Source organism: Paramormyrops kingsleyae, chromosome 1, assembly GCF_048594095.1.
Source record: "Paramormyrops kingsleyae isolate MSU_618 chromosome 1, PKINGS_0.4, whole genome shotgun sequence".
Classification (NCBI taxonomy): Eukaryota; Metazoa; Chordata; class Actinopteri; order Osteoglossiformes; family Mormyridae; genus Paramormyrops; species Paramormyrops kingsleyae.
Window position 1 is genome coordinate 43,117,077 of NC_132797.1, and position 70,936 is coordinate 43,188,012.

The window sequence follows — 70,936 nt, forward strand, 5'->3', positions numbered from 1 at the left end:
GAGTTTAAGTCAAGGGAGGTGATGTTACACTTATATAATTCCTTGGTAAGACCCCACCTAGAATACTGTGTGCAGGTTTGGTCACCATACCTCAAGAAGGACATTGCTGCCTTAGAAAAGGTGCAACGAAGAGCTACGAGAATGATTCCTGGTCTTAGAGGAATGTCTTACGAGGAGAGGTTAGCGGAACTGAATCTGTTCAGCCTTGAGCAAAGGAGACTAAGGGGGGATATGATTCAGGTCTATAAGATTCTAACGGGTCTGGATGCTGTTCAGCCAAATGACTATTTCAATATTAGTCTAAATACTAGAACTCGTGGCCATAAGTGGAAATTAGCGGGAGAACATTTTAAAACAAATTTGAGGAAGCATTTCTTTACACAGCGTGTAGTCAGAGTATGGAATAGTCTTCCTGCTATTGTAGTGGAAGCTAAAACCATGGGTTCCTTTAAATCAGAGCTAGATAAGATTTTAACAACTCTGAGCTATTAGCTAAGTTCTCCCCAAACGAGCTTGATGGGCCGAATGGCCTCCTCTCGTTTGTAAATTTCTTATGTTCTTATGTTCTTATCCGCCTCAAGGCTGTGCGTGTTGTGGCTTCACAAATGCTTTGCTGCATACCTCGGTTGTAACGAGTGGCTATTTCAGTCAAAGTTGCTCTTCTATCAGCTTGAATCAGTCGGCCCATTCTCCTCTGACCTCTAGCATTAACAAGGCATTTTCGCCCACAGGACTGCCGCATACTGGATGTTTTTCCCTTTGCACACCATTCTTTGTAAGCCCTAGAAATGGTTGTGCGTGAAAATCCCAGTAACTGAGCAGATTGTGAAATACTCAGACCGGCCCATCTGGCACCAACAACCATGCCACGCTCAAAATTGCTTAAATCACCTTTCTTTCCCATTCTGACATTCAGTTTGGAGTTCAGGAGATTGTCTTGACCAGGACCACACCCCTAAATGCATTGAAGCAACTGCCATGTGATTGGTTGATTAGATAATTGCATTAATGAGAAATTGCAACTTTGACTGAAATAACCACTTGTTACAACCGAGGTATGCAGCAAAGCATTTGTGAAGCCACAACACGCACAACCTTGAGGCGGATGGGCTACAACAGCAGAAGACCCCACCGGGTACCACTCATCTCCACTACAAATAGGAAAAAGAGGCTACAATTTGCACGAGCTCACCAAAATTGGACAGTTGAAGACTGGAAAAATGTTGCCTGGTCTGATGAGTCTCGATTTCTGTTGAGACATTCAAATGGTAGAGTCAGAATTTGGCGTAAACAGAATGAGAACATGGATCCATCATGCCTTGTTACCACTGTGCAGGCTGGTGGTGGTGGTGTAATGTGTGGGTGATGTTTTCTTGGCACACTTTAGGCCCCTTAGTGCCAATTGGGCATCGTTTAAATGCCACGGCCTACCTGAACATTGTTTCTGACCATGTCCATCCCTTTATGACCACCATGTACCCATCCTCTGATGGCTACTTCCAGCAGGATAATGCACCATGTCACAAAGCTCGAATCATTTCAAATTGGTTTCTTGAACATGACAATGAGTTCACTGTACTAAAATGGCCCCCACAGTCACCAGATCTCAACCCAATAGAGCATCTTTGGGATGTGGTGGAACGGGAGCTTCGTGCCCTGGATGTGCATCCCACAAATCTCCATCAACTGCAAGATGCTATCCTATCAATATGGGCCAACATTTCTAAAGAATGCTTTCAGCACCTTGTTGAATCAATGCCACGTAGAATTAAGGCAGTTCTGAAGGCGAAAGGGGGTCAAACACCGTATTAGTATGGTGTTCCTAATAATCCTTTAGGTGAGTGTATTTGTTTTGCCGATTCCAAGAGCCATTGCGGCGTTTACTGCGGAAATGCAGTTGCGCTGTTGAAAGGAATAAAATAAACGCAGCTGTTCATCATTTATCACTACAGTAAATTATTGCATATACACAGTGTTTATTCAGCATCGACACCCTTTCTGCTTTTTATATATTGTTTTTTTTATTGTGAATAGTCAAGCTGAACATTTTTGTTGAACACCAGCCCCATCTTTCAGTCAAATAACGTAACCTTGAAATCAAGGTGAATTAATTCAATACATGCAATGACATGCAATGACGTGTCCCTTAGGCATGAGATGTACATGTGACTGTTACGTTTTATATTTTATCCAGCCAGCACATCTGCAGCCTCCCCAGTTATCCATCCTGACCCTATGTTTACGTCCCAAAAATCTGCCCAAACCAGAACCAGGGACATAACAGTGACCCTGAGATCAGAAGCTGGTATGATATTTCTCAGAGAAAGCAGCACATTTTTTCTTTTTCACACAGCCTTGTTTCTCAGCAAAATCATATCCTCCTGAGACCCGAGGCAGAAAGTGTCCTTCGATTTTAGGTTATTTGTCTTTGGGGGAAATAAGACAACTTACAATTTAGATTTTTTCAAATTTATTTTTAATTTCACAGCATGTCCTCTTTAGTGTACAACAGGCATAAATCCGTTTCCTCACATGAGTGAAAAGATAGATGCAAAAATAAAATGTCCACTACAATGGACATAAATGAATGGGTGGGGTCTCAGGAGGATATGCAGTATTCGGTTTTGCACTCAAAAGTAATCACGCTTGTTCCAGTGCAACTAAACTGTGTTGACTGGCAGGTGGGCTCTGATCTGCAACCCCAACATGAAGGCAAACATGTTACCTTTCAGTTTACACTTCCATTAATGCTCATGGCTGAGATGCTGAATGAACGCGGACAGCTTATAACTGCAAAAGAAATTTTGGAGCACCACGAAAGAAAGGAAGCTCATAACAGGGTAATGAATCAGCTTCAGTATTTTAGTGATTCCACAAGAAACACATTTTTCACTGTACGGTAATATAAGCATACTTTAAATAAGTATTATTTATTGAGATTGTTATCCTTCAGACAACACATGCAATTGAACATGTTAGACCAAAACTGGGACAGAATGGCTTCATGTTCAACCCATTGCATGGCACATTCACACACCGGTCACTCATGTAGTTGAATAAGCTGATGATTTATTTATTTACTTTACCTTTTTATTATCTCTCTAGTGATATAAATGCCTTAATGTGTTTCTAAATCTGAAACATATAACTGATAAACAATTAAGGCAGTAAAAGCAATTAAGGCAGTAAAACAGCTTGGAGACTGGAAGATCAGTGTGAATGAGACAGTCACTTTACAATTCAGTGGACCTTAAACAAAGCTAATACCAAATTTGCTCAATGCAGTAGAATTTTAGAATGAATTCAGTTACCACCTTGTGTCCAGCTGTCAGGAGCCTTCTCTGGCATCATAGGGGACCTTGGTGATTCCACGAGGCACACAGAAACCTATTCTATCTGTCACTGTCACAGAGAATATTTTAATAAATTGTCCTTGCAATGCTGGGTACACCTGTACAGTGGGTCTTTCTGCCTTGAGCAGATATTTTCATATCATAGCAAGGCTATACTTACAGTAAAATGAGATCTGAATGAGGTAGTTAACTAAGGAGTCAATTCTCCCATCAGGCATGGAAGTAAAAAAAGACAATCCTCCAACAAAAACAAAATGTTACAATAAAATAAAGTGTTTGAATTTCATGCAGCGCAATTGCGATTGCCTTATTAGGTGTATTAAAATTATGACTATGATAAAATTATGATTACTGAAATGATTCCTGAACAATTTCCCCAAATAGGCACTACCATAGCAGTTTTAAGATCAGATAACACAATAGGAGATAAAATAATTTTAAATCTTTCAACTTAATTGTATATAAACTACAACAGACAATCACAGAGTATAATCATGGAGGAGTAGCGGCTGTACTCTGAGTCCCTCCCGAATGACCGAGCTCCTCACCCTATCTCTAAGTACGGTGGCCGAGAGAGCTCAACGCGCTGCAACTCCAAGAAAACACATGCAAACATAAAAAAAACCACAACAAATTAAGAAAATGTCTCCATCAGTTTGACAACACAGGCACTGCAAATACGGAAACGCGCTGCAAACACAAAAAACGCGATGCAAACACAAAAAAAGCGCTGCAAACACAAAAAAAGCGATGCAAACACAAAAAACGCGCTGCAAACACAAAAAACGCGATGCAAACACAAAAAAAGCGCTGCAAACACAAAAAAGCGCTGCAAACACAAAAAACGCGCTGCAAATAGCAGGGACCACAACGGAAATGTTTCAGGGGGACCTCAAAAAGTGACGAACCCATCTGGGAGCTCAGCTGACTATTTGTTCAGTGGCTTTTGGACAGAGCGGAGGTTTTGTCCGTGAACTGAAAGGTGGGTTTTTTTTTTGTTTATTTTAACATCCCGATCATACCATTAATTGGTCTATTGGACATTATTAGACTAATCTGACGAATCACACACATAACTGTGGAACGTTATTAACTTAATTGCCAATAAATATCTAAATAAATATATGCAAATAAATGTAACGTTCAAAGTTCATGACAAAATTATGCAGAGCTTCATTAATGGTTAAAATCAGGTCACAATTCATTACAGATTGATAGAAAAAAATATATTTTACAATTTATTCAGACCCTTAATAATAAAGAACAACGGAATACAAATAAAGCATGCTGAAATCGGTAACATTGTTATTTTTTGTTTTTTTTGTTTTTGTTTTTTCAGATCAAAATGTATTGTCCATTCTGTGGCTTTCAGTGGCCAACTTTATACAAATTTTGTAGTTCATGTGGGCAAAATGTTAGTTTTGTCCTGGAGAATGCCCCTAAACCTGCAGGTGAGGACAAGGTGTCGTGCCAGGCTGTGCCCAGAGGTAATATTCTCTTATCTGTTTTGTCCATCAGATTATAAATTATACAATTAGATCATCTTTTTCTCTCTGGTTTTGATTTTGATTGTGTGTGTGTGTGTGTGTGTGTGTGTTTGTGTTTGTGTTTCAGTGACTGATGCATGTGCCGTTCCAGGGAAGTCAGCTTCTGCTGTTCTTCAATTTATGAAATACAGAGAACTAAAAGAAACTGAAAGAAAAACATTTTCAAAAAATAAAAAGATATCAGATAAACCAGTAAAGGTAAGCTTAATATTTGTTGAAGTTAATGAAGTTGTCAGACAGAACAGTATTATCATTTGTGTTCCATCTTATCTAAACGATGATCTAGATTTCTGTTGGGATCATGAACAAGACCAAGAATGGCTTGAGGCCCATGAGAGGAAAAAACCTACCTGTACATGTTGACCCCCAGTGGTCATCTGAGCAACTTTTAGCAGCAGCTTTGAAAAAACAAAAAGATTTCAATCAAGATATGGAAGATGGAGAATATGTCTTGCTTTATCCAGATGGCTCTCAAATAAAAAATATCCCTGGGACCGACACACCTTTTACTATTGGAAAATACAAAGAGGCCATTGGAAAGGCCTATCAGAGGATCACACTGTACATTTGTACCCTTGAGGATCTGTTGTCAAAGAGTGAGTATTGAAATAGTATTTTTTTAATATATATTTTATGTACATTTAAACTAAAAACTCAGTACTTGTTCTTATGAGTACTTTAAGTGCTTTGTGGGATTCCAACTAGTTACAGCCTACATATTTAATGATACTGGACATGTAATTGGAAATAGAGATTGATCATAAAATCTTTTTGTGAGGTCAAGATGATTCAGTTTCAGAAGAAGATGAAGTCGTTATTAGGGCACAACCCAATATGTCACCTCTTTCTGACACAGTGGTAGGTGCCTCTCAGGAATTGAGGTGTTCAGCATTTCCATGTTTACAGTACAGCTATAATGCAATAAATTTCAACCAGTAGAAATAGAAAAGCATATACTCATACTTTGAATGACTTTAGGGTTTTATGTTTACACTTGACAGCTTTGGTCAAGTCCTGAAAGCAGTACACCAGAGCGTAGACATGGGTAAGTTAAATTTCTGCTGATATTTTTTTGTCTCTGTGCCAGATGAATGTCAGTATGCATTCATTTTTAAAACTGCTATATAGAAAGCCATTTATGTTATTTATAACACAGTGACAATTTCTATACAACATCTGCGCCATCAGCATCCCAGTCATCTAATGGGCAAGTATGTCATATTCTATAACATATGTAGGATCACACATGCACATATCACAGGGCTTAAATTCCAGGTGGCCTGAGACAAGGCCGAGCCTGGTACGAGAGGCACCAAAGGGGGGTTACACACACAAACACACACACACAGATAACCAGGGAGGCTAGCACTCCAACTTTTATTGCCCAAAGATTTAGGGACCTACAGACAAGCAGAGTGGACTTCACGGACAGGGGTCCCTCGACTTGGCACCCAACCCCCTCCACATACACTCTGCCTTACATTTCACTCACCCAACAGACAAACACCCTAAAGGAAGTTTCATTTAAGTTTGGCTTTTGTATACCCTGTATATTGATTTACTCACGACTACTAGTCTCAATATACAGATACGTTATGTTTGTATGTGTCCTAACTTTTAGAGAGTCTTCTGTGTTAAAAACCCCCCCCTTCTCTTCCAACATTCCTTTGTGGTCCTTATCTGATCTTGGTGGACAGTCACCAAGTTTCTTTGTTTCTACCATGCTATGTTAAAAGAACTGAATTAAGGTGTATCTTATCCATTCTGGAGAAGATGAATTGGCACAAGCCACACCAAACAAAATATGTTGTTTCCAGATGTGCAACTTATATTGATATTACCACAAACTAACGGCCACGCCTATCTATGGATAAGATGTGCTGTTTGTAATAGGAATATTCGATGTAATATCCGCACAAAGTGTAACATCTGTTGAGGTGCAACCCAAAACCCCTGTATCCTATACTGATATGAATCAGTCACATAGATACAATAATTAATTGTTTAATCAATTAATGCAGATGGTATGAGGTATGTACCTGTGAAGCTGGTATGGCATGTTTGGTATCAAACTGATTGTTAATCACCCCTGATTCCAAATCTGGTCAGTGATTACCATAAAAGTGGATGTATCAAAAGTTATAACAGCTTAATGAAAATCATCATATCAAAGCCATAAATCTCAAAAGGACTGATACAGACCCCCTTCCAAGTTGACATTGCTGGGGATCGGGGGTACGGTGTCCATTTTAGGACATCCTCAGGTCTTATGAAAAAATCCGTCAGACTTCAGACAAAACGGCATCAGACATCGGACTCAGACAAAACGGACTCGGGTGTCAGGAAAAAAACCGTCAGACTTCAGACAAAACGGCATCAGAACAAACGGACTCAGACAAAACGGACTCGGGTGTCAGGAAAAAAACCGTCAGACTTCAGACAAAACGGCATCAGAACAAACGGACTCAGACAAAACGGACTCGGACAAAACGGCATCAGAAAAAACTTTCTAAATTTTTTTTTCGACCTCAAAGCCTAATGAAACGTCATCAAGCTACGACAGCGGATGGAGGGGGTAGTCGTTTACGTCATCAGCCTGAGACCACACCAATCCAGGGCATGCGTCCGGACACTGCTGTAAGTTTTTGCCGTTCTTTTTCTGTCTCATTGTTACTTCTGCCACTGTTGAGTTTTGGTTAGATTTTTCAATACACGTTATGATAAATAGTAAGAAAAAGGCATTATAGGCCTTTTGAATATGCTATGAATGAGGGATTTTTTTTTAATTATAATACTTTTATAACTTAATTGACAAGTAGTTCTAAAGTTATAGTCTGATCAATTCCAAATGATATATTGTAGAGAAGCCTGCCAGTTCTGGATTGCTATAAATTGCTGCATAATACATTTAATATAAAAATGTAGAACTATTGTTGTTCGCTACTATTTTGCTTAGATTTATTTCTTTTCCAGACATTTGTTCAAGATGTCATCTGGCAAGGAATGCGAAAGGAGTATCCAACTATGGCAGTTTGACACTGGCTTTGTTTGAAGCTGTTATCACAGTGTAAAATCTAGTAGTCTGATAGCAGAGGTGGAAAGAGTGCTGAAAAATCCTACTGTCACTACCTGTATATATTATTATTATATGATGTAAAGTTACTAGTCCACTAAATTATTGAGAAGAAAAGTAGCCTTTTGAAAAAATGTTGAAATAAAATACATTTGTCTTACTTATGTGGTGATTATTTCTAATTTTGAATTTTGGGTGTAATTAGATTTAAATTCCATAACATGTTTGGCTGGTAGAGGTGGTAATAGAAAGGTGGTTGTCACACTTAACAATTTTGTAGATGCAATGATAATGTTGTTATTCAACCAGGGATTTAAACAAAGGGAAATTAGCTGTGTCTTGGGCTCACAAGGACATCAAGTTAGGTAAGCCTACATTTAGAAAAGTGTGTTGCTGTATCAGCATTGATATGACACATCTCTGAGACTGGACAGGATGTAGTGTCTTTTGATAAAAAAAAGTCTATGTTGTGGTTGGTTTGTGGCATAACAGTGAAAGACACTTGAGAAGAATTTTGGAACGTTTGGGGTTGAAGCGGAGATGCCCCCAGCGACCTGTCACTGAAATCCGCAAAGCTGTGGAGGTAAGCTTTAAAACAGTTATTAGCAATACAACAAAGATATAGTTTTTCTGGAATCTGTGCTGCAGGCTATTTGCAGAAATATCAAATACTTTTTAGTTGCTCAAGTTGTATATGCAACATTTGTCCTTAAGATAATTCATATTGTTTAATAATTATGTAATGTGTTGCTTCCCAGAGTGAGCTGAGACACTGGTCACCTGAACAGGGAATTCGAGCAATGCTAAAACGTGTTAGAGATGTCAGAGGAGTGCAGCCTTGCTACAGGTTGGTTTCTATGCTATGTTGTTTGTATTCTCATTATATAATCTCATTTTACTTTAGAGTTTTATTTGTAACAACTTGTTAACGTAGAGATGATGTTGCTGAAATAATGAGGGAGCTGGATGCAAGTGGTCTTCAGAGAAGATCTCCTGGTAAGAAGAAAATCCAGCGTAGGAATTACATCAGCCATGGCCCCAATGACACCTGGCACATTGATGGTACCCATTTAATCTTTTTAATTTAAGTGATTAATTCCTTAGATTTTAACTTTAGTAATACTCATATTTATTGTTCCATATAGGTAATGACAAACTGAAGTTCTTTGGTATGTGGATACATCTAGGTATTGATGGGTAAGTATATTGTATTATATATTTCACAGTTTCAAGATGTCAATTCATTAATGTAATGTTACTTGATAAACTTTTACTTAACGTGAGGCAAAAACATAATTTGGTCCTACTATTTTGTGTGGCCATTTGCACCTTTTCCATCTTTGTCTTTTCAGATTTTCTAGGAAGGTTCTTTGGCTGAAGGTGGGCACTTCAAACCGCAAGCAAAGATTTGTGGCAAGATATTTCTATGATGCTGTTCAAGAACAGGGTGGTATGCACTGTACCATATGTACTTGGTTGGGATAAATAGGTCGAGAGAGAGGTTACATGTTGCTGAGAATAAAATTTCTTTGATGTTGTAATAACCAACTATTTATATTTTGTGTCCTCAGGCTGTCCTCGATTGATTCGAGGTGACAGAGGACAGGAGAACTTTGTTGTTGGTCAAATGCAGATGGCATTCCATATGAGAGAGCAGGGGAATCAGGCACAACAATGCTTTAGGATGGGGACATCAGTGCACAACCAGGTACGTTGTCAAGTTTTACACAAATCTTCCTACAAGAGCAGTAATGGCATTCAAAATAATATTGTTATGTCTATTGTTGTTGTTGTTTAGAGGGCTGAATGCTTCAATAGCATTTTAAAGCGAACATGGCTCAAGAAATGGCTGATAACATTTGAGGTATCAAAGCAAATGATTTACCAATACAAACATACTGATAAATAATAACTTCCAATTGACATTAATTAAACATTTCAAACTTGTTCACTGATGTAATGCTGACATTTAAAACTTTTCTTTTTTCAAAATCACATGCTTAGGCCATGATGGAGTCTGGCATCCTTGAACTAGACAACCCGGTACACATGTAAGTCAGTGTCCTTTAACATGAAAATTGATTAGTAAAAGTTGAAGCACCAAACTCAATGTTCAGACTCTTTGTTTCTCCATAGCAATTGCTTGCAGTACACACACTTTCCACTGCTTCAAGAAGATTTGAAAATTGAGCAAATACTGTGGAACACCCATGACATCCGCAAACAGCGCAATGCCCCAGGTCCATTTGGGAAACCAGACCTTCTGTACACCTCACCACCTCCTGGTTAGTCATTTGCAACACAGGTTGATTACCTTATTTTGCCTACTTATAATGGAATATGAGAAAATATCATTTTCCACTATCATTACAACACCATTGCTTTAAATTGTCACCTTACAGGAAATGGTAATGTTTTTCTAAATATCATTTTTTTTTTATTTGAATTCTGACAAGCTTATGGTTAAGTTCATGCTGCTAAATCTGTAAACCATCCTAAAACATAACTACATTTTTAGAATTGTACCTTAAAACACTATAGGTCATTAGGTATTGCTTTATATTCATGTTCTGGAACATTTTTGTGATTAGTGGATTTCTTTTATCATTTTGTGGGTAAAATGTTCTTTTCTGTCTCCCCCAACTACAGGATACACCGATTTGCTGCACCCAGTCGACACAGACCTCTTAGACTATGCTGAAGAACTCATCAGTGAGAAAGAAGAACCATTACTGGTGGCAAACCAGGAGTTCAGAGACATGTGCCAAACCATTTTAGAAAACAGTCATTTTCCAAGCACAACAGATGGTTGTCTTGCTGCATACCTTATGTTGATCCAAGAAGTCACCTCTGCCATGAACATAAATACAATTCCAACACCCTCTACATTTGCAGAGGCAAATAACATATACAAATTTCTGTTAAGGGAAAGGATGGAGGGTTGTCAACACAGCACTATCTAATTATTACAGAAATGTTTCCCTCAAAAACTGACTTGCTGCACATGTGTAGTGGTTCAGAGTGACGATCTGCCTCTGGGACACTGAGCGCTGTGGAAATAGGACCATACGTGAGGACTTTGTCTTTTACCCTGGACTATAATCTTGATTTATTTGCCTGCTGTAACTGACTTCTGCCTGTACCCTTACTCTGCTTTCTGTTAGCTTTGCCTGGTTTGGATGTTCAACAAGTCTACATTGTCTCTGCCTGGCGTTTAACAACAGTTTGTATCAGAGAGTAACATTATCACACATAACTACACAAAACTATAACTATACAGATTTCTGTAATAAAATGGATAGAGGGTTGTCAATAAATGGTTCTAGTGACCAAAAAAAAAATATGAAAGCAATTTATATAAATGTTTGCCAAAATTTTTATTTCACGATTTTCAGTTTTCAGAGATTTTAAAAACCCTTTTTTTCCATGTCATAACTTACATATTTTTACTGCCTGACATTGGTTTAGAAGTGAATGTAGATGAGAAAACAACCAAAATTTTGAAAGGTTCAAAGGCTATTCAAAATGTTTCAGGTTTGATAACCTATAACATAAGTGCTTAGTGCACACCTTTCAATCTAAAGCAGAAACATTTAACATTAACACTGGAGTAACATTCTTGAAAATCAATTGGTTGAGAAATTACCACTTATAGCCATATCGGCCAGCAAGATCAAGTTCTGACTTGAGGAACTTCACAACCTCAGATGCAGTAGGCCTTGACGAGGGGTCATAGTTCACCAAGCCACCAAGAAAACTGTGCCTGTCACTGAGATGTGCAAGTGCATGTGGTGGTGCTTTGGCAGCCATTAGTGTAGCCAGCTCTCGTTGTTTCTTGATCACCCATGGAACGGACCCTGTCAGGAGCTCCAGATATGTGGCTCCCAGGGACCACATATCTGTCTGGACAGATGCCTCCTCAAACATTAAAATGCATTCTGGAGCCATGTAAAGATATGTGCCACCAATTGGCCCTACAGCCTGTGTAGTGAACCTACTGCCTTGACGAAGCATCACAGTATCTCTAATGTTTGCCAGGCCCCAGTCTGTCAGGACTGCCTTCTTGGATGGGTGGTGAACCTGTAAGGTATTAAAATGGAAAGCTCTCTACTTGTCCAAAATCTCAGATTATATCATTGGTCAAAACTCTCTACTTGCAAAAGACAAAGCACATAATTCATATAAATATTATATATAGTTTTTAGCACCCATACTTGCCAATGGTTGCAGGAATTATCCTAAGAGGGTGCATCCCATACAGCTCACAGGGATCCAGCCCACAACTAAACAGCATAGTTCACTACAAGAGCTTGTCTAGTCTTACCTCACAATTCATTCATTAATGACAGTTAATAACATTATTTGTACAGATTGTCATACAGATTGTATCTTTCCTTGCAGCAAGTAAAAGATTCACTAGTGTGTGCGTGGTTTGTTTTGAGCTCAGAGGTTGGTTGCTAATTGTGCAGAACCTAACACAAGATAAACAGCTTACCATGACATTTGCTGGCTTTATATCTTGATGAATGATCCTTTGTGCGTGGATATACTCTATAGCCATTGATAGGTCCAGAGATATGAAACTGGCATCATCCCCTTCCAGCTAACAAGAAAATATGTTAAGTATCGTATGTGTTAGTTAAAGACATATGTAAAGTATTAAACAATACATCCTGGGGCCAATGTGCCAACCTCGCAAATATGTCCAGCATGTCTACCATTAGGATAGTACACAAATTGACAAGAACTTTTTCTTCTAAATCATCCAAAGCCAGAAGAAGAGATAGGCAGAAGTCCAATTCACTGGCATGACAGCACTTCAATGACACTTCCACTATACTTCTGCTGCAGACAAAGCACCTTACTATGGGACTTTATAAAAAAAAAAGACTAAGTGCACATTACAATAGTTAACAACTGCTAACAAGTATAAAACATTAAATTCTAGTAATTGAAACAAATACACTACTCACAAAAAGTTAGATAAATTCAACATTTAGGTGAAATTTATGCTACAGTGACATATAAAAGTAGGACATATAAGTAGAAGCATGCAATGGTCATATTGTCATCTCAATCAATTTAAATATTTTAATACAAATTCTCATTGAATCAAAACATTTTTTGGTGGATCAGACACTTGTTGGCAGTGATTCACCTTGTTAGAGAACAGCATGTCACGCAATAAGCACTAAAAAACTGAAGAGTTGGAAATGTGCATTCAAAAGTTTAGAGAAATTCAAATTATGTTCACTCATAAAAGTTATAGTACATTTTAGGTGCATTCTGAAATTTAATCCAAAGCCAAATATCTCTAACTTTTTGTGAATAGTGCACTTGCAATAAAACATTTTTCTGAAACTGCCTACACCTAAGATGTTTTATTGCACATACAAGAAAGCATTAGAAATGGTACCTTCACAAAACAGCTGTCAGTATGAAGCACTTGTTCCAGGGTTGCCCCATGAATGTATTCAGCAGCCAACAAAAAGCAGGACTTAGTGCGGGCTACTGCCATGAGTCTGACAATGTTGGGGTGAGACAGTCTCCTAATAAAAAAGCAAACAAAGAGCACAATGTACTGTCACATTATTTTACAACTTTAATAAATATTTAAAAAAAAATTTGCACAATGAAATAACAAGAAAGCAATGTCATTAAGTTCTTACAGGGACACATTTATCTCATGATGGATGTCATGGTCCTCCGTTCCTTCTAGGCCACACATGATTCTCTTAACTGCTGCAGGAGTTCCATGGAAAGAACCTCTATACACCTTGCCAAATGTTCCTTCTCCAAGTAGGTTTTCTTCTTTATATGTAATTAAAGCCTCATCCATATATGGAACACGTGGAGGATGCACTTGGGGAAAGAATCACAAATTATCAGCTGCTGTTACATGTTTCAATAGTTCTTGTTATCTTAGACCAGTCATATCTTAACGATGAAAAACCATCTCCAGGAGCATGAGTCCCCACTTCAGAAGTATGAAAACCTTTATTCTTTCTTCGATTATTTTATTTTAATATTATCATTATTTACTTATATTTTTTATCTATTTTTTTATATTATTTGATATTTTCTAATGGGAGATTCGCGAGAAAAGATTGCTTACATGGTGGTACACTGGGAGGTGTACTGGATGATTCAGGGAAAACGATCAAATCTCCAGTGTTTTCAGAAACTTCAGATAGCTCTGCACCTCTTTTCACAGATCTCTTTGCACCTATAGCTGCACATGGTAACACCCCTTGGCTAACAGCAATGCCTGAACCTGCAGATGACCCTATATTTTCATCCACCTGCATCTTGTACTGGCTTTCCTTTCTCACTCTCCCTGTCTCATATTCAGCTGAGATGGATGTCTCTGAGTGGAAATCCTATAAACACATTTGGCCAGAATTTTCATACTGTTTTACATTCTGCCAGTTCAAGATCAAATTAAATCAAGGTTTTACCTGCTCCACAACAATCTGATCCATGTGATTTTCAGGGAATTCATCTATAAAATTAGACATATATTAGATATTATAACCATGCATCAGCAATTTCATAGTGCACAAGTGAATTTAGGTTAGACAATTTGACATAGAAAATTTGATTAATTTAGTGCAGGCAGACATAAAGGTTCTCAAAAGTGCCACTTTCACCATCATCCACTACAATTTCAGGTGTTTCAGATGTTTCAGGTGGTTCATCTGCAAATAAGATATATATTACATCACAAATTCCAAACGTACATTACGGTTGGACATTCAATCACATGGCCAAATACAAAATAAATAAATCATTTGATCTATGTAGACATACATACCTGAGGTGCAACTCTGATCGTCCAAACACATAACATCTGCAGAAAAAGCACATTTTTTTAATACAAAATTAATTCAACAAAATAGATAGTAAAGGTAATCGTACCCTTAGTGCCCTTCTACTAATTACCCAATTCTCTTCTTCCAACATACAGTGTTCTTTTCCATGGATGTGTAATGTCGGACACAGTCTTGTATTCTTTGTGGAAGTCCTCCTTACTCCACCTGGACCCATCAGATTGACAAAGGGTAAAATCGCTCCCCTCAACATCCTCTGGCCAGAAACGTGTTTTGCCTATGGTCACCAATTCCTCATAGGTTTCGTGGCCTTGCAGAATGATGCGAGGTGGAGTTTCTTCCAATATTATTTTCTGATACCGTCCAGCCTTTTTGAGAGTTCTTGGCTTCCACTCCATAGGAGCCAGTCTTATCTAGTAAAAAAGGGGAAAGAAACACAATAAGAAACTAATGTTCTTGAAAAGATTTGTATACAACAGATATTCATACACATACATCAGTGATGTGCTTACTGTTCACAAACCTTCAATAACGATTTCCCACGGTCCAAACGTTTTTCACTCAGTGGAAATTGCTTTTTCTTTATTTGAGGCTGCAGTAGCTTTTTGGCTTTTCCAAAAGCCTGTGCTGCACCTGTAATGCATATATATATATCGTGCCTGAAACCTATGCAAAGTGACTACTTCTCACAGTAACAATAGTAGAACTCACAAATGGGAATAATTTGGGCTTTCCTTACTGATAAATGCATTGGCACTCGAGCTGGAGTCATCTGCAATATAAATGGGACAGTGCTTTGTAGAATCCTACTACTGCCACAGACGTCTCTACAGTAAACTTGTGAAAATGTGTTGTCTCAAGGTAATACATTTGCTTGTCTGACACTAAATACTAACCAGATCATTAAATTAGGAGTCAAAATATTTTACATGCTGTGCAACAACTATCACTAGAAAAGCCTACCTGTTTTGTCTGCTGTCAATAATTTTTTCACATTGACATCAAAGCCTTTTTGAGTAAGCTCACCTTCAAATAAAATTTTAAGAGGTAAGGAGTGAAAATAATATAGTACTAAGCAGTAGTCACGAGGTCTTACATCTGATTTACCTTTGATAATCTAAACACAGACACGCACAAACAGACACACACACACAAATTAACGTTAGTGAAACCTGTTTATTATAGCATGACGGCTCGACTTTTCTGAAAAAAGCATTTGCAACTGTAAACATGAAGACTGCCATTCTTACTCAAGTGGTAATCTGTACAGTCAACTAGATATCGATGCTTAATTATCAAATTTAAATTAGCCCAGAACATCCTGTTAGCCTTATGAGGCAGTTTACGTCGATAGCACGAATGTGCCAAGATTAGGCATAATAATTGTCGTTACCGTTTTCGAGGTCTTTTTTAAGCTCTTCATAAGCCTTTACTTTGTCCATAACCTGACAAATATACGAATTGTCAATTAAACTTAACATCATTACCACTTCTTAAGCTAGCTAGCACGGATTCGGTCCACAAAATAACAACATCCAAATATTACAATTTTGAAATATAATAAAAAGCTAACTCTCTTAATGCGTTTCCGGAATGTGTATTTCAAATGCAACCATATCAATAAATATATAAACAGTGGCAGAAGTAACAATGAGACAGAAAAAGAACGGCAAAAACTTACAGCAGTGTCCGGACGCATGCCCTGGATTGGTGTGGTCTCAGGCTGATGACGTAAACGACTACCCCCTCCATCCGCTGTCGTAGCTTGATGACGTTTCATTAGGCTTTGAGGTCGAAAAAAAAATTTAGAAAGTTTTTTCTGATGCCGTTTTGTCCGAGTCCGTTTTGTCTGAGTCCGTTTGTTCTGATGCCGTTTTGTCTGAAGTCTGACGGTTTTTTTCCTGACACCCGAGTCCGTTTTGTCTGAGTCCGTTTGTTCTGATGCCGTTTTGTCTGAAGTCTGACGGTTTTTTTCCTGACACCCGAGTCCGTTTTGTCTGAGTCCGATGTCTGATGCCGTTTTGTCTGAAGTCTGACGGATTTTTTCATAAGACCTGAGGATGTCCTAAAATGGACACCGTACGGGGGAGTGGGAGCTGGACTTGGGCCTGCTTGGCTGGGATTGAGCTTGTGGGACGTGCCCTACTCAGGAGGGACACCTGACAGCGTTCAAACATCTCTAACTGCATGACTAGCTTAACACCGCAACACCTCATATAGGGACAAATAAAGCAGAACCTGCTAGTGGTCCCCCTTCTGGTCAAAGCGGAGTTGTACAACAGAGCCCAACCCAGGGGTAATCTGATCTGCAACAGCAAGCTACGTTTGAATGCAGTCCCATTGGTTTGAAGCTGTTATTTCTCATTTCCTGTTCCCAACTTCTCCTGTGGTCTTCTGACACTGTCAGTAGCCACAGATCTGCAATTTCCAGGATAAGGCTTTATCCTTTCCCCCTCACTAGGGCATCTCTCAGGCCCTAGAGTAACTCACACTGTTCTAACTTGCAACAACTTCTCCCAGGGAACAATTTTGGTTTGTTTATTTTGTCGTGGGTAACTATTCCCGTGGTTCACTACACCCTTCCAGTTACCCATTGACAGGCCCCAGTTCTACTTTATTTTATTTTGTTGGTTTAATTTGTTCGCCCAGATTTAGGTGTTAGGCCTCCCACCTAGGCAACCCCCAGCCTGAGTAACAGATTTCTGCGGCCACCCTCCTGTTGACCGAGTCACAATGATCCACATGGAAGGCCCACTGGACCAGTGGAAAGATTTTGGTATCTGGCCTGAAGATGTGACTCCCAACTTGCCGCCTGGTCATGTCAATCTCACATGGTCCAAAGAAGCTGACCAAATTGAGGACGACATTGCCGAACTTATGGACATGCCACCCACTCAGAAATGCGGGAGTAAAGAGCTAACCAAAATACTCGGCTCCCTCGCACACAAACTACTAGCCAGGCTGAAGATGAATGAAGAGGGAACGTCCCGTCTCCAGCAAAGGGTGCAAGCACTCCAACAGCAGGAGGAAAACGCCCAACGACTACTGGCAGATGCACAGAGAGATGCCGCCCAGGCCCAGCATCACATTGGGAATCTGGAGCAAGAACTCCAAAAGAGAAGCTCTCCACCCCATGAGGAGGAGGAGACGGAAGAAGGCGAGATGCCTCACACCAGCAAAAAGCTTCAACATGCCCTGGAAGAGCTCAGAGCTGAAGCTGACCAGCAAAAACAGCAAGCCAGAGCCACCAGAGAAAACCTCAAAGCCAGACTGGACCAGGCCGACACCCTGCTGGACAGAGCCCACGCGGAGCTCAAGAAAAAGGATGGTCGGATCCAGGCCCTGGAAAACCATCTGGACGAGGCACAGAGATGCCTGCACAAGCTGAATCACCAACTGATCAGTTCCCAAGAACAGCTCACCGAGGCCAGAACGAAACATTGGGCTGACGCAGAAGAGATTGACCAGCTGAGACGGGGACTGAAGCAAGCATATGAGGTGAAGTCAGAATTTGGAACATCCTACGAATCAGCGATGGGACCGACGTCATCTCTAACAGTGCGGTCGCTCCCAAGGCACACGGGGATCTTTCATCGGGACAAGGTAACTCCCTGCCCATCACCAGACCTTGAGGAACCAAGAACCCAGAAGGTCTCTCTCAGAGAAGACACCACAGATGGAACAGGCCTACCAAAGCGAACGTTACACCAGCACCGTGCTACCACAAAGGAGCTTGATAAAGTAGCTCGGAATATCAACACGTTTACCCCGAATCCCAGAGGAGGCCACGACATTCATGCCTACCTCCAAGACATTGACTTCCACCTCCAAAGACTGGACAATGTGACCAATGAGGACAGAGTCTACCTCATCAGGATCACATCTAGCCTGGAAGTCCGCAGCTTCTTGGATCGACAACCTAGTCGAATCAAAGCCGACGCCACGCTGCTACACGAAGCACTGACTCGGGAGTTTGCTGATCCTGAGTCAGAACAAGGTATCGCCGTCGCCTTCGATGTTAAACAGAGCAGACAAGAAGCTCCCCAAGCCTACTACAATCGCCTTCGTCGGGCATATTTTGGGTCCAGAAATGAGCCAGACATGGAAGAAGATGCGAACTTCAAGGCTCTCTTCCTTCGGAACCTCCACCCAACCATTAACCACTACCTGGGGCTCATGGCTTGTCCCCGCACCATGACAAGTCAACAACTGCGAGACCTGGCGATCAAGGCGTACCACAAACAAAGAACAGCAGCTGAGAAGGCAACCAAGGCTCCGGCAGTGCTGAACCTTAGCACTACAGATCCCAACCTAGCGTTGGAAGGTGGCCACCCTCCTCATCAACCACCAATCCATGACCGAGGTTGGAGAGCAGCAAGCCACAGTGAGCGTTACCCTGGTGCGCCCCCACAGCAGTCAAAGACTCAGCCAGACTGGTGGGAGACACGGCGCTATCTTAACAAGGGTAAGCTAAGACCAATGGAGCCATGGAACAAGTGGAGAGACCGACAGGGAAACCAGTTTCCTAAGCTAAGCTCTCCCCCAAGTTCCCGACGGAATCCACCACAGAATTGGCAAGACAGAAGGAGAGGTTACGATCCAGACTCGAGGCCTGGACGAACCAAGGAAGAAGAGGAGTCTAATCTACTACAGTTGCTGCGTGATTTCTTTACTCAGCATCCCCTCAAGGGTCAAGAGGACTTTCAGAAGAAAGATCCAAAATGACTAGGACGGAAGCACAAATCACGCAGGACCCCACAACCCTCACCTGAACCCACACCAGACAATGCCTACAAACTCCCTCAGAGGTCAGCCCCAAATGACACTCAACAGTCATCGGCCTTCCCTACCAGACATATTGGAACAACTGAAGAAGTCCCACCTCAATTAGAAAGTGCTACTGACTCATGCCCAGTAAGAGCACCTGATGTTGCCGTCACCAACACAGAGCTTGATCAAGGGGATGAGCCCCCGCCGGTGCCCGGCAGCACTGTCCTGGTTGTGTGCCTTGACTCAGAGCACCAATCCGACTGTGGCGACGCCTCACCAATTCCTGGCCAGGCCCCGGTGCCACAGCTTCTGGGTGACCTGATGGAAAGGGGGGTAGCCAAGAAATTCTACCTCTCCATCACCCTGGAAGATGTTCTCACCCTCGAGGCCCTCATCGACACTGCAGCAGACATTACCCTCATGTCAGCCAGTCACTTCTACCAGGTGCAGCACCTAGCCGCCCAGAAGAACAAAACCCTCCAGCCGAGGAAATGCTCTTTGGACGTGCAGGCATATTCACCAGTGGGCACCAGGATGGATCACATGATCCCCCTCAATTTGTCCATCGGCCCCATGAATGTAATGCACCCTGTATACATTTCCCAACTTGAGTCCATTCCATTTCTCATTGGGAAAGATTTGCTGAACCGGTTCGAGCCATTGTTAGACTTCCAACGTCAGAAAATTTGGGCTCAAGTTAGAGAACCGCTGCCACTGTGGACACCTGACACAGCCACATGGGAATGTCAAACCTTGGCTGTCTCCTCGGACCTCACTCCACACCATGGAGAGAGCACAGCTGGAGATCAGTGTCTTGACGCAAGAGACCCATACCAGCATCATGACTCCTTCCTGTGCAGGCTGGACCCTACCCCGGGATCTTTCTGCCCCAAGATCGGGAAATGCATGTGGCCCCAAGGCACGGAAGTCACAGATGTGGTCATGACCATGGAGGTAGAAGAGTCACCAGTGACAAAAGAGACTGTATGTCACGTGGAGCTTGCTGACGACTAACACCTGACAATCCATGCCATAACTGCCCAGCCTGATGCAGTACAGTCACCCAGCTGCCACAGCTATATTCAGGAGGGACCAGCAGCACCCAACATTGTGGACACGCCCACACCAATGGAACCGTCGCAACACCACTACTTTGATGAAAATGTCTGTCAAGACATGATCACCATTTATGTAGATGGGTGCTCATTCAAACATCAGGGGACCCTGAAAGCTGGAGCTGGCATTCTGTGGCTCAATGACGACCCTGTCCCACCACAACAGCTCAAGCTTGGTCCTCACACGTCACAGTACGCAGAGCTGGCAGCAATCTTAATCACCCTGGAGATGGCCTCCGAACGTGAAGTAAAGGACCTGCTGATCTGCAAAGACTTCAGCTATGCACGTCTCAGCTTCATGTGCCATCTCCCTCACTGGACACGAAATGGCTTCAAGACATCAGGGAACAAGCCGGTCAAACACAAAGACCTCCTGCATACGTGCGATGCTCTGATTACCGCACGAAACACGCAGATCTATTGGAAGAAGGTCAGCTGTCATTCCAGACTCCTAGGACTGGACAAGACATACGATGACCACACGGACGCACTCGCTAAAGCAGGAGCACTGCATGGTGACTGTCCCCTCCCACCCACCCATGCTGTCCAGGTCGTCACCTGCAGCCACAGCCGAGCACCTACCTCGATGCCAGAGGCCTCACTTCTGGAACTTTCCCTTCAGGTCTCCAACTCTGACATCGTCTCCCTCCAGCCCACTGATGCTGTGCTCGGCAAGGTCTGTGATCACCTCCGCGACCTCTCTGCTAACTCGATCTCCACAACTGATCAGGCATCCCTTCCTGACATCCATCACCTGATCATGGCTTTACCTTTTCTTCATTTTGCCGAGGGCGTACCTCTTGGTGTCCCTGATGCCCACACTTCACCACAGCTCGTGGTCCCTCAGGCACAAAGGGGGGTCATGCTACTGTACGCCCACGACGCACCCTGTGCAGGACACCACAATGCCAAAACAACCTACAAGGCACCTCTGCAGCGATGGGGTATCAATTTCCCATGGTCAGATCTACAGATTGACTGGGTAGGACCCCTGACGAGATCAGCTCGCGGAAACAAATACTTCCTCACAGTCACCTGTCAGTTCACTAAGTGGGTAGAATGCCTCCCGGCACCCAACGACACAGCCCGGACAACGGCATATCTGCTCACGAACCATGTGTTCTCCAGGTTTGGCCTCCCACTGAAAGTCAACTCAGACCGAGGCACCCACTTCACAGCCGAAGTGATGCAGGACATTTGGAAACTGTTGGGGATCAAAGCCCAGTTCCACATCAGCCACCATCCTATGGCATCCGGCCAAGTAGAACGGACCAACCGAACCGTCGTCGGTATGCTCAAGAAATATGTGGCATCCAATCAGAAAGATTGGGATGTGAAATTGCCTCTGGTGCTCATGGCAATCAGAGCCACACCCCACAAGTCCACAGGAGTGTCCCCCTTCGAACTGACGACAGGACGACAAATGACACTCCCTCTCCACCTACTCTACCAACCTGGTGACAACAATCTCATCACAGCCTACACCACACAACAATATCTGGACAGCCTGCACCAGCATTTGAGAGCTTCCTTTGCATTCGCCCAACAAAACCTGCAAAGAACCGCAGAGGGCAGGAAAACCTACTATGACCAGAAAACCTCACAAGATGAAGTCCAAGTGGGAGACAAAATCTGGTACTATAGGTTTGTGCAACCAAACTCAGCACAAAGACTTTCCAGGAAGCTTCTACCACGCTGGTCAGGACCACATGAGATCATGGACAAACTGTCACCTGTGGCTTACCGAATCCGAACCAACAAAGGCACCCACGAAACATGCCTCAAGTGGGTTCATCGGAATCAAATCAAGAAACACCAAGCCCAGAGAAAGCCTGAAACACCCACCAACCAGTCTTCTCAAGACGAAGCCAGCAGCTTGGAATAAACCACATTCCAACCAAAAGAAAGACATCTTTTCAGTCTGAAATCTCCCCAGACTCCCAAGGAGAAAGACCAAAGAGAAAGGGGAGGAAAGATGGTCACAGATAGGGTAGATTAAGGTGGTGGGCCTGACTACTGATATCTGGGTGACCTTTTCAGTTTTTGCCGTACTTATCTGTTTCTTTCTTTTGATAGCTTTTCATTTTATTTTGGTTGTTGTTTTTGGTAAGGACCTGGGGTGGCTCACGCGTGCCCGGGAAATTACTGAAGAGGATCCGGTTTTGCAATTTTCTTTGTCCTGTTTGTTTCTTTGCAATTGTTCTCTGGCCGAGAATTGTTGCCCACTATTTCTTTCTCCTGTTCCTTTTGCACCGGTGTGCACAACATTCAGAGTCTCGACTCACCCCCTCAATCCTAATCTGGTCTTTATTTTCTACCCCCTATTACTAGGATGATGCTGCCCCCGCTACTAGCGTTACTCTGGCTAGGAGGCTGAGGCTCCAGTCTGACACGGCGTTCCCTGGGCCTCCGCCTAGCACCATCGTCAGGGGACAGCCCGGTCTCGTGACTACCAACTGTTGTACCCACACAGAAAGAGTATTCGTCTGACGATGTCAACCGAGCCCATTACCTGCACGAGAGACCCCAAACTAGTGGGACAGGTGTCAGATGGACTCAGGATGCCCTGCATCATGCTGCCGCTGACACTACCCACAGGTTGGAGCAGTAACCCAACGACCGTGACCCAAGCTGAGTCCAATCGACGGCCCAAGAGGCTCCTGAGCACCCTGCTGGGAGCTGCAGCAGCCGTTGGCACCCTGTTCGACATAGGATTCACCACTCCTCGCGGTCCCAGAAGCCAGGCGCCAGCCCCTGCGCCTCCTCCCTGTCCATCCTGTCACTGTGCCACCCAGAGTGCCAAACAATGGGATGTCAACAATGCCTCGTTGCATGGTGGTGATCCTGTTTCAACTTCCGTCGCCTGAATGATGGCAATGCCATCATCAGCCGAAAGGGGGGATATGTAGGATCACACATGCACATATCACAGGGCTTAAATTCCAGGTGGCCTGAGACAAGGCCGAGCCTGGTACGAGAGGCACCAAAGGGGGGTTACACACACAAACACACACACACAGATAACCAGGGAGGCTAGCACTCCAACTTTTATTGCCCAAAGATTTAGGGACCTACAGACAAGCAGAGTGGACTTCACGGACAGGGGTCCCTCGACTTGGCACCCAACCCCCTCCACATACACTCTGCCTTACATTTCACTCACCCAACAGACAAACACCCTAAAGGAAGTTTCATTTAAGTTTGGCTTTTGTATACCCTGTATATTGATTTACTCACGACTACTAGTCTCAATATACAGATACGTTATGTTTGTATGTGTCCTAACTTTTAGAGAGTCTTCTGTGTTAAAACCCCCCCCCTTCTCTTCCAACATTCCTTTGTGGTCCTTATCTGATCTTGGTGGACAGTCACCAAGTTTCTTTGTTTCTACCATGCTATGTTAAAAGAACTGAATTAAGGTGTATCTTATCCATTCTGGAGAAGATGAATTGGCACAAGCCACACCAAACAAAATATGTTGTTTCCAGATGTGCAACTTATATTGATATTACCACAAACTAACGGCCACGCCTATCTATGGATAAGATGTGCTGTTTGTAATAGGAATATTCGATGTAATATCCGCACAAAGTGTAACATCTGTTGAGGTGCAACCCAAAACCCCTGTATCCTATACTGATATGAATCAGTCACATAGATACAATAATTAATTGTTTAATCAATTAATGCAGATGGTATGAGGTATGTACCTGTGAAGCTGGTATGGCATGTTTGGTATCAAACTGATTGTTAATCACCCCTGATTCCAAATCTGGTCAGTGATTACCATAAAAGTGGATGTATCAAAAGTTATAACAGCTTAATGAAAATCATCAGTAAAGGTAGAATCAGGCGGGCCATAAATCTCAAAAGGACTGATACAGACCCCCTTCCGAAAGCCCGCCAAATGGATGGCCAGCCATTGGGCCAGGAGTCGAATTCCTGGTCATCCCTATTCATGAACTTTAGACCATAAAAATCTAGCACCTCAGAACAAAGGGGAGCAGAGAACAACCAGCAGCAGAGCAGAACAACCGCCAGCCGGCGCAGAGAAAACCATCCGCCCGAAGGAGAACATCAGCCCGGGAGAAGAGAAACCCACAAGAAGCCCTCCGGTGAAGGCCCAGCTGAACAGAGAACAGCACCCAAGACAAAGCTTCACCAGGAGAGAGAATCTAGAGGGACTCCACTCCACTGCTCCAAACGCCGCGCCTTCCTGAGTGCCATCAGCTCAGCAGCTCTGCCATCAACTGCCAAGACCCCCCCCCCCCCCCCCCCACTCTTCAACCAAGTAAACCAACTTCCTTTCATTCTAACAACTTAAGCTGTTCTGTTAACCTGCTATAAGACTTTAGGGTCGTGTTCCACAAACTGTGCTTGCTTTGCAGAACAGTTTTTCCCATTTAAGGTTACTCATTTAAATCCGGTCATTGCATTTTCATAATTACATTGTTTGTTTTATTCCGTTATTTCGTGTTTTTTGTTTGTGTTAGGTGTAATGTCTGTCTTATGTTAGTTGTAGTGTTAGCTAGGAATAAATGCATGTCTTTTACACAACTTTAGCCTCCGTCATTGTGTGTCTCATAGTAAGTTCCTGCCATTGTGCGATCTTGCTACACGCTCTGAACCTCAAACTCGCCTGAAACATCGCGATTCTCTCTCTCATTGGCCGTGAGGGGAGCTTCGCTACCAATCGTGTACATTACCTGGTGATGCAGCTCGCTGGACGAGCCTTCTAACCCAGGTTACTAAGCGATACTGGTAATTAGTGAATCCCATTTAGGTCTCACATTAACAGACTCACAGGGATACCGCAATTGAGTTTGGAGGAGCCGACCATTCGGCATAACAATTGATTAATAATCAGCATTAAATAATAATTAATTAAACTTTAATTAATTCAAACATATTGGTGGAGAATATTAAAATTTATTTGAGCTATTAATTCCTACACATAATACACCAGAATTTGTTTATTTTCTGGGTATTTCTGTGATTATTATTCTAATTTCTTATTGTGTTGTGTGGTGGTGTTGGTGCTACATGCCGAGAGTGCAGAAATTGCCAAACAGACGGCCACTACAGTGGGTGAAATCAAGTCAAATGACTTCTACAGGTCAGTCATAAGACATAATTTTCCACTGGATTTTAAATAAAACTATTGGACTAAAGTACTAGACTACAGCAAAAATAACAAAACATCTGTTTCAGAATACTTTCTGGATTAACTGTGTTATTGTTGTTCTTGTACTTCCCTTCCACAGTGCATATACCCATATCTTTGCCCCTATCACCATTGACAGCAGTTCTTCAGATCTTGAGGAAGTAGAGAAACTGCCAGAGAAAGACAGGTAGTGTCATATGACAAATACTACTTGACCAAAAGAATGTGATTTTGTGGGAGGACTCAAAATCTATTACTAAAGTTGTCATGGCCAAATGATGCTTATTATTTTTTAGCAGTATTGTATAGCTTACTCATTTTAAAGGGCCCTAAAATACTAAAAACCTAAAAAAACACAGTTTAAATAACCCACAATAATAAGAAGTAGTACTGTTAATATTTACTTTCTGTTTGTGGACTGTTTTTTTAATTATTATTTTTATTTTACAGTGATGGACATGATGGGCTGACAGCTGCAGACATAGTGTCAAATCTGGCACATAATCTTAACAAAACATCATGTAGCAGATTTAACATTAACCGGGCGAATGTCTGGGATGGTGGCTTCAGAGGTTTCAGGCGATCCTCATTTGATCCCACCTGCAGCATGATGGTGAAATTCACAGATGATGCTGGGCTGACGGAAGAGGCTTTGGACAGCGGGGGGCCTACTCGAGAATTTCTGACTCTGTTGATGGACAGCATCAAAACAAGGAGAGTATTTGAAGGCAAAGACAATGCCAAATACCTCTCATTTGATAGTAAAGGTAATACTTTTTGTGATTGTTTTTCCAATGTTATAAATCAGTGTGTCCTAACATTGGAATATTGGCATTTTTAGCTGCAGAAGACAATGAGTATTTCCACATTGGAAGAATGATTGCCGTGTCCATTGTCCATGGCGGTCCAGGGCCTCGTTGTCTTTCCCCAAACCTCTTCCTTTACCTAATTGGTAAAGTAAAAACACTTGAGGCCCCAATTGAGGACATACCTGATGATGAGGTCAAAAGGGGCCTTCTTGAGGTAATTTGTTAGGCTGGGATTACAAACAATTTCAAGTAATGACTTTCATCAACTGACACAAAACTGTCCATAGGATTGATGTCTTAATTGCTCTACAAATAGCATGTTTGACAATACCAAGGTCAATTAAATATGCTATGCCAAAAAAAGCCTTTATTCCATGTGCACAGGTACTGGAAGGTAGACCATAAATGATGAATATGCAACATATGTCTAAATATGTACCGTATAGAAATGAGGCACAGTATTTAATTCTTTTGAAAGTGACATTACTCTTCAAATAATCCCATATTCCTTTATATTTATATTATATTATATTGTGTCATAACAAACCATTTTTAAAACAAGTTATGAATAGTCCAAGCCTTACTAATGTGTAAAAATGTAATGTGGCCTGTTAACTAATAATAATGATAATGATTATATTACCCCCCCCCCCCCCCCCAGATAAAGAATGCTACATCACTGAGTAAACTCCAGGAACTGACAGAAAAATACTCCAGCATGCTTCAGACAGCAGGCTGCTATCGATTCATGAAGACTCTGGAGGACAAGAAGAAAGTAGTAGATGATTACATTCAGTGGTATTTCATCTACCGAAACCATGTTTCCATCCAAAGGTATAATATTCTACTTCTTCTGTGAACAAAACTTTTAATACAATGTTAAATAGTTATTTTGTATTTTGTCATGGTTACTTTAATAATATCAATAGTTTTTTATACTAATAAAGGCTAAATATTGTGGCTGAAGTAGTGTCACCTCATTTCTTGTCAAAATGGAAAATCTGTTGATAGTTGTTCACATAACCCCCTTGTAGTAACTTTTTGACATGGCACTTTTTGTAGGTTCAAAGAGGGATTGGCAACACTTGATTTTGTCAATGCCTTGGAACAGCATCCTTCACTCTTCTTCTCATTCATGTGCTACACTGAGACCAAGCTGACAGCTGATGCTGTGGAGAACATCTTCCATGTGCAGTTCAGTCAGCCTGGTAGCACCAACCGTCAGGAGGAGGCCAGAGTACTGAGCTACTGGCGAGATTATCTGCTCTACCTGGAAGGTATTATCTATGGTTAAAATCATAAGAAATGTGCCAAATTATCACAGCAGCAAATAGTGAGATAAAAAGTAGAATTTTTCATCAGTTCAAGGAACCTTAAATGAGCATTATAAACAAAGGGATTAATCCACGATTGCATACTGTGCGGTCCATAAGAATTTAAACAGGGTTCCATTTTGGTACATGTGGTTTAGAAGAAATGACAAACCACCTCCATACTACAAATAATAAATAACCACTGTGCTCAAGGAAAGGAAAGGAGGAAAGGAAAGGAAGGGATGTGTGGTCAAGTGTGGTGACACATACTTGGAATTTGTGCTCTGCATTTAACCCATCCAAGTGCACACACACAGTTGTGAACATACACCCGGAGGACTGGGCAGTCATATTGCTATCGCTGCGACGCCCAGGGAGCAGTTGGGAGTTCGGTGCCTTGCTCAAGGGACTCGCCTCAACCATGGTATTGAGGGTGGAGAAAGCACTGTAGATTCACTTCCCCCACCTACAATCCCTGCCGGACCTGAGACTCAAACCAGCAACCTTTGAGTTACAAGTCTCTAACCATTAAGCCACGGCTGCCCCCAAAGCATTATAGCTGCTAGGTGATGACTACAGTAATTTGAATGTAGCAACATTTGAAGGCAAAGACGATGCCAAAGAAAGAAAGAATGGCTACAATTTATTAAAAAAAAGAAAGAAAGAAAACCATAATGTCTAACATTTTTATTTTGTTCCACCAGAAAAAGAGGCAAGTCCTTCTTTGGAAGATGTCCTTATGTTTGGAACTGGGCTGAAGGAAGTTCCTCCTGCAGCAATACAGCCACAGCCACAGTTAGTTTTTCAGAAGAGTGCACGCTTTCCCATGGCAAATGTATGTACAAATACAATAAAAATTCCAATTTTATCCAGGTATGAAGACTTTCAAGAAGCCATGGATTATGGCATGCAAAACTCCCCTGGGTTTGGGCTTCCTTAAAGCTAAACATCTTTGGCTGATATAACAGGGTTTAGGTCAGAGTTAAGTTTTATTGAAATGCAAATGTGCCAATTTGTTCTTTCCTCTTTTGAAATGCAGGCATTTTATGTTATACCTTTGTTATAGTTAAACATTTAAAGCCACAATAGTTTTGATTATACTAATATATAATCAATTGTGAGATTTGAGAAACAATATAGGTTTTTAGTACAGAAATGTATGGCATGTTCTTTGCACAAAACTTATTTGTTATACACAGTTTCAATCATTGATGTTCAGTAAAACACTGATGACATATGCAGTGAGCAAATAAAGTTGTTCTCTAAACTGATCATGTATTGGTTTCCCTCTGTCCCACTTGAAGAAATATTCCCGGGTCTTGGGTTTTGATGACTTTATTGCCAGAGACAAGGTAGAGAGAACTCTACAGAGCAATCTGTGGAGTCTTTGTTCGCACCCTCTTTTATACAGTTTTCCTCAAGGCATGTTCTATACATTTCACACATAGGTTTAGAATAGTGGTAGAATAACTAGATACATAAATGGCTCGATTCACCTTGATTATACTTGATTCATTGACATACTGACTAATAAAAATCTTCAACAATCATTTTAAAGTCCAGACATATTTTTGAGTGTTATGTAATTCTCAACAGCAGTTATCCAGTTGACTGGTGAAAAAAGCCCACTCTGTCTCTGTAAGTCCGTAAATTGACCTTGGAGATTACCATCGCCACAAAGACTGCGCTGTGGTGGCAGAATGTCCTCAAACTCTTGAATAACTTGTTGTGACACTGGGAATCCACAATCCCTTGCATCAAACCTAAGGCCAGTCAGAAATCAAAACATAAGTAAACTCATTACAAAAATGTGTAATAAAAACTATAAATCCTAAAATGAAAAAATTATAACCCAATTTTTAAATAGTCTTGAATTTTAAGACAAATAAGCCAAAGGTTGACTCTTAATGTTGAGAACATCTGTTGTCAAATATGGTTCTCACATTTGCTTCTACTACAAACACACTTTGTGAACCAGAAGTTTCCACCTTTTTGCTTCATGCATTGTACGTTTTTGTCTAAGAGTGTCTGAATTATTTTTAAAATAATAATCTAGTTATGATTTAAAATGTAATAATCGTCAAGTGTGGAATTGATCAAGTAAAAAACTAATGATAAACTGAAAAAAATTTTTTATTTGATATTTACTGAATATGGTCACATATTGCAAGGATTAAATACGAACCTGTGAGGCAGGTGATACATGGCTTCTGGTTTACCAGAATGACAAGATGACTGACGAACAGGTCGGATGGTGTGGTTATTCCAAAGTTCTCTGTACTCATCAAGGTCTTTCTGCAAGATGCCCAAGAAGACATAACGCAGAAGGCACTTATGCTCGTGGCTGCCGTTGAAAAGGTGCCTCTCTCTCAGGTCATTGAACAAATCAATCCAGAACTGAGTCCTAGTGATGGAATGACAGTATACACAATGTTTTAGTTTAGTGCTGAATAAAATTTATATGGAAATGAAATCAATGTAAAGCAAACTTTATACCATCAGGGGAAAAAAAGATTCTCATTATTCTCAATATTCTCATATAATGAATGTTGACAGCTGAAAACCTCTGTCATGTGACAACACACACACACACACAAAACTAAGTGACTAAATAGATACATGTACCTCTGCTTTCTGAAAAAGGACCACCAACTTTCGATACGCTGATTTGCAGTTGATGTTCCATACATGTGACTGAGGACTCCTGCAAAATCATCTGTATACTGTGCTCTTAATGCACAGTGAATGGCTACCATAGTGCCATTTTCTGTCCCACAGTCTGTGCGAAGACGTGCTGGAACTCCAAACTCTGATGCACACTTCATGTAATAATAAGCAATTACCCCGGGGTTGTTATTAGAGCTGCCACTTCTTAGCCACATCACTTTCCTAGAAAATCCATCAATGCAGCCACTGATGGCAACACCAAATGGTTTGAGCTTATCATACCCATCGATATGCCACACTTGGTTTGGTCCTGCTGTAAAGTATCCTCTTCGGATAAACCTGCGTCTATGACGAAGTTGAACTCCAGATGGATCCAGTCTGCGAACTGCATGCATTACATCATCCCTTTTAACTGTTAGGAAATACTTTTGTCGCAATGTCTGCCACAGAGCTCTGTAACCTAAAAGCTGTCCAGAGCCTGTCAGTTCATGTGTTATCACTGCATTGACAGTTTCAATGGGACTATAGTCTGTTCTCCTTGTTAGGCCAGCATTTTTCAGTTTTCTCTTTAAAGTGCTCAGGCTCAGGAAGATGTTGTGCCTTGTTTTGAGAAAATCAAGGATTACGTCATAGGTGTGGCCCTCTGAGAAATATTTACTTATTAGGCCTGCCTCCATGAGTTCATCTGACATTGATCCTGGATCTGAAGGGAAAAGAGAACAGTGTCATTAAGAATGCAGGAATCCACAAATATAATCTTACACAAACATAAAAATGTATCAGCAGTAGCAAAGAAATAAAAAGGTCAACTGTTTGATACAGGTTGAGAAATGTATTTAACCTAAATTTGTGCACAAATCCAGGTACTAAAAGGCACAAAGAACACCTGGCATTGGACGGGCATTTAAGCTTACTATTTTTAAACAGGTCGTATTGAGAGGTCTATGTTGATATTGAAAAAACATGTGCAATGTACTTGTGTTTAGTTCTATATGTCATACTATTAACTGGTTCAACTTGTTAATAAATTAGTGTACATGTGATTGTGTGTGACAAAGTCTGTAGCAGCACTGAGAAGAAATGTGGGAAAGCTCCCTTTCGTCTTCTCAGTGCAGTGAGAATAAGACAATGTACATCAAAGAAATGTTTTTATTTTAGGTATGTCCAACTACCTATGCATGTGAAAGTGTTAGGGTCAGAATGACTCAACATAATCATTGCATACCCAATGGGTTCAATTCATACTTTTCATAACACATTGTGTCCACAACTTGCATATAAGTTCATGACCCTAAATGAGGTGAATGAATTTCAAGGAGCAAAAAAAAGAGGGAAAAAAGTATTTCAGTATTTCAGACAACTCAAAATGAAAATGGGTCAAATTGACCTTTGATATTATAGTTAGTTAGTTAGTCATACTTTATTGTTCAGCCTTGGCTAAAAATTGGTCTCACTTTTATGCAACAATGACAATACATTCCACATATCCCTACACACACACACACACATATATATATATACATACACATACATATACATACATACATATATATACACATATATATATATATACATACATATATATACACATATATATATATACATACATATATATACACATATATATATATACACATATATATATATATACATACATATATATACACATATATATATATATACACATATACATACACATATATATACATACACATATACATACACATATACATACACATATACATACACATATACATACACATATATATAAACACACATATACATACACATATACATACACATATATATATACACATATATATACATACATACACATATATATATATATATATATATATATATATATATATATATATATATATATATATATATATATATATATACATACCATTCTGTAGAAAAGGTGCCAAAAATTGAATGCTGATACCACAGGTGCCACAAAAGCGTCCAACATGTCCAGGTAAATCGTGTCCACAATATGGACAATACATAGCCTGGCGGAGGAAATGTTTGTGACTGTTTAGTGCTAAAATATATAACTTGTAACTAGTAAATGCCTGTAATATATACATTTTCACAGCAGAGGAAAAAATGCAGATGTGAGGAAAAAAAAAAAACAGGGGTTAGTTTTACTTGCTTGTTGCCTACAGTTTTTCTCAGAGTAACTCTAGCTAACATAGCATTAAAATAACGTTCCACAGTTATGTGTGTGATTCGTCAGATTAGTCTAATAATGTCCAATAGACCAATTAATGGTATGATCGGGATGTTAAAATAAACAAAAAAAAAACCCACCTTTCAGTTCACGGACAAAACCTCCGCTCTGTCCAAAAGCCACTGAACAAATAGTCAGCTGAGCTCCCAGATGGGTTTGTCACTTTTTGAGGTCCCCCTGAAACATTTCCGTTGTGGTCCCTGCTATTTGCAGCGCGTTTTTTGTGTTTGCAGCGCTTTTTTTGTGTTTGCAGCGCGTTTTTTGTGTTTGCAGCGCTTTTTTGTGTTTGCAGCGCTTTTTTTGTGTTTGCATCGCGTTTTTTGTGTTTGCAGCGCGTTTTTTGTGTTTGCATCGCTTTTTTTGTGTTTGCAGCGCTTTTTTTGTGTTTGCATCGCGTTTTTTGTGTTTGCATCGCGTTTTTTGTGTTTGCAGCGCGTTTCCGTATTTGCAGCGCCTGTGTTGTCAAACTGATGGAGACGTTTTCTTAATTTGTTGTGGTTTTTTTTATGTTTGCATGTGTTTTCTTGGAGTTGCAGCGCGTTGAGCTCTCTCGGCCACCGTATCTAAGGGAGAGCCCAGCCACCCTGCGGAGGAAACTCATTTCGGCCACTTGTACTCGCGATCTAGTTCTTTCGGTCACTAGCTCATGACCATAGGTGAGGGTAGGAACGTAGATCGACTGGTAAATCGAGAGCTTTGCCTTTTGGCTCAGCTCTTTCTTCACCATGACAGACCGATGCAGCGCCCACATATCACTGCTGATGCTACCATAGCAGGGCAGGTGTGAGTGGCAACACTGGCGCAAAGCTTCAGTGGCAAAAACGTATCCGTGTGCCATATTGTAGCCGATCAGTGTAAACACTACCCAGACATGTGCTATTGTTTATTTCAATTACAATGGGCATATTCACATATTTCTTTACCCAATACCAACTGTCAGATTAACATGTTATTATCATGCGAATAGCGTGAATTGCAAGCGGGAAGGCGATCAGAGCTGCTTCGAGACGCAGACACTTAAGTCAGTCACTCTTGTTCTTTCTATTCGTATCACGAGGCTGTAAAAATATATTTAGTTCCTACCTATATATATATTTGAAAAGTAGACCATCCAAGCTTTCTGATGGTGTTTTTTTTAATGTTTATATGACAAAAAATTGCAGAGTTATTTAGACGGTTCGGCGAAATTTCTGTCATATCCCGGCGGTGGGATAGCTGGCTCTAGAGGGATAGAGTCCACCCCCAAGTCCCCAGACTCTGCTTCCTCGTTGGAAGTATTCCCTACACTGACCCAAAACGTCCCCACCATAAACAGTGTTGATGCTGCACCGCTTTCCTGTCTTGAGCCACCGGATGGTGGACCATAATCGCCTCGAAGCCGTCCAGAAGTCGTTCTCCATGGCCTTGCGAAACTCCTCCCATACCCGAGTTTTTGCCTTGGCGACCGCCAAAGCTGCATTCTGCTTGGCCCACCGATACCCATCAGCTGCCACTGTGACAGGCACCAACCACCTTATGGCCACAGCTCCGGTCAACCGCCTCCGCAATGGAGGCATGGAACATGGCCCATTCGGACTCAATGTCCCCCACCTCCCCCGAGACATGGGAGATGTTCTGCCGGAGGTAGGAGTTGAAGCTCCTCCTGACAGAGGATTCCGCCAGACCTTCCCAGCAGACCCGCACTATATGCTTAAGTCTGCCAGGCCTGGCCGGCTTCCTCCCCCACCAGCGGAGCCAACCCATCACCAGGTAGTGATTAGTTGACCGCTCCACCACTCTATTCACCCGAGTGTCCACGACATGCGGCCGCAAGTCCGATGACATGACTACAAAGTCGATCATCGAACTGCGGCCTAGGGTGTCCTGGTGCCAAGTGCACATATGGACACCCTTATGCTTGAATATGGTGTTCATTATGGACAATCCGTGATGAGCACATAAATCCTATAACAAAGCACCGCTCAGGTTCAAATCGGGGGGGGGGGGGCGTTCTTTCCAATCGCGCCACTCCAGGTCTCACAATCATTGCCCATGTGAGCATTTAAGTCCCCCAGCAGAACAAGAGTGTCCCCAGGAGGAGTGCTCTCCAACACCTCTTCCAAGGAGTCCAAAAAGGGTGGGTATTCTGAACTGCCGCTTGGCGCATAAGTGCAAACAACAGTCAGGATCCATCCCCCTACCCGAAGGTGAAGGGAGGCTACCCTCTCGTCCACTGCGGTAAACCCCAATGTAGAAGCGCCCGGCCAGGGGGCAATAAGTATACCCACCCCCGCTCGGCGCCTCTCCCCGTGAGCAACTCCAGAGTGGAGGAGGGTCAATCCCTCCTCAAGGAGACTGGTTCCAGACCCCAATCCGTGCGTTGAAGTGATCTCAACTATGTCTAGCCGAAACTTCACAACCTCGCGCACCAGCTCAGGCTCCTTCCCCATCAGAGAGGTGACATTCCATGTCCCTAGAGCAGTGGTTCTCAACCTGTGGCCCGTCACAAATGCAAATGCGGCCCGCGATGCTGACCACGTAAAAAAAAATAAAAATAAATTAAAAATAAATAAAATAATAATAAATGGTTTTACAATTCATTTTTAAAAATGTATTAAACAAATAAATGTATTAAACAAACTTTGAACAATATTTTTGTCACATAAAATCATTTTGGTGATCATGTTTTCATATATGCGCAGAACTGACGCAACTATGAACTGATGCAATTACACAGTTAACGCACACAATTACAAGCGCACGCGCTCTGACAGATTTAAAACATTCATCAACTAACGATCAAAATGGACAAATTTGTTATTAGAGGAGAAAAAAGATGTGAGGAAAATACTAATGAAGGAACACATGCAAACAAAAAGAGTCGTTGCATCAGCAATAAAAGTAGGAGAGTGCTTGAAGAATGGAAGAATCAATTTGCAGTCAAAGAGCGAGATGGACAGCCTTTCTGCTTGCTCTGTAGAAAAATACTGGGTGTATGCAAAACTTACAATGTGAAAAGACATTTCGATACCACCCACGCAACTTTTGACAAGAAATATCCACTTGGATCTCAGGAAAGAGCTTTCCAGATAACTAGTCTTGAAAAAAATGCCATCGCTGAACAGAATACAATGCGAGCTAGCTTAAAAGTGTCTCAGACCGTGACATTAGCAACGTTCAAAATTCCCTGGCTCCTTGCCAAACACGGCAAACCATTCAATGATGGGGAGCTAGTTAAGAACTGTTTTCTGGAAACACAATGTCTGTTTGATGATCTGAGCAACAAGAACGAGATAATTCGTAGGATAAAAAGTTTGCAGCTGAGCAACGACACAGTTACTCTTCGAATTTCTGAAATATCTGAAAATTTGACAGAACAACTAAAAACTAAGCTAACCACTGCTTCAGCTCTCAGTTTGGCAGCGGATGAATCGACAGACATCGGAGACGTTGCTCAGCTTTGCATTTGGGTGAGATGTGTGAATTCAGAGACCAGGTTAGAGAAGATTTATTCGCGTTGAAATCGCTACACGAACGAACACAGGGCGAGGATATTCATAGAGCACTTAGTGAAGCATGCAAAGACATGAACATACCGGCATCCTCAGTTGTCTCCATCACTACTGACGGTGCGCCCTCAATGACGGGAAAACACAAGGGTCTCATTGCTGAAATGCGAAAAATCTCCCCTGACTTGTTGGCATTTCACTGTATTGTGCATCAGCAAGCACTATGCAGCAAGTTAGTAGATGGATACTTCGTGGAGGTTATGGACACCGTGGTCAAGGTGGTCAACTTCATTCGAGCGCGGCCTTTAATGCACCGCCGTTTTATTGCGTTGTTGGACGAACTGGACAGTGCCTACGGAGACCTCATTCTGCACAGTGAAGTGAGATGGCTAAGTCGTGGGAAAGTCTTGAATCGCTTTTTGGCTGTACTCCCCGAGATAGTTCACTTTCTTAATGACATCGGCGAAGGAGAAAGATTTCCAGTCTTGAGAGACAATGAGTGGAAAACAAATGTTGCTTTTCTTGCAGACGTCACAGCTCACCTAAACAAGCTGAACCTGCAACTTCAAGGTGACGGAAAACATGTTGATGACCTGTTGGGCTGCATTGAGAGTTTCAAAATGAAGCTAGGACTGTACACTGCACAACTTAAAGATAGTGATCTAACTCACTTTCCACTTCTGAATGATGCGTGTGATGGTGTACTGGACATGCAACAGAGAGAACGATTCGTTAAAACTGTCAGTCAAATGCAAGAAAAATTCATCTCTCGTTTTTCTGATTTTGAGAAAATAAAATATGCAGGACATTTCATCAGAGAGCCATTCACTTTCCCTGTGGAAAAAATCAAGGACTTGGCTGCAACTTTCAGTTTGCCTTGCCGCGCGCTCGAAGATGAACTGATGGATGTTCAGGCAAGAGGACACAGCCAAACCGCGCAGCAGTCATCCTCAGTTGCAGAAATGTGGTGAAACATCTCTGGACAAAACCTCAGATTATTAAGTTCAAAAGTGCTTTCCATATTTGGATCCACATACATTTGCGAACGCACATTTTCTGCAATGACGCGCATCAAGTCACGTTTCCGTGCGCGTCTTACAGACTACAACTTACAGTCACAACTTCATTGTGCTGTTACTCCTTTTGAGCCGAATTTCACCAAATTGGTCGGCTCCCGACAACATCAGGTGTCCCATTAATGGTAAGTAGAATTATACTCTCTAATGATAATAATACATCTAATTGTAATAATTTTAGATGCATAATATCTGGTTATTGAGCGTTGATGACGTCATATGTAAATAATATGCGGCCCGTGAGACTTGAACTTGGACATAGTGCGGCCCACTGCAAAAAAAGGTTGAGAACCACTGCCCTAGAGCTAGCTTCTCCAGCTGAGGATTGGACAATAATGAAATTTAAAATCAAACTAATATACTGAACAACAAACATCGTAATTCATTCTGTTAAGGTCACCCAACAACAGTAATGTCCGGTTCTATTCAGACAAATCCTCCAGCCCAGCGTTAAATTCTAAAAAGACGAACCACCATTATTAACACCGGACCATGACGGTCTATGCAGTTGAACATCCGCACGCCCAAATACATTTACAGCTGGATAACAACAAAATAAATTAAATAAAATATACCACCCGGGACTGTTTCAACCCACTATGTGAGGTAACGTCTCGTTGGCGCGCATGTTGGAGCTCATACAAAAAAAATGGCGAATGTCCTCCTTACTCACATAGCTTAGCGCTGACCCAGGAACACCACGCAGCAGCTTGAAAAGCGGTTAAACCGGAGAACTCAATCCAGATCAGTGTCCTGGGAAAAAAAAAAAAGTTCCCCTAATCGACAAACTCCTTCCCAGTACGTCATTTCCCCGTAGACCAGGGGTATTCAACTAAAAATTAAAGAGGTCCAGTTAGAGAAAAATTCTTGAAGCAACCCACTAAACATTGGACGTCGGATAGGCGTGCAGATCATGTCTATATTAGGTCCGTCAGTCCATGACCAATTCTGGACATCTATACAACGTCCAAACTAGGTCCACAATTTGAACGTCCATCCATGACCCAACTTGCACGTCAATATGACATTCAACATTTGAACGTAATTTTTTTGACGTTATTTGGACGACTATGACAGGTGCAGGAAATATAGTTTTATTTACAAATATCAACATTGTTGTTATCAACATAATAAATGTGAATACAGATGATTATTTCGAAACAAACATGATTTATTATGCCAATGCGTACGTATTTTATGTGCATTTGCGCTGATATGACAATGAATTATATCGTGCATTGTTTTTTATGTTCGTTCTGAAAACCATGTGAAAACTGAGTAGTGCAGAGCAGCTATAACAGTTTTATCCACGTCCCTCGCGGACACTTTTGTGCACGTGCAGAACGCAGAATTTCAAAATCTGGCAGCAGCTTGATTCCCGGTCGAACAAATTAACATCCAGCTTGCTAAACCAGGTTAATGCTAAATTATGTTTTTTACTTTTCATGATACTTTAGCTCTGTACTGTTCTGTTGTATACACTGTAGCACCGGCGGGGCTCATGTCCCAGCATGCCCCGCGTGCAGTTGTAAATAGCCATTGTTGTGTTGTTGCTGTTATTGTTAATTAATAGGTAATTCCTTATTCTTGCGCATGTGTTTACATGTGTCTTGTGTGTACCCGGTCTGATCCTCGTGTGTAATTAGCTTACATAAATGTCCCACCGTGGATGCGTCTTACAGTTCGTTGTCTGACAACTTTGTGTTTCTTACATATAATTATGTTTGGTGCTTTTTGGGTGCCTGATGTAATCCTTGTACGGATTATTAATTGAGTGCATGTTCCCCGACAGAGTAGTCTCCGTGTTTCTCTGCTCGCGATACCTCCATCTGCCCGTCGCAGCAATACGTTATTTAAATTTAAGTTTTAATTGAAAGCATGGAGAAATTGTTCATTTATATATGAATTTAGTCGAGACACGACATGCACAATGTCTAAAATTAGTCTGCTTTTGGTATTATAAGATGTCCACAACGACCACATTTGGACTATAAATAGCCCATACATGGAGGTCCCACGGCCGTCAATACTAGACGTTCATTAGACGTCAAAAAAAGACGTCGCCTGGCGTTACAAAACAACCCCTTCAGTGGACCAAAATTGGACGTCCAAAAACGACATATTAAAGATGTCATTCCGACGTCACTATGCGCAGTGGGAAAGGTCCGGAAGATCATAATGTCTGACTATTTAATAGTGTGATATATATTTAAGTAGCCTATTAGTTGCATCAACATTGTATGTAATCAGTACCTGACTGTCAATCAAATTAATTCAGTACAATTCAAAAACGTTTTGACATTATTTATTGTCACGTGACATAGAACTTGTGACATAGAACCTTGTAAATATAGTCTGCTTTTGTATTTAACCGTGTATAAATACACTTTTGTTAATTTTAGGTTTTATAATGGAATAATATACACTCACCTAAAGGATTATTAGGAACACCTGTTCAATTTCTCATTAATGCAATTATCTAATCAACCAATCACATGGCAGTTGCTTCAATGCATTTAGGGGTGTGGTCCTGGTCAAGACAATCTCCTGAACTCCAAACTGAATGTCAGAATGGGAAAGAAAGGTGATTTAAGCAATTTTGAGCGTGGCATGGTTGTTGGTGCCAGACGGGCCGGTCTGAGTATTTCACAATCTGCTCAGTTACTGGGATTTTCACGCACAACCATTTCTAGGGTTTACAAAGAATGGTGTGCAAAGGGAAAAACATCCAGTATGCGGCAGTCTTCTGGGCAAAAATGCCTTGTTGATGCTAGAGGTCAGAGGAGAATGGGCCGACTGATTCAAGCTGATAGAAGAGCAACTTTGACTGAAATAACCACTCGTTACAACCGAGGTATACAGCAAAGCATTTGTGAAGCCACAACACGCACAACCTTGAGGCGGATGGGCTACAACAGCAGAAGACCCCACCGGGTACCACTCATCTCCACTACAAATAGGAAAAAGAGGCTACAATTTGCACGAGCTCACCAAAATTGGACAGTTGAAGACTGGAAAAATGTTGCCTGGTCTGATGAGTCTCGATTTCTGTTGAGACATTCAAATGGTAGAGTCAGAATTTGGCGTAAACAGAATGAGAACATGGATCCATCATGCCTTGTTACCACTGTGCAGGCTGGTGGTGGTGGTGTAATGGTGTGGGGGATGTTTTCTTGGCACACTTTAGGCCCCTTAGTGCCAATTGGGCATCGTTTAAATGCCACGGCCTACCGGAGCATTGTTTCTGACCATGTCCATCCCTTTATGACCACCATGTACCCATCCTCTGATGGCTACTTCCAGCAGGATAATGCACCATGTCACAAAGCTCGAATCATTTCAAATTGGTTTCTTGAACATGACAATGAGTTCACTGTACTACAATGGCCCCCACAGTCACCAGATCTCAACCCAATAGAGCATCTTTGGGATGTGGTGGAACGGGAGCTTCGTGCCCTGGATGTGCTTCCCACAAATCTCCATCAACTGCAAGATGCTATCCTATCAATATGGGCCAACATTTCTAAAGAATGCTTTCAGCACCTTGTTGAATCAATGCCACGTAGAATTAAGGCAGTTCTGAAGGCGAAAGGGGGTCAAACACCGTATTAGTATGGTGTTCCTAATAATCCTTTAGGTGAGTGTAGATTTGCCGTAAGATTTCTAGCATGAGTCTGAAAGTGTGTCATGCCAGATGCTTGAAATTTGGCAACCCTGAAAACGTACATTTTTTGTTTCACATGAGTTTATTTATATAACAGATAACATTACTTTATACATATGTTAAAATGCAGAAACTTCAACGAACATGAAATCAACAATAAACTACGTCTATTTATCCAACGTGTTATATAATACATATTGTATTTGAAAACTTTTCAGCTTTACGATTTCAGGAGAGGGCAGCCACTCTGTTAGGAACATTACGCTTTTTGTTTGCGGGTGTTACTGTAGCTTCGCTGCTGCTATTAACACTAATGGCACATTAGCGCAGACAAAGGCTGCATACGCCGAACTATACATCTTGCTTGGCGGTCAAAGGCGTCTGACATTCATTGGCGTGGGAAATGCCGGTTCTACTGCTAAACCACTACTAAAAGACTAAAAACGCTGCACCGGTTAAAATAAAAGCGCCCCGTCAGGTTTTAAATAATAACTAAATGTTTTGGCTGTCAGTCCGGGTCCGTATGGGACAGCTTCTGGGTCCGGACCCGGACCGCGGTCCGCCTGTTAGTGACCGCTGACCTAAAACAACAAAAAAAATCAAAGGCATTGTTTATAACAGCATCCTGCTATTTAGAAGTAAACAAGGGTTGTGTGTACATTCATAAATGTGCATTAATGTTTTTAATATGTTCTGGCAAAACCGGAAGAGGAAACATTATTTTGCAGGTGGTACATTGTTCCTTGGGTTTTCGGGGTCTCTTTGAATTCAGCCCTTTGTAGGTTGATAATTTTCATTTCCATCAAACAATGTGGCATCCTTTCATTCCTAACACATTACCTAGTCCATATCAGAATACTAGTCAGCTGTAGATATCCAGCATGATTTTTTTCCCATTGAGATCTGATGTGTTTTCAAAGTGTTCCTTTAATTTTTTTGAGCAGTGTACAAGACCATAAATGAGGTGAAAATCCCCTCAAGATTCTGCAGTTGTCTGATACTAGGTGGCTTGCAATCAGTGAATGCATAAACCATATCCTTGCACAGTATGAGGAGTTAAAGCTGCATTTCCAGCTGATAAAAGACAGTAAAAAAAACTATGCAGCTGAATTGCTCTATCAAATATACAGTGACAGAGTTCATCAGGATTAATAAACTTTTCCAACTTTATATGCCCAACCCTGCCAAACTTCTTGAAGAAATCATAACATTCTATCAGACTCTTATTGAGTGCATAGCACTGCCACAGTTATTTCGAAGCTGGAATGACAACATGGAATTTACTTTGTCTGATGAGCATCTTCTGCATCTTGATGCTGTAGATCTTGGAGTGCAATTCCATCTTGCTTTACATGCATCAAGGGGGATAACTGATTAAATGCTGCTGGATGTGAAAGGCCACTGTAGGAACTACATGCTGATACTGGTCAGAGAAATCAGAAGGAGGCTTCCAGATAACATGACACTACTGGAGGCGCTTAAATTTCTGTCAATAAGCCATGCTCTATGCACAGCTAGCGTAAAGATAGATGATCTTACTTTTCAAAGGATATCTAGGAAAGGCAGAGCAACAGTGGAGAATCCTGCATACTCTGAATTGGAAAAACAAGGAAGACAGCAAAATTGAGGTTTTGAATCATCTTGGGATGGGAAGAAACCAGAAACAGCAGAAGTAACACTGAACAAAAGGACAAAGTGAGTGGCAATATGCATCCTGTAAGTGTATGTTTTAAATATTATAACTTTGATAAAGTGTTTATGACCTGCATCCCAGTGTAGGATAATTGTTTGAATGTTGTTGCTTGCATGAGGATTATAACCAATGGGGAGGGACCAGGACAAAAGAACAGTCAAGGGAAAAATGTAAGTACTAATCATTTAATCCTTTTAATGGTAACACAATAGTGTTTAACTGTGGTATTAAAATATTAAGCATTTGAATGTGATCAGCATGCAAAATACCAGTTTATTTCTTTGAGATACAGTATACTACGATTCAAATATTCGGCTAGTTTCAGTTTCCGTTGGGCAGATTTTAAACAAACCTTGGGCTCGAGATTTTTACTGGACCTGGCAACACTGCCACACTCAGACATTTCACATCAGCTGTATCACTCCGCTTTACAGGTGTATCTAAAAATGTTTCATATGCTTCATTTCCAGCCACACGGAGCTGGTGCTGGGCTGGTTCTCGCTTAGTGCCTTTTGAGAACCTGCCCCCGTTTCTACTGGTTTCAAAAATGGACGCAGCTGGAAATGAAAGTAAAGTAAAGGTTCATATGTATTCCATTATGTTCAATCAATTTTGATCTGTTTTCGATATTAAAGTATGACTCATTTCACTCTGTCTCTACTGCCTGTATCCACTTTTCTCTCCTTAAAGGCTCCCCGTCTGTGCTTGTGAGTTTATTCTTTATTCTTGTTCATTGTTTTATCGCTCTCCTTTTAAGGATCGTGCAATAAAAGAGCGCTAATAACTGAACTTTTCATCTCATGATCTATTCGCCATTTGAGCGCCACTAAATTTATTTTATTAGACTTACTGCATGGTTTTAATTTGCAATGCAAAGTTATTCCACTGATAAGCTGGCTAGTTGTTTCCCTGCCAGCATTGGTAATATTAGACTAAACTATAATGGTTATGCATTGAATGTTTTATGCATTGAAATTGGTATACAGAGGGTTTGGATGTGATAGACCATCTCACTTTTGCTGACATCATCCGTAAATGTTTAAATAAATAAACAAAATACGCTGTAATAACCTCTCATTTGGAATCTCATTTAACTAGTGAAACCAAGAACATTCAAAATACAACCCCAAATAAGAAAAAGTTGGGACGGAATGTTAAATTAAAATCAAACTGAAAACAGTACTTTGTTAAATTATCTTTGACCTGTATTACATTGAAAACAATACAACAGCATATTATTTAATGTGTTCCTCATGAATTTTATTGTTTTTCCTCAAAATAAACACGTATTCCAATTTTGGTTCTTGCAACACATTTCAAAAAAAGTTGGGACAGTAAAGCATTTACCACTTTGTAATGTTGCCATTCCTTTTCACAACACTTAAAAGATGTTTAGGGACAGAAGACACCAAGTGATGAAGTGTTTCAGGTGTAATTTTGTCCCATTCTTCCTGCAAACAAGTCTTAAGGTGGGCAACAGTATGGGGTCTTCGTTGTCGCATTTTGCGCTTCAAAATGTGCCACACATTCTCTATTGGAGACAGGTCGGGACTGCAGGCATGTCAGTCAAGTACCCGTATGCTCTTCCTCCGCAGCCAGGACTTTGTAATGTGTGCAGAATGTGGTTTTGCATTGTTGAAATATGCATGGGCGTCCCTGGAAAAGATGTCTTGTTGAAGGCAGCATATTGTGCTCCAAAATCTCTATGTACTTTTCAGCATTAACGATGCCATTACAGAAGTGCAAGTTACCTTTGCCAAGGGCACTGACACAACCCCATACCATGACAGACCCTGGCTTTTGGACTTGTTGCTGGTAACAGTCTGGATGATCCTTTTCTTCTTTGGTCCGGAGCACATGGTGTCCATTTCTCCCAAAAAATACCTGAAATACTGATTCACCTGACCACAGTACACGTTTCCATTGTGTGATGGTCCATCCCAGATGCCCAGATGTGACGGCGCTTCTGGACATTGTTAACATAGGGCTTCCTTTTGGCACAGTACAGTTTTAACTGGCATTTGTGGATGTAACTACGTATTATGGTACATGACAAAGGTTTGCCAAAGTAGTCCTGAGCCCATGTGGCCATATCGCTTATAAATGAATGACTATTCTTGATGCAGTGCTGCCTGAGGGATCGGAGATCACGGTTGTTCAGCTTAGGCTTGTGCCCTTGTCCTTTACGCACTGAAATTCCTCCAGAATATGTTAATTATGTTATGCACTGTTGAAGGTGAAATATCCTAATCTCTTCCTATCTTTCTTTGAGGAACATTGTTTTTAAACATTTCAATAATTTTCTCATGCATTTGTTGGCAAACTGGCTATCCTCAGCCCATCTTTGCTCCTAAAGGACTAGACCTTTCTTGGATGCTGCTTTTGTACCAAATCATCATTACAATCACCTGTTGACATCACCTGTTTCAAATCACATCATTATTTAACCAATTTACCTCATTACTAGCCCTAAATTGCTCCTATCCCAACTTTTTTTGAAATGTGTTGCAAGAACCAAAATTGGAAAATGTGTTTATTTTGATAAAAACAATAAAATTCATGAGGAACACATTAAATAATGTGCTGTTTAACATACCATCCCAACTTTTTCGGATTTGGGGTTGTAGTTAATGGCTGATGTCTTCCACTACAGACAGACAGATGTTTGTTGCCTACAGGCATAAGAAGATGAGATAAGTAAGTGAGCTGTATTAATAATAATTTAGATTATTACTAAAAATAATTTTAAAAGAATGTACCGGAATGGATATATCTTGCTGCATTTACAGGTATCTATCTATTTTTTACAACTTTTTTTCACCAATTGATCTGTACAAACATTTTTTTCATTAACTCCCTGCTTGACTAAGTTTGTTGAATTATGCTAATTTACAAGGCAAAAGTAATGGGCTGGGTGAAATAATTTGCTTTAATCTGGTTTGATCAAATGTGCCAATGCACAAACTCATACATTCAATGCACTTCAGAATTATTGGCATCCTTGGTCAAAATTAATAAAAAGAGTAATGAAAAATATTTTGAGGATGATAGTTAGATACCAAAATTTCTCCAAGGATTACAGTTGGACATTAGCAGAAGATCGTAGCATCTGTGGGTGACCAGGGTTCAAAAACTACAATTACATGTTTCTTCCATGATAACAACCTTTCAAAGGCATGCAAGAAGAAAGCTTTTGCTTTCAGTACACCACCAACATAAGTGCCTGGAATTTGTGAGAGACAACTAAAACTTTGACTGAGAATGGGTTGTATGATCAAATGAGGCTCAAGGTGTGTTTGGTCTAAAAAGAAGGAATATTATTCATAAAATGACCTGGTCCCCATATTTAAGTATGGTGGTAGATTTTGGGATGGTTCTTGCAAAGGCATTGGGAACCTACACACTTATGATATTAACAAATTATATAGTACTTAAGGTACCAAAAGACAAAAAAAAATTTAAACAAAGTCTGAATGCCTCTCCCAAGAAGCTTAAACTGGGTAATGGAGCACAATAATCCAAAATATACCTCTAACTCTACACAAAAATGGATCAGCAACCACAGAAATCACATTTTGCCATGGACATCGCAGTCCCCTGATGTAAAACCCACTAAGCATCTGGGGGTGAGTGGGTAGGACAATCCAAAAGAGAGGCCGTATGACCCTTGATAATCTAGAACAATTCTGTATTCTGTATGTAGGAATGGCCTCAGATTCTTTGTTATATATTGTCTGTTCTCATCAACCATTGTAGAAGAAGACTCAATGCTGTTATATTAACAAAAGGAAGTTGTTCTAAATACAGGGGAATATGGAAAGTGAATCTGATTCATTTATTCTGTGTTACAAAACCTTAATGATTTTTGTTAACCAAACTGTTATGACCTTTCTCCAAGTCTCTTCTCAAAATTACATGTCATTTTTCACTGTAAACTACTTACATGGAACAATATTGCAACTGAAAAGCCATTGAGAGCAGTCGATAACCATAATAATAAAAATAATGAATTTGTTTTGTAACCTTTATGTTGCATAAATAATTATCTAAATTGATGTAAAGTATTCAACTAGTCTTATTGCAGGCTCACCACAGAAATAATCACTGATCGTCACAAAGGACATGTAAAGGTACAAAATGACAAAGCAATTGATTACAAAGAATTATGTTGATAACATTGATTTTGCAAAGCCAATTCATTATGCAAGAAAACAGCTTCACATATTTATGACAAATGCACAATAGTATGGATGCAGCCAGCACTCAGGCATGTTAGTTTATAGAAAGTGGTTGAAGGTGGTTATTTTTTTTGCTGGTTGAGTATGGGAGGTCTTTTACCAGTAAGGTGACACGAACGAGTTAGCTCGGTGGCAGGGTCTCAGCAAGCACAGTTAGCCAGATGGCCTGTGGTCACAGTTGACCAAGCAAGGTCGGGCACAGTAGAGAGATGAGCCTTGGTACATATGTAGGGGCAGCATGGTTAAGGGCATGGCTTGCCAGTTCCAGAGCACTGAAAACAAGACAGGAGATATTGGGGCTGAGTTAGAATAGGTGGGAGGGGATAGAATTGTTTGGGTGGCAGAGCTCAGGGTGATTGCGAGGGAGTTAGATAGAGTTGGCAAGGATGCCGGGGGGAGCTGCAGTGAAGCACAATGGGCTGACCTATCCACTAGATGGTGTTCTGTTTGACACATGTGGTATTGGTAGAAAGCGAGTTATGGTGCTGCACAACAGAATACTTCTCTATGCCTTACAGCATGTCACATTAGTAAAGTTTGCTAATGTAGTAATTGAACAGAGATCACTGTTATTGCTCATTTGTTTTAATCAACAAGAAAATTAACAAGAAAAGGAGATGATTGATGATTTTTGCCGCGATGTCATATTATTCTGTGAAACCCACAATCAAACTCCAGCACAAGGACTTTGTATCAATTTATGCCCTGGACCGTCAGGTAAAAAACATAATTTCAATAGTTTCTACTAAGCAGTTGTAATAAGGGAGTCTTGCAGAAACAAAGTGCACCACAGTGTAAGCTCCTTTAAATTCAGGTTGAAACATATTGCTTCCTCTGACAGTAAAAGTTGAAAGAAAAGCAAAATTGAATCAAAGCAGTCTGTACTCCATATGTCAGCAACAGATATTCTCTTCTATAATCACTCCCCCCACCAAAATTGAGTTGTGCAAAGCTTTAAAGATTTTTCTGATATCCTTGCTTAAAATCACATTTGCATAACTTCTTTGGATTGATAGATGCCTGCCTTTCATCCATGTTTGATCAGATGACAGAAACTAAACCGGTGACTAGGCAGAGATAAATGCCACTGTTTAGATTAACATTCCAAGGGCATTAATGTCTTGGCATTTCAATTAGTATGGTTCAGAGGACAGATTTACAAAGGCAAAGCAGCTCATGGACGAAAGAGAAGGGGGTGGGGGGTGGGGGGATGGAGAGACAGAGAAAGATACCATTTACATTTCCAGATATTAAGTTTTGTGTTATTCTAAAGACAACCTTATAAACTTCCCAGACAGCAATTCCCTCTGTGCCGGATCCGTTTTCGAATCACTAGATTCGCGTAGCAGTCACACTCACTATGCACCTCTGCGCCAGCTTTGCAGCATATTTGTCCACAAGCTCTGACTGACAGTCCGTCAGAAAGGTCCGTATCTGATCCGGAGCAGCAGCGCAGACCGGACCCGCGCTTTTTTAAATCTCGCAGATGCGCGTGTACGTGCCTCAGTAAGAGGTAACTGAAGAGTCACACAACAACCAGTGAAGACCTGCTTGTGGTTCTTGGTAAGTGCATTATAAAACTATATTAAGATTGACATATACAGTAGCTGATAGTTCCATCCATGCGATTAAAAAACATAACTAATGCGAAAGTAGGCTTAAAGTAAGAATTGGCGATTGTGGTGAAAGCCTGTTATCAAAATTGGTGAATATCTCCGTTCGCGTGGATGTTATGTACAATGAGATGCGGGCAATATTTTTGTACGTCTGCGTAAAATTCTAATTTTGGGTTCAGTGTCACCAACTAAATATTATCTAAGCTCATTTCCAGCCTGTTTGTGTCTTCCAGTTCATTTATCTGGTTAGCATGCAAACGTTACTTAAAGTTGCTCAAACTTAGTAGGCCCAGTTGATGGGACCCTGTTTACACGGTTTTTGGATAAATCAGCAAACATCGTTTAGTTAAATGTTTGCATAACGTTTATTGCTAGTGTTAGCATAAAATCTTTTTCAGATTTAATTTTGATAGTGTTTGAACAAATGTTTATTTAGATTTGAAGTGTATTTTATCTATTAGGTGAAACATTAAGTGTATTTTTCCCCCTTTTTTCAGTTTCTTACTTGTTAATTTCAAATTCAGATTCTCATTTTTGCAGCAGTGTTAGAGTTTTTTTGAGTAGCTAAATATCTCCTATTTCTTTGAACTGTGCTCCATAGGTTTTGTTCCATTCCCTCTGCTGATGCTAGTCAAGTTGAGGTCAAGCCACCCATCATCTCTTGCAGGTAACCAGCTATATCACATACATACAGTCACATTTTGAGACACATAATGCACCTGTACCCTGATTTTGAAACTTGTTGCTTGATCTTTATTTCCACCTGATGCCCTGTCGAATAACACATTAAGATTTAGAAATGACACTCTATAGGCACCACCAATATCATCCAGCACAAATGTTGAATTCCTTTCCTCCTGAATAAAGTCTGAAAACTGTATTCCCAGTTTACTTTCAGACGTGCTACTTCCTACTCTTCAGTGACAGACCAAGTAAGATACCACCACACACACACAAACACAGATCAATGTATATTCAGAGATTAGTAAAATAAATGTACTTTTTTTATGTTCAGACCTGTACCCGGTTCCACTGGCTCCAACTTTTGCTGATCACCTGTTTTCCTTTAACCATCCAAACTATCATGTAAGTTGACTGTTATTTTCAATGTCTTGCTATTTGACACTTGGTCTCCGCACACACGTAAATTCGTTATTATTATTTTTTTATTATTGCATGATGCATTATTTTTTTTATAAATACAATTGATATTGAATTGAACAATTTATTCCACGCAAGCTTGTCACAATGTTTTTGAATATATTTTTTTACATTTTTCATATGACTGGAGTTTTTGTAATGACAAAAAATGTTATGTGTTCTCTGGATGAGATTGAGATTCAGAAATGTAAAATAAATAAAAAATAAACTGTTTTGAAGATGAGAAATGCGTGGGGATTTATTTGGGCCATGTCTGGCCCAGGTGTAGCTGAAAAAATTTATCACCAATCACAGACCAGGGCCAAATGAGCCCCAGATGTAAAGTTTGAGTCACGGATCTGAGCCAGATCCACACCAAATATCATAGCATTAATAACTGTATCGGGCCAGTACTGGCCAAGGTCTGTTCCTGATCCCCAATCCAAGTCCGTGCCGGTATTGGGCCGTTGGAAAGAAAGACCCCGGCGCAAACCCGTTTTGCGGATCTGCACCAAATTCTATCCAATGTCTGGCCCAGATCTGCCACAGTTACCTTTTGCTGTCTGGGTTATATTTATACTGAATTTAGACGGGTTGCACAAAGGTGATATGGATAAAGTTTCATTTTTTAATCAGATATGGGTGATTCCTGTTTTGGGCCACATATTCATGTCCTTGTGTTTAACTGGCTCTTATTCTTTTATAAAATTATACAAATCTTTATAATAAACCTATTTTATTATGTGTTTGGGTGTTTTCTATTGCTCTAACAAAGATAAATTAGTATTTTTATTTTTTTTACATCTCTTTAAAGCACCATTTGTCCCAAATGCAATGTATTCAACTTCCTTAGTAAATATTAACTATAAAATAATAAAAACCAAAAATTATTCTTTATTATTTTGATAGACTAGGGTATACTACCTTTGGAAAAAGAAACAAATCTGGTGAAACTTATTTTGTTTTCTGTAATTATATAATATATTATATGTCCCCGCATTCATTTTCCACCCTGTGAGCCTGGGTTTCTTGGCTCCCTAAAAAGATTTCAAATCCATACAGCCATTTCCAGGAAGTGACATCATTTGTTTTTGGAGGGAAATTCAACTGGAAGACTAAGGTAAGCTTTAACTGTCACTCTCCTGTATTTTTCTCAATTTTATATTACACACCGGTTTGAGGCACTCTTAAAGTTCCACCCTGTTAGTATATATTATGGGAAATATTTACTGGAAAAAATATTTTTTAAAACATGTTAAAAATAGCTATTTAAATGCTGATCAGCTGTACACTCTAAAAAGTGCTGGGTTAAAAACAACCCAATTTGGGTTATTTTGGTAACCCAGCGCTGGGTAAAAAAGGGACTAACCCAACGCTGGGTTATTTTGACCCAACAAGTTGGGTTACACGTTTAACCCAGCATGCTGGGTTGTGATTTTTAACCCAACTATTAGTTAAAAATGACTACATTGCTGGGTTGAATGTAACCCAAAATGGGTCAGAAATTTAATCTAGAAACTTTGGTAATTAAAATTACTAAAATAAAAACAATTCTACAGCAATAGATACTTCAGTAATGAAATTTTATTTATGACAAAAGTAAAAAATGTGTCTATATGAATTTAAGACATTTTTACCATCTCCACCTCAGCATAGAGGAAAAATAAAAATATGTAGAAGAAAGAAAAAGCATGTAACTGACTGAAGTCAGAAAGATTAACTTTGAAATACAAAGTTGTGCATAAACATTAACATATCCTGATATATATAAATCAACTGCAATGTAGAAAAATAAATATGTAGAAGTAATAATGAAACAACATCAAACTTAAGAAAACACAAATTTAAGATTAGGAAAAAATACGAAAACATTTGATAACTTTCCCATTAACTATTACAGGGTTCCTACAGGTTTCTTCAAGTTGAATTTAAGTCTTTTTAAGATCTTTTTAAGACCATGTATATGTAACCGAGTGGTAAAAACTATGGAAGTTGGTTTCTCTCCTTGCATGGTCAAACTTATTTTACCTTGTCTGCTGCTTTCTGTGAATTCTGAAATCAACAGACAGTGACTACCTGTAATTCCCTGGAGTCGTCAGTAGGTGGTGTTGTATGGATTTCGCCTGGGGAATACGCATGCCCTGCCGCCCTCAGAGGGTTTTTTTTTTAGTGACGCGTAGTGAGCAGTGCGAGGGGAGTTGCGCACTCCCAGTAACCGTGGACATATTTAAGACCATCCAACGGTAAATATGGTTTTTCCTGCTGATATTCCTGTTAAATATCCCTTCTGGATGTGTGTATGTGTATATATGTTCTGTTGTGTTATTTCGAAGAGATGTTGTATTTGCAAAGTTATATCGGGTACAGGGTACGATGGTATGGCGTCGCACCATATGGTGTAGGCCTGTTGAATTGTGCCTTTATAAAATATCTTCCACTGTTACTTCTTGCAAATATTTCATGTGTTTTCATGGGATTAATACTTTATCTGATTTATCTACACAGTTTACAGCGATCTGTGGGGGGATTTCAGCTCTCATTAAGTAAATGTGAGGGGTGAAATAGAAGCTCATTATTATGTAAGTGTTGTTTTCTTCTATTTTGCACAAGTGATAGGTAAGTGGGTAATGTTAGAATGTACTTATGGTGTTTTGTCTCTTTTGTACAGTATTCCCGCTGCCGTATTGTACCGCGTGTATTTGCGGAACAAAGTATTATGTTGGAAACATTATTATTGAATAAACTATAAAGTAAGTGAACCCGCTAAATGTGTTCCTGGTGGTAAATCAAAATCCCCCGCCACATATATAAAAACTTAATACCTACATCACGGCCTATTTCATAGACCTACCGGCAAAGAAAAACAAAATTCTTGAATTTGCGGTCATTTATTTCTCAAATAACTGAAAATGTGAATGGATGAACCACAGACAACAAGCCAAATAGAGGTGTGAAAAAAATCAAAGAAATAGTTTGACTAACACTGTTAAGTTGTTTTTTTTAACATGTTAAGTTAGCTAGATACCATGCCTAGAAACAATGAAAATCTATTTAACAATAGCATTCAACAATAAATAAAATTAAGATCAGAAACAGTCAACTCCTTAGCTCTGCACTCTTGGCAGCGATCTCCTTATCAAGGACAGCCAGTTCCGGCAACTTCTCCTTATGGCCTCTCCGCAGGAGGTTGGACCTGGAGATCAGGTCAGCCATCTTGCTCCCTGCCTTCGCTTCAGCCTCCTCGGCCAGCTTGTCCGCATTCCTAGCGAGACCCTCAGATATCTCTTGCACCCATCTCCTCTTCACTTTTAACTCCTGAAGACAGTCCTCTGCCTTCTTCCTCTTAAGAGCCTGGTCTTTTGCCTCCCTTCTCTTTCTCTCCGTTTCAAGATGGAGACGATATCTGGTTCTACCTTTAGCTACACTCTCCAGTAGCGGTTTACTGAGTGGAACCTGGGTATAGGGTTGGGAAAAGAGAACCAGAGTGAGTGACAAACTCAAGAAACCAACTATGTTGATTCTATTAACTTTTAAGTCAACAGCATATTACTAGTTAAGGCAGAGGTCATATTTACCTGGGTAACACCTCCATGTTGTATGATGTAATCACACACCAGCCTCTGTGTGACCACAGTGTCCTCCTGCATGTTGTCTGACTCCACCTCTTTGTTGATCGAGAATCCACGTTCAACCGTAGCTTGGCCGTGGGAAAGGAGGAGCAGCTTCTTGCAGAAGGCCCATAGCTCTGGATAAGGCTCCATGGCACTGCTCAGGAAGATGTCCAGCCTCTTCTGCATGGGAGAAAAGGAGAGGAAGTCCTCACTCCGGCCCTCCAAGGACAAGAGACTGTCAAACTGTTGCAGTATGACATCCCCTATGGCAAAACAGAAAATAGAAAAAACATTGATAAATCATTAGGCACTGGCGGCCAGTCAGATTGAGGACAAATTCATGTGTAGCCTATATTTGCCGCTCTTATTCCTACCCGCAGAAGTATCAGTTAGCTGTTTGTCCTGGAGAAACCTCTGAACCAGCCCTTTCATGTGATCCCTGCATCTTTCTGGGTCTCTGTACATTACTGACGCATCCAGGCACAGCATCTGCCTAACAGTCAGATACTTGAGGGGGCTCTTGTCCTGCACTTTCCTGATGATGTTACACAGTCCCTGCATGCACTCTCTCTTGAACTCTAGCAGCCTAAGCTCTGCACCTTTGGTGCTCTAGAAAGAGAAATTAGCAATGAATATAGAACATGTCTTCAATGACCTGGTTTAGCCTAACCATTTGTATCTTTTTAAACCATCACGCTACCTTAAGGACTGACTCTGCACCTAGACCAATGCTGATGTCTTTTGGGCTGAGCCAGATGGTCCTGTCTGTGACATCCAGTTTGGTCAGCTGCAGAGCAGTGATATCGTGGAGGACTTCTCTCTTTATGAAGCGTCCGCTGTATCAAAACCGTATCTAACACAGTAAATCATTAATAATAAACAAAGTAGATTTAACATATGCAAAAGTAATATTTAAAAAAATTACATTATCCTTTACAAGCTCCTTCCGATGACGATGTCGCGCGAGCAAGAGATCGGTCGTGAGGCGGAGCACGTGTAACGGGAAGGGTTATGTAGTTGTGAATTCCGCCAAAATTTGTTCTTTTCTTTTATTGTATATATATATATATATATATATATATCTTTTTGTAACGATAAAAAGGGATCTATCTTGAATGGTGCGCACTACTTTTTCTCTTAACATCGAGGAGGGATATGTTGGCCACCCAGTGCTGTGACCCGCACGCGTGCCATGCTTCGCGATATGCATGCGCTTACGCTGTGCGAGGTAGGACAGAAAATATAATCGCTGTAAAATAATTTTACTTTTAAATAAGATAGACGGTTTATAGATCACATAAGTGTGTGCATTATAAGGACACTAGACATTGCAGCGAAGTGTTATGATTTTGTGCAGTTTTATATGTTATTTCCCCATTGAAATTGTACTTCAATATTGAATTGACTTCGCGCCATGCTGCGTAGCATAGTCATTAGCATCAAAAAATGCTAACATATGTCTGTAAACGTATCCTTTTATCTCTTTTATTTTTATTCAGAGCGATAGCGGTGGCCCAGACAGTCTCGATGTTTGTATACCTTTTCTTTTGTGCAGGTGCGTATTTGAGTTTCATTTCCCTTTCTGTATAAATACGTTACATATTAGTTACTTGAAAAAAATAATAACTGCTCTCCTCTCACTGTGGATGTGAATGTTTATGACGAATACCACTATACGATCACAGTATTTTGTGTTTCTTTTGCCTGTGCTGGCTAAACTCTGTATTTGGCGCGCGCTGTATGCACGCGTGCCATGCTTCGCCATATGCATGCGCTTACGCTGTGCGAGAGCGATAGCGGTGGCCCAGACAGTCTCGATGTTTGTATACCTTTTCTTTTGTGCAGAAATAAAGCAGAGAGTGAGGGCATACTTCGGATGTCAGCGTCCTTCATCCATTTACGTGGTCATTGTTATATAATTATTTTGGGCGGTTGCTTCGCACACTGGCGTCAAGCAGAACATCATCACGCCGGAACAGCGACCGTCACACTGGTGCCGTGACCCGCCGACTTCGGACCTGCTCAACGCAAGTTACCGTGAGCTTGCTGCGGCCACGTGGAGATCAGATGTATTCTACGAACATTCATTAATCGGTTGGACAGGGGACAGGTTTTTAATGTGATCACTTGATTATATTTCTCTTTGAGATATTTTACATTTTGGGCATTCGTGCATCAGCCTGAAATGTATGTGAGCTATATAGTCATTGCGTGAGATTGACATTGTTTTTATTTTTTTGTTTTGGCATTGTTCTTGTGGGCGTATTTGTTGTGTTTTTCTTTTTTTTTTCGGATGATGTATCAGGAATCTACTTTTGGGTGCTTGAGTGATGGTACACCCAGATCTACCACTACAAGAGGCAGAGGTGTTTTGTTCTATGGGCTCAACGACAGTGGCATCGGTTCAAGTGAAGCTTGTAATAGCGGAGTGGGTTACTCGCAGTTAGTGTCTGATAGCATGGGAGGTGTCGGCCGTGGCCAGGCCGTTAATAGTCCCACAATTGGTCAGGTTTCAGGGGTGGGTCCACATGCATCTACGCCCTACAGAGATGGCACTAACACTGCATTTCATGAACTCACAAATATGATAGGACAGCTAGGGGCTCAAATAGGTGAGTCCATTGTGTCTGGACTTGCTTCAGCCGGTATGCTGAACATGAGCAATGATCATTGTCGTGCTCCACATAGAGTTGTGGGTGCACAGGGACAGAATGGAACACACACTGTTGTGCATGACGAGCCTCAGATGTCGGTTCATGTGACGTCGGAGAGAGAACCAGTCGTGTTTAGAGGAGATGGGTCAGATAAATATTCTGTCCAGGAGTGGATAGATATGATGGAAGCTTCCCTGAGGAGAAAGAAATGTCCTGTATCTGACCAAGCAGAGGAGATTCTGAGTCGTTTAATGGGAAAAGCCCGGGATGTTGTCAGGATTGGGTTACGGAGTGATGAGACCCTAGATGTGAAACGAGAGCCACGACTGATTTACACGGTCCTTCTGAAATATTTTAGTGACTATGCCTCTTGTTTGCCTTTAGCGGATTTCTATGCCACTCTGCCCAAGCCTAGAGAAAACCCGGTTGATTATTGGATAAGAGTGAATAAGGCAGCTGACATGGCTGATGAGGGGCTGCACAGGCAGGGCAGGAGGATGGAAAACATTAGTGTAGAAGTGGCTCGCATGTTCGTTAAACACTGCCCAGACCCTGAGCTGTCCTCCGTCTTTAAATGCAGGCCTATCAGTGAATGGACTGCAAGGGATATACAGCATAGACTGGATGAGTATCAGCGGGAACAGAGAGCTTCGATCAGACGGGACAGTTCTTACCAGCTTAAGAGCCATGCTGCTGTGCTTGAGAATGATGAGTCTTTATGTATGCTTGCTCCTCAACCACGCGCTGCTGACCATTGTGCTTTTTCAGATTCTTCTTTTAAGCCAACTGCCGGAGCTCAAGGTTGTGTTCTGCCACATCAAGTCCTGGCAATCGGCCAAAATTTACAACAGCCTGAGGAGACGATGCTGTGCCGTATGATGGGTATGTTGGAGCAGGTGTTAGCGAAGGTACAGCAACACGACAAAATGCCATCAAGAATGACCACACGGTCGCGGAATAAGGCTAGTGGGAGCCCATGTCGCATCTGTCAGTCTAATGCACATTCTACTAGGTCTCATTGTCTCAGGGAGAGATTGTGCTTTGAATGTTTTACTCCTGGTCACTCACGAAACAAATGTGCTAGTAGACAATCGTCCTTGTCCAGGCCTAGTGAGGGAAACTAGAAGGCCTGTATGTGGAGGGAGGCCGTACAGGTGGTACCGAATACTCCCGTCTTAACGGTGTGAACATTGAGAATTTGTATGAGTCGTTGAGGAACTCCGACTGCGCAAATGAGGACGTAATTTTTCAGAATGTGATGACTGTTGAGAAAAGTGATAGCCTCTTCTACGCAACTGTCATTGTAGGTGGTAAACTAACACTAGGGGCTATGCTTGACAGTGGTTCTATGGCCTGTACGATGAATGTTGCTGCTGAATCTAAGCTCCTTGCTGCTGGACTGATAAGCACAGATTGCTTGTGTGATGCAAATGTTTTACTTGTCGGCTGTGGAGGGGTACGGGTGAGACCTAAGTGTGCTTATAATGTTGAGATGGAGGTATACGGATGTCAGATGGTTGTGCCTACTTTAGTTGTCGAAGGCCAGCTTAGTGATTTGATACTGGGTACTAATGTTCTTAGACATGTGTTCCGTGAAACTAAGAAATGTACCTCATACTGGGCAGCTGTGTCTGGGCCATGTCCTAGGGCAGACCCAGAATCTGAACAGTTTCTCTCAATGTTAGCTGGTTTGTCACGCTGGAGAGGTGATGTGATCCCCAACAGAATAGGCACGGTTAGGTCCAACTCCACAGTGTGTCTGGACCCAGGCTGTGAATTTCTGGTCTGGGGTCGACTCCCTAAAACCTGCGTTGTGTCCCCTGGTAGCACTGTTATGACGGAGCCTACGACTTCTTGTTCAGCACCAAGACACATCCTGGTGTCGCGAGTTGTTACACCCATGTGGGCAGATGGATGGATCCCGTTGAAGCTCATTAATGTGTCTGATCGTCCAGTGGTGGTGAAGCGCAATGCAAAACTAGCCGATGTGTTCCCATGTGTTGCTCTGGAAGACATGGGTGATGATGATCTAGGGCATGTTGCGGGGCCGCTTGTAGTGCTCTCTCAAACGACTGCCTCGAATGCTCCACAAGGAAGTCGTCTTGCCGGTTCGGACGACCTTGATGAGAGACTCCGCCAAGCTGACTTAGGTGGAATTGATGTCAAGTCTTGTGATGTGTCGGGGACCTGTAAGTCCCAACTTGTTGATCTCATCACGCGCTATGAGGATATTTTCTCGCGCCACCACCTGGATTGTGGCAAGGCAAGGGGCTTTGTGCACAGAATCCATCTAGCTGACCACCGACCATTTCGTCTTCCATTTAGGAGAGTGCCGCCTAGTCAGTACCAAAAGCTGCGTCAGGTTCTGAGTGACATGGAGGAGAGGGAGATTATTAGGAAGTCAACTAGCGAGTATGCATCTCCTCTTGTATTAGTTTGGAAGAAGAATGGGGACCTCCGTGTCTGTACTGATTTTCGGTGGTTAAATAAGAGAACTTTGAAAGATGCGCACCCGCTACCTCATCAGGCCGACTGTTTAGCCGCGCTTGGTGGTAACACTCTGTTCAGTACTATGGACCTCAGATCAGGCTTTTACAATATGCCTCTCCATGAGGATGATAGGAAATATTCGGCTTTTACAACACCTATGGGCCTATACGAATATAACCGTCTTCCTCAGGGGCTTTGTAACAGTCCTGGGAGCTTCATGAGGATGATGACAAGCATCTTTGGGGATCAGAACTTCATGAGCATGTTGTGCTACTTGGATGATCTGCTTGTCTATGCTCCGAATGAGAACATTGCTCTTGAACGATTGGAAGTGGTGTTCAGCCGGCTGCGCCACCATAACCTCAAGTTGGCCCCAAAGAAGTGTCATTTTCTCAGAAGGGCTGTCAGGTTTTTAGGCCATGTGGTTACTGAGGAAGGAGTTGCCACGGATCCAGAAAAGGTTGAGAGCATCTCGAGGCTGACCAGTGCTGATCTTATGGAGCAGGATGGTGTGACGCCCTGTCCAAAAAGCATCAGATCTTTTCTTGGCTTGTTAAATTACTATCATCATTTTGTGCCAAACTTCTCCTCTGTGGCCAAACCACTGTTTGACTTGTTGTCTTGCAAAAAGGGGAAGCATAGGAGTGACAGGAAAGTGAAACATGAGTACAGGAAGCTAAGTCCATCTGACTGGACTCCTGTACATCAGTCTGCTTTTGATGAGCTAAAATTGTCCATGGCACAGTCTGTTATACTAGCTCATCCTGACTTCAGCCGTCCATTTATGCTAGCAACCGATGCCTCATTGGATGGCCTAGGAGCAGTGCTCTCTCAAGTTCAACGGGGTGACACACATGCCAGGCCGATAGCTTTCGCCAGCAAAACACTCACTAGGTCACAGAAGAATTATCCAGCTCATCGGTTAGAATTTCTAGCTCTGAAGTGGGCTGTCTGTGAGAAATTCAGCCACTGGCTCAAGGGACACAAGTTTACTGTGTGGTCAGACAATAACCCTCTGACACACATTATGTCCAAACCGAAGCTGGACTGCTGTGAGCAGCGGTGGGTAGCCAAGCTGGCGAGCTATGACTTTGACATCAAGTATGTGCCGGGCTCTCAGAACATTGTGGCGGACGCCCTTAGCCGGATGCCATTTGTGAGGGCAGACATGGGCCGCAGGCTGTTGAATGAGCCTTTTAATAGTCTCCTTTGTGATGTTGGGGAGGTGTCTAATACCTCAGTTCGGAATGCCTTCAGGCTGCCATACGAATCCTCAGCTGCTATGGGAGGGGGACATGTACAGTTGCCACAGAACTCGGCCAGTATCTTGCATACAGATTTGGGGCATGTGGGGCGAGAGGAAGTCTCGGCTTTGCTTGAATCACTACAGGAGTGGGAAGCTGGAGTCGAATCTCGCGCTTCCGAGATGGTGCACCACTTACCTCAATTGGTCCAGACTGGTCATGACCCCTTACCTGCCTACTCGGTGACTGAGCTACGAGAGAGACAGCATGGTGACGAGATTCTGTCTAGGGTTTTACTGTATGTGGAGAGGCATCGCAGGCCTTCCAGACGGGACAGGATGAAGGAGTCTTTAGCTGTCCTGAGATACCTGAAGCAGTGGGATAAGTTGGTCGTTAGGAGTGGTATTTTGTACAGAGTATCTAGAGATTTGTTCTCCAAGTCTAAGAGATTTCAGTTTGTGGTCCCAAAATCACTTGTGCCTGAAGTCTTGGAAGGCATTCACGAACATTGTGGTCATCAAGGTCAGTCTAGAAGTCTGAACTTGGCGAGACAAAGATTTTTTTGGCTACAGTTAGATCAAGATGTGAGAGAGCATGTTCGTCACTGTCAGCGTTGTATTGTTGCGAAAACTGCTGAGCCAATGGACAGAGCTCCCCTGGAGAGTGTGATAACCACCAGACCAATGGAACTTGTCTGCATTAATTTCTGGTCTGCCGAGGACTCGCGTAACAGGTCTGTTGATGTGCTAGTTATCACAGACCACTTCACTAGGTTGGCCCAGGCTTTTCCCTGCAGAGACCAGTCTGCTAAACAGGTCGCCAGGGTGTTGTGGGACAGGTACTTTTGTGTGTATGGCTTTCCAGAGAGGGTTCATTCTGACCAGGGGGCGAGCTTTGAAAGTCAGCTGATCTGTGAACTTCTCAGGGTCTCTGGAGTGAAGAAATCGCACACAACCCCCTATCACCCCATGGGGAATGGCAGTGTTGAACGCTTTAATAAGACCCTTGGGAGCATGGTGAGAACCTTGGCCCCCACTGCAAAAGGGGACTGGCCAAGACAACTTCAGACCCTTACTTTTGTGTACAATTGCACTGCCCACGAGACGACGGGCTATGCCTCTTTTTATTTGATGTTTGGGAGGATTCCCCGTCTTCCTGTGGATGTCATGTTCAGGAGTGTCCTAAATGATCCTGCAGTTGGGGACTATGACAAGTATGTTGCGGCCCTGACAACAGATCTGAAGGGAGCCATGGTGATAGCGCAGGCGCACGCTGTTAAGGAGCAAAGGTGACATGCTGTACTTTACAACAGGAGGGTCAGGGGACCGACTATTGCGATGAATGACCCGGTGCTGTTGGCCAACAAAGCTGAGAGAGGGAAGAGGAAGGTTGCCGATCGCTGGGAGTCGACAATCTATACTGTAGTAGACAGGAACCCTAATACGCACACGTATAGGATTCGTAACAGTGTCACTGGGCAGGAGAAAGTGGTCCATAGGAATTTGCTAATGTTGGCTAATTTCCTGCCAGTTGCAGAGCGGGATTCACCGCTTAGCCTCTCATCATCTTTATCTAGTTTTGGTGCTGATGGCTTGGTGGAACAGATGGACGCAGATGAGGTTTTGTCTAGAGTGGGCGTTGCACCAGTCATCTCTGATCAGAGTCCCCAGGAAGGGGCAGTCCAAGATGAGCGGGATGGGTTCCTTGTAGGCCGGGGAAGTGCCCAGGGTAGCATGTGCGGTGATGTCAATATGGCGTCTGAAAGCATTGATTTGCTCTCTCTTCGGCCGCAGGCTGACACTGAACAGAGGACTGTTGAATGGGTCTCTCAGCTATCGGATGGATGCTCCCTGCCTGCCGTTGACAGTGTGTCACCGTGTCATTCGTTGGGTAGCACGTTGGATATGGATAGTGGCACAGGGGCTGGCGCCCAGTCTGTATGGCCTGACTCCGTGACTGCCATTGAGACTACTTCGGTTACTCCAGTGCTGAGTTGTGGTGGTTCTGGGAAGGGCCGTGAACTGAATGACTGTGACCACGTTTTCCCTCCGGAGGTATGCACTGGTCCCACAAGCGCACCTGTGCGTGTTCGTACTCGCCTTGGCCGTGTCATTAAACCAGTGAGTAGGCAACTATATACTATGTCCGGACAGGATGTTGTTACTGATGTCAAGTCTAATGTTCGGGGTGTTTACGAGTCATTGGTCAAGGTTTTTCATGCTTAAGGGATTGGTTACCCTATGTTGTTTTTTGGTCTCTCTCTTCTCTCGTTTTGCTTATATTTGCGGATATTCTTTCCGTTGCGATTTGTGCCCTTTAGTCTTAGATGCTGGAGCAAAGGTGTATGTGCATGGTTTGGTTACGTGTGATGCTTGGGTTTCGTGGGGTGTAGATGGCATCCTGCGGCCAGTGGTTGGTTGGGGAGTTTAGCGCTGCTCTCTTTCCTACCTCATCCTTATGGGATACTTATATAGTTGGCAGATTTGTGAGCATAGCGTTTGCTTTTATTACCCTGTTGCATTGGCGTTGTGGCTGCAACCGTTTGTACAATTTTGTCTGAATTCAGCAGGGGTGTATGTAACGGGAAGGGTTATGTAGTTGTGAATTCCGCCAAAATTTGTTCTTTTCTTTTATTGTATATATATATATATATATATATATATATATATATATATATATATATATATATATATCTTTTTGTAATGATAAAAAGGGATCTAGCTTGAATGGTGCGCACTACTTTTTCTCTTAACATCGAGGAGGGATATGTTGGCCACCCAGTGCTGTGACCCGCCCGCGTGCCATGCTTCGTGATATGCATGCGCTTACGCTGTGCGAGGTAGGACAGAAAATATAATCGCTGTAAAATAATTTTACTTTTAAATAAGATAGACGGTTTATAGATCACATAAGTGTGTGCATTATAAGGACACTAGACATTGCAGCGAAGTGTTATGATTTTGTGCAGTTTTATATGTTATTTCCCCATTGAAATTGTACTTCAATATTGAATTGACTTCACGCCATGCTGCGTAGCATAGTCATTAGCATCAAAAAATGCTAACATATGTCTGTAAACGTATCCTTTTATCTCTTTTATTTTTATTCAGAGCGATAGCGGTGGCCCAGACAGTCTCGATGTTTGTATACCTTTTCTTTTGTGCAGGTGCGTATTTGAGTTTCATTTCCCTTTCTGTATAAATACGTTACATATTAGTTACTTGAAAAAAATAATAACTGCTCTCCTCTCACTGTGGATGTGAATGTTTATGACGAATACCACTATACGATCACAGTATTTTGTGTTTCTTTTGCCTGTGCTGGCTAAACTCTGTATTTGGCGCGCGCTGTATGCACGCGTGCCATGCTTCGCCATATGCATGCGCTTACGCTGTGCGAGAGCGATAGCGGTGGCCCAGACAGTCTCGATGTTTGTATACCTTTTCTTTTGTGCAGAAATAAAGCAGAGAGTGAGGGCATACTTCGGATGTCAGCGTCCTTCATCCATTTACGTGGTCATTGTTATATAATTATTTTGGGCGGTTGCTTCGCACACTGGCGTCAAGCAGAACATCATCACGCCGGAACAGCGACCGTCACACACGGCCGTCTTAAAGTCGTTAGGTAATCTCAGTTCAACTGACCGAAAGCCTAAAATTTGCGTGTATATATATATTATACAGTAAAGCAAATGTTTTATTTCTTATGAACATTGTTAAATACACACTGAATAACTTACGTTTCAGGCAGAAGTTCGCTCGTTTCCCTCTAAAGACGGCGCAAAAAAAATGGCGGCTTCTCTTGCTGATGTCCCTGGATGTTCACGTGACGTGCGTGCTCCTTTCACGTCCGCGTTCCCAACCCAGCACTGCTGGGTTATAGATCAAGACCGATTTTCAACCCAAATTGGGTTAAATCAACCCAACTTTGTTACCCAGCAGTCTCAACCCAGCATTTGGGTTGACAAAACAACCCAGCGTTTCTTAGAGTGTAGAGTGTGTGCTAGCTAAATGTTTAGCTAGAGCTAAATTAGCTAGAAATATTCCACCCTGTTAGGCTATGTATGGGATATGCAGCCTACTGAGTAGAAATTGTACAAGAATATTTATTATTTTCATTAAAATGACTTGTAGATTTATTATTTGAGTGTATTTCTTAATTATTTATGTTACTACAGTGGTATTATTATTAATGATCATGAATAATAATGGCATAATCAAAACATAATAAATGAATTATATCTATTCCTATCTATTTTGTGAATATTATTATTCTGATGCTATTCCAGACATTACAGTAGGTTAAACATGCAGGAAAATAACGGAGAAATCATTGGCTATGTTGAACCTGAATCTACTTGTTAAGAGGCCTACTCGGTTCCACCCTGTTATATTCTATTCCAGCCTTTTAAGCAATGATTTAAAAAAATATTCTAATTACAACAGTAAGTATTTGGTATATTTGTATATTGTTTTGTTAAATGAGGTATACACTCACCTAAAGGATTATTAGGAACACCATACTAATACAGTGTTTGACCCCCTTTCACCTTCAGAACTGCCTTAATTCTACGTGGCATTGATTCAACAAGGTGCTGAAAGCATTCTTTAGAAATGTTGGCCCATATTGATAGGATAGCATCTTGCAGTTGATGGAGATTTGTGGGATGCACATCCAGGGCACCAAGCTCCCATTCCACCACATCCCAAAGATGCTCTATTGGGTTGAGATCTGGTGACTGTGGGGGCCATTGTAGTACAGTGAACTCATTGTCATGTTCAAGAAACCAATTTGAAATGATTCGAGCTTTGTGACATGGTGCATTATCCTGCTGGAAGTAGCCATCAGAGGATGGGTACATGGTGGTCATAAAGGGATGGACATGGTCAGAAACAATGCTCAGGTAGGCCGTGGCATTTAAACGATGCCCAATTGGCACTAAGGGGCCTAAAGTGTGCCAAGAAAACATCCCCCACACCACTACACCACCACCACCAGCCTGCAGTGGTAACAAGGCATGATGGATCCATGTTCTCATTCTGTTTACGCCAAATTCTGACTCTACCATTTGAATGTTTCAACAGAAATCGAGACTCATCAGACCAGGCAACATTTTTCCAGTCTTCAACTGTCCAATTTTGGTGAGCTCGTGCAAATTGTAGCCTCTTTTTCCTATTTGTAGTGGAGATGAGTGGTACCCGGTGGGTGTTTTTCCCTTTGCACACCATTCTTTGTAAACCCTAGAAATGGGTTGTGCGTGAAAATCCCAGTAACTGAGCAGATTGTGTATACACTCACCTAAAGGATTATTAGGAACACCTGTTCAATTTCTCATTAATGCAATTATCTAATCAACCAATCACATGGCAGTTGCTTCAATGCATTTAGGGGTGTGGTCCTGGTCAAGACAATCTCCTGAACTCCAAACTGAATGTCAGAATGGGAAAGAAAAGTGATTTAAGCAATTTTGAGCGTGGCATGGTTGTTGGTGCCAGACGGGCCGGTCTGAGTATTTCACAATCTGCTCAGTTACTGGGATTTTCACGCACAACCATTTCTAGGGTTTACAAAGAATGGTGTGCAAAGGGAAAAACATCCAGTATGCGGCAGTCCTGGGGGCGAAAATGCCTTGTTGATGCTAGAGGTCAGAGGAGAATGGGCCGACTGATTCAAGCTGATAGAAGAACAACTTTGACTGAAATAACCACTCGTTACAACCGAGGTGTGCAGCAAAGCATTTGTGAAGCCACAACATGCACAACCTTGAGGCGGATGGGATACAACAGCAGAAGACCCCACCGGGTACCACTCATCTCCACTACAAATAGGAAAAAGAGGCTACAATTTGCACGAGCTCACCAAAATTGGACAGTTGAAGACTGGAAAAATTTTGCCTGGTCTGATGAGTCTCGATTTCTGTTGAAACATTCAAATGGTAGAGTCAGAATTTGGCGTAAACAGAATGAGAACATGGATCCATCATGCCTTGTTACCACTGCAGGCTGGTGGTGGTGGTGTAGTGGTGTGGGGGATGTTTTCTTGGCACACTTTAGGCCCCTTAGTGCCAATTGGGCATCGTTTAAATGCCACGGCCTACCTGAGCATTGTTTCTGACCATGTCCATCCCTTTATGACCACCATGTACCCATCCTCTGATGGCTACTTCCAGCAGGATAATGCACCATGTCACAAAGCTCGAATCATTTCAAATTGGTTTCTTGAACATGACAATGAGTTCACTGTACTACAATGGCCCCCACAGTCACCAGATCTCAACCCAATAGAGCATCTTTGGGATGTGGTGGAACGGGAGCTTGGTGCCCTGGATGTGCATCCCACAAATCTCCATCAACTGCAAGATGCTATCCTATCAATATGGGCCAACATTTCTAAAGCATGCTTTCAGCACCTTGTTGAATCAATGCCACGTAGAATTAAGGCAGTTCTGAAGGTGAAAGGGGGTCAAACACCGTATTAGTATGGTGTTCCTAATAATCCTTTAGGTGAGTGTATGTCGGGTGTTTTTTGATTCAGTTTGATGATCAACCTCTAAAGGCCACTTCTTTAAATTTCTTAGCAAAATACCGAAATAACAGTTACTGCTAAACTGTTTTATTCCTTGTTTGAATCATTAGTGGCTATGCCCTGCTCATTTTCAAAGCGAGGTCTGTCACCTCTTGATTAAACTTTTTTGAAGCAATGCTAATTCTTGGTCGTTCCCCGTACCTTGTTAAAACTCATTGTTTGATGCATGGCTTCGTGTAAACATCCGCAACTGTTTATGACTACACCATATGTCTAATAGCCTGGGAGCGGATGATTCTACCCCCATGTTTAATGGCTTGTGAACGGATGACCAGTCGGTGGCCTGTTTGATTCTACCCCCATGTTTCCTCCGCAGGTGTGAACTCCCGTTGTCTCTACGTGGATAGCGAGTGAGAGAGAGAGCATGCACTCATTTTAACAAGGATTACCAGCGGCTAGGCACTACTGCCCAGAAAAGGGTTTACCTGGGGGGGGGGGGGGATCAAACCCACGCAGTCATACATCCATTGAATCTTAAGTCCAACGCCTTAACCACTCGGCCACCCTGGTGAACATGGCACATGTACATACATTTTGTCTATTTAAAAAATACTATTACAAATCGGACATTTATTTAATTTAGAAATATATTATTTATACTATTTACAAATAAGTCAGATTAACAAATAGAGTGAATGCGCATTCTGTCAGGGTGGTGGCGTGCTCACACAATTAAGGGCCATGGCTAGCGATTACAATTTCCGCCGTCGCCATTTTGAACGTGTTTACGCCCCTCCCCTTCCCCCAGCGATCGAACATTTTAGCACAAGTTTTAAACTGGCCGGCCGCGTACGGCCGAGCTGCGGGGCTAAAATGTTTGCTGGTTAAATGTTTTCTTCAACCTAACACTGGTAAAAATCGCTAAAAGTTTTTCTTGTTCTTCTTTAAACACGTTGGTTAAATGTAATAGGTTTAAAATGTTTGTGCTTGTTTCGCATTTGCTCTTTTGTGCTTGTTTAAAAGTTAAAAGTTTGGGACTTGTGTCGTTTGTGCTTAAAATACGGTGTTTTATCTTGTCAGTGTTTCGCTCGGGGCATGTCTCTACTTGTTTAAATTCCGTCTGCATTTCTTTCTTTCTTTTAAAAAGTTAAAGTTTGGGACTTGTGTCGTTTGTTTATAAATATGGTGTTTTGCTCGGGGCATGTCTCTACTTGTTTAAATTCCGCCTGCTTTTCTTTCTTTCTTTTAAATGTAACACTAAAGTTTTGCCCTAGCTTACGTTCATCCTGCTATATGTTTTATTATTCCTTAAAACGTTATTAAAAATAACACATTAATAAAATACATGTAATGTATTTTTATTCTATTAAAGTTTAACAACCACCAAACCATACGACCCCCTATCGGCAACACGTGGCATAAGCATGTATGATAACATTTGGCCAAAACCCCCTCCCCCCGACCAATCAGAACAAAGGATACGCCCACATCCCGCTTATGATGTCATAGATGGGAGAGAGCTTTAAGCTCCGCCCAATGTACCAACTAACCTTTTTTTGGTTGGTATATGCATATATACTGACTTAAATTTATATTTCAATACTGGAAGAAAACAGTAATAAATAAGTGGATCCAAAAAGGCAAGGTTGGGGGAAAATATTTTTAAAGATAAGTAAATGTAAAAAATTTAATTTAAATATTTTTACAAATTCTCAGCATGGTTTAATAATCAATAAGATTTAATGAACTGATTGTCACGCCCGGCTCATACGATCCTCGTGTGTGCCACGCCCCTCATTACCTACGTGTACTACCCCGATGGTAATCACCTGTTCCTTGTTCAGTTCAACCTGTCTTGTGTATTTAGTCCGCGTCTGCGTGAGTTTCCCGAGATCTGTCATTTGTAATGTTTGATGTTCGTCGCCAGTCTGCCCTAAATAAACCCCGTTTACCCGTAAGTTCGGCTCCACTCGCCTGCTTCCCGGCTCGCCAGCTCCTGAAGTGTGACACTGATGAAATACATTTACTTTTTTTTTTTACTTTCTCACTTCCATCCTTGAATGAATTTATGTATACTTTCACATCTGTTCTGGCCATCATAGGGCTCAGTTTTGGATGGACTTGTTTGGGGATCTCCGGGATGCAGGACATGGATGAATGTACAGAACTCTGGGACAAGCACAGAATTTGGCAGTCAAGACTAGCATCGTGTCAAGGGGGAGTACCGGATGAACTCTACTGCTTACCACACAGGTATACAAGGATGACTGAAGATGCTTGATAGAATCAAGAAATATAAATTTGCTACAACATTGAAAACAATCTTTTGTGCCTCTGTATCAAATTAAATACTTCCCCTAAATCTTTCTATTCACCTGCCATGTTCTAATGTAGTTAAAATGATAAGGGAAAAAAATGATAATCAAACTCATGACAGTTGATCTAAGAGTAAGGGGAAATGGGTATAAAATAGGAACTCTACATTTACCACTAATTGTTATTTTTCCTCTAGAGTTGGATCAAGGGATTGTGGATTTCCCATTGGAGATGAACTACAGGCTTTTTCTGTGACCAGAATGACAATTAACCCCTGTGGCAATCTAGACATGCAAGAATATTTAGAATTGGTTTTAGAAGAAAATGCACTACAATGGCCAGGTGTCACGCCCCGCACGATCCCGATGTGTGCCACGCCCCCCTCATTACCTCGTGTTCAGCCCTGAGTGTGATCACCTGTGTCCTGTTAGGTCTAGCTTGTCTTTTGTATTTAGTCCTCGTCTGAGTCAGTCTTCCCCAGATCTGTCATTGTATTGTTTCGATGTTTGTTCCCGTCAGCCTTCCCGCTCCTAATAAACCCTGTTTGTCCGTATTTACGGCTCCGATCGCCTGCTTTCCGGCTCGCCTGAGCCCCATTGTGACAGAATGACAGATCTCAGCAAAAACACAAAGCAGCAGTCCGAGCACCACCGGCTCAGGCTGCTGCAGGATTTTGTGTATTGGCAAGCCCAGCCCGAGGTCCAGGAGGACCCGGTAGCCGTGGAGCTGGCTATCAGGGGCAGGGACCTGCTCCAGAAGGAGCGCCCATCTGGGCAGGAATACCCGCTTACAAGAGCCCGGAAATGCCTTCGCCGCCTGAACCAGCGCCTGAAGAGCAACTGGGAGAAGCAGAGCAGAGAACGGATGGAAGAAGCCCCAATGCTCTTCCTGGGAGCTTGCTCTCTGCTCCCCGCCAGGGAATCAGCCAATTGGCAAGTGAGCTCCCCACTTACCTGGGATGACACCGCCGCTACCCGCCAGGCGGGCTTCCACGCAGAGAAGCCACCTCCGCTGGAGGCTTATTTTTATCGGCCGGAGCGTCTGGGGCACGGCGGCATTCGCGCCATGAGAGACTCTATTCCCCGGGTCCCTAAAACCCTTAAAGGGACAACGCCTGCTCGCCCGACGCCCATCCTGGTGCCGATTCCGGACCTGCCCGCGGCACCGCCTGCTGCTGCTGCCGCCGCTCTGCCCGCGGCACCGCCTGCTGCTGCTGCCGCCGCTCTGCCCGCGGCACCGCCTGCTGCTGTTGCGGCCGCGCTGCCAGCAGCACTGCCTTACCTGCCTGTCCTGCCTAACCCGCCATTACTGCCTGTTCTGCCTGCAGTCCCTGCAACTGCCACCGCTCTGCCCGCGGCAACGCCTGCTGCTGCCGCCGCACTGCCCGCGGCACCGCCTGCTGCTGCCGCCGCCGCACTGCCTGCGGCACCCCTGCTGGCCGCGTGATGCCGGCGCCCCCTGCTGGCCGCGTGATGCCGGCGCCCCCTGCTGGCCGCGTGATGCCGGCGCCCCCTGCTGGCCGCGTGATGGCGGCGCCCCCTGCTGGCCGCGGCGCCACCTGCTGGTCAGGAATTGGTGGTGCCTGCTGCAGCTCCGCCCGAGGTCCTGGCTTCGCCTCCGCCGGCAGCTGTTGACGCCGCTCTGCCCGAGGCGCCCCCTGCTGGCCGCACGATGGAGGTGCACGCAGAGGCGCCCCCTGCTGGCCGCACACCTGAGGTGCCTGCCGAGGCGCCCCCTGCTGGCCACATGATGGCGGCGCCCGCCGAGGCGCCCCCTGCTGGTCGCACACCCAAAGCGCCCTCCGAGGCGCCCCCTGCTGGCCACACGCCCGCGGCCCTGCCTGAGGCCACCTCTCCTGTCCTGCCCGCGGCCCTGCCTGAGGCCACCTCTCCCGTCCGACCTGGCTCTCCCGTCCCGCCTGCGGCCACGCCCGCGGCTCTGGCTGCCCCGCCTGCGGCCACGCCCGCGGCTCTGGCTGCACCGCCTGCGGCCGCGCCTGCTGCCTCAGCAGAGGCCCTGCCTCTAGTTCCCCCAGCCCTACTGACTCCTATGCCCTTGCCCCGACAAGGCCGACGCCCCACAGGACCCCGCCTTTCGGTGTCCCGCAAGGGATGGGGACATAGGCGCCGGGCTCGGGTCCCGCCCGCCCTGCCCCCTGGCTCGCCCGTTCGGCCCCTGGCTGTGGCTCGGTGGCTGCCTGCGGGTCCTGCGCCTCGGGGTCAGCGGTCTCCGCCAGGTCCCCCCCTGGATCCTCGGTGCCGGTCCTCGGTCCCGCCTCCGGCTCCGTGTCGGCTGCCTCCGGGA

At 42.3% G+C, this 70,936-nt stretch overlaps 4 protein-coding genes and 1 long non-coding RNA gene across 17 annotated transcripts; 2 read left to right on the forward strand and 3 right to left on the reverse strand.

The window, feature by feature from the left end:
- Window positions 1-1,501: 1,501 nt before the first annotated feature.
- Window positions 1,502-29,245, forward strand: LOC140577561 (G2/M phase-specific E3 ubiquitin-protein ligase-like). 4 transcript variants are annotated; one of them, XM_072715978.1, is made up of 15 exons: window positions 5,690-5,758; window positions 5,902-5,945; window positions 7,435-7,537; window positions 7,874-7,914; window positions 8,254-8,338; window positions 8,466-8,556; window positions 8,732-8,820; window positions 8,908-9,035; window positions 9,119-9,170; window positions 9,326-9,423; window positions 9,545-9,681; window positions 9,772-9,837; window positions 9,978-10,024; window positions 10,110-10,258; window positions 10,623-11,288. In XM_072715978.1, the coding sequence occupies exons 3-15, from the start codon at window positions 7,467-7,469 to the stop codon at window positions 10,934-10,936; spliced, it is 1,368 nt and encodes a 455-aa protein (XP_072572079.1). In that variant the 5' UTR covers window positions 5,690-5,758; window positions 5,902-5,945; window positions 7,435-7,466; the 3' UTR covers window positions 10,937-11,288. The 4 variants fall into 4 exon arrangements, with proteins under 4 accessions (XP_072572072.1, XP_072572064.1, XP_072572088.1 ...); XM_072715971.1 differs by lacking the exons at window positions 7,435-7,537; window positions 7,874-7,914; window positions 8,254-8,338; ... (8 more) ...; window positions 10,110-10,258; window positions 10,623-11,288 and adding exons at window positions 1,502-4,840; window positions 4,968-5,098; window positions 5,187-5,496; ... (4 more) ...; window positions 27,724-27,938; window positions 28,679-29,245 and having other exon boundaries at window positions 5,685-5,758; XM_072715963.1 differs by lacking the exons at window positions 7,435-7,537; window positions 7,874-7,914; window positions 8,254-8,338; ... (8 more) ...; window positions 10,110-10,258; window positions 10,623-11,288 and adding exons at window positions 1,503-4,840; window positions 4,968-5,098; window positions 5,187-5,496; ... (4 more) ...; window positions 27,724-27,938; window positions 28,679-29,245 and having other exon boundaries at window positions 5,679-5,758.
- LOC140592536 (uncharacterized) lies at window positions 11,336-16,883 on the reverse strand. 9 transcript variants are annotated; one of them, XM_072716003.1, is made up of 13 exons: window positions 16,485-16,883; window positions 16,197-16,248; window positions 15,767-15,829; window positions 15,543-15,575; window positions 15,327-15,436; window positions 14,916-15,216; window positions 14,788-14,823; window positions 14,624-14,671; window positions 14,432-14,475; window positions 13,643-13,835; window positions 13,390-13,522; window positions 12,469-12,576; window positions 11,336-12,053 (listed from the first exon to the last, which is right to left on the reverse strand). In XM_072716003.1, exons 1-10 carry the CDS (start codon window positions 16,581-16,583, stop codon window positions 13,797-13,799), a joined length of 825 nt encoding a protein of 274 aa, XP_072572104.1. In that variant the 5' UTR covers window positions 16,584-16,883; the 3' UTR covers window positions 11,336-12,053; window positions 12,469-12,576; window positions 13,390-13,522; window positions 13,643-13,796. The 9 variants fall into 9 exon arrangements, with proteins under 9 accessions (XP_072572104.1, XP_072572113.1, XP_072572125.1 ...); XM_072716012.1 differs by lacking the exon at window positions 15,767-15,829; XM_072716024.1 differs by having other exon boundaries at window positions 14,432-14,671; window positions 14,939-15,216.
- A 67-nt stretch (window positions 29,246-29,312) lies between the features above and the next one.
- Window positions 29,313-33,051, reverse strand: LOC140577579 (uncharacterized). 2 transcript variants are annotated; one of them, XM_072715993.1, is made up of 5 exons: window positions 32,958-33,051; window positions 32,551-32,656; window positions 30,600-31,344; window positions 30,160-30,378; window positions 29,313-29,737 (listed from the first exon to the last, which is right to left on the reverse strand). In XM_072715993.1, the coding sequence occupies exons 2-5, from the start codon at window positions 32,651-32,653 to the stop codon at window positions 29,527-29,529; spliced, it is 1,278 nt and encodes a 425-aa protein (XP_072572094.1). In that variant the 5' UTR covers window positions 32,654-32,656; window positions 32,958-33,051; the 3' UTR covers window positions 29,313-29,526. The 2 variants fall into 2 exon arrangements, with proteins under 2 accessions (XP_072572094.1, XP_072572098.1); XM_072715997.1 differs by having other exon boundaries at window positions 29,318-29,737; window positions 30,924-31,344; window positions 32,958-33,050.
- An 18,704-nt stretch (window positions 33,052-51,755) lies between these two features.
- On the forward strand, window positions 51,756-52,551 carry LOC140578733 (uncharacterized). The gene is made up of 2 exons (XR_011983013.1): window positions 51,756-52,035; window positions 52,298-52,551. It is a non-coding gene; the product is annotated as an uncharacterized lncRNA (long non-coding RNA).
- Window positions 52,552-52,839: 288 nt separating this feature from the next.
- LOC140588829 (uncharacterized) lies at window positions 52,840-57,697 on the reverse strand. The gene is made up of 4 exons (XM_072711377.1): window positions 57,669-57,697; window positions 54,104-54,239; window positions 53,368-53,583; window positions 52,840-53,245 (listed from the first exon to the last, which is right to left on the reverse strand). The coding sequence occupies exons 1-4, from the start codon at window positions 57,695-57,697 to the stop codon at window positions 52,889-52,891; spliced, it is 738 nt and encodes a 245-aa protein (XP_072567478.1). The 3' UTR covers window positions 52,840-52,888.
- Window positions 57,698-70,936: the final 13,239 nt, after the last annotated feature.

Bases quoted from the DNA above. Each gene is read 5' to 3' on its own strand.
- LOC140577561 (XM_072715963.1), top strand. From the start codon at position 4,699: ATGTATTGTCCATTCTGTGGCTTTCAGTGGCCAACTTTATACAAATTT. The intron at 5,497-5,678 runs GTGAGTATTGAA...TCTTTTTGTGAG, and splicing joins TGAGGATCTGTTGTCAAAGA to GTCAAGATGATTCAGTTTCA. The intron at 27,496-27,723 runs GTATAATATTCT...CACTTTTTGTAG, and splicing joins AACCATGTTTCCATCCAAAG to GTTCAAAGAGGGATTGGCAA.
- LOC140588829 (XM_072711377.1), bottom strand. From the start codon at position 57,697: ATGGCCCAGACACAGCTGCCCAGTATGAG. The intron at 53,584-54,103 runs GTAGCGTGATGG...TCTCCCATGCAG, and splicing joins GTGCAGAGTCAGTCCTTAAG to AAGAGGCTGGACATCTTCCT. The intron at 53,246-53,367 runs GTAAATATGACC...CCCTATACCCAG, and splicing joins AACATGGAGGTGTTACCCAG to GTTCCACTCAGTAAACCGCT.
- LOC140577579 (XM_072715993.1), bottom strand. From the start codon at position 32,653: ATGTATTGTCCATATTGTGGACACGATTTACCTGGACATGTTGGACGC. The intron at 31,345-32,550 runs GTATGTATATAT...TTTTCCCTTCAG, and splicing joins GGCACCTTTTCTACAGAATG to ATCCAGGATCAATGTCAGAT. The intron at 29,738-30,159 runs GTTCGTATTTAA...GACTGGCCTTAG, and splicing joins ATGTATCACCTGCCTCACAG to GTTTGATGCAAGGGATTGTG.
- LOC140592536 (XM_072716000.1), bottom strand. From the start codon at position 14,281: ATGCAGGTGGATGAAAATATAGGGTCATCTGCAGGTTCAGGCATTGCT. The intron at 13,836-14,088 runs GTAAGCAATCTT...TCTTTCCCCAAG, and splicing joins ACCTCCCAGTGTACCACCAT to TGCATCCTCCACGTGTTCCA. The intron at 12,054-12,468 runs GTAAGCTGTTTA...AATACCTTACAG, and splicing joins TAAAGCCAGCAAATGTCATG to GTTCACCACCCATCCAAGAA.